The sequence below is a fragment of the Procambarus clarkii genome, chromosome 68, assembly GCF_040958095.1.
Source record: "Procambarus clarkii isolate CNS0578487 chromosome 68, FALCON_Pclarkii_2.0, whole genome shotgun sequence".
NCBI lineage: Eukaryota > Metazoa > Arthropoda > Malacostraca > Decapoda > Cambaridae > Procambarus > Procambarus clarkii.
This window is the reverse complement of record NC_091217.1, coordinates 5,501,870-5,555,837: the sequence shown is the minus strand read 5'-3', so window position 1 is coordinate 5,555,837 and position 53,968 is coordinate 5,501,870. Positions and strand designations below refer to the sequence as shown.

At 42.1% G+C, this 53,968-nt stretch overlaps 3 protein-coding genes across 6 annotated transcripts in view; 1 reads left to right on the top strand and 2 right to left on the bottom strand.

Annotated features, from left to right (window-relative positions):
- Nucleotides 1-19,796, bottom strand: part of LOC123774784 (uncharacterized) — a 105,108-nt gene extending 85,312 nt beyond the window's left edge. For 2 of the 3 annotated variants that reach the window (XM_045769391.2, XM_069310800.1), the window contains exon 1: nt 19,658-19,796. Coding sequence is in view for 1 of the 3 variants with exons in the window: in XM_069310799.1 (XP_069166900.1) it covers nt 19,658-19,697 (40 nt within the window). In the remaining 2 variants the exon portion in view is untranslated. The remainder of the gene's footprint in view (nt 1-19,657) is intronic. The other variant, XM_069310799.1, reaches the window with a different exon arrangement.
- Nucleotides 19,797-23,982: 4,186 nt separating this feature from the next.
- Nucleotides 23,983-38,829, top strand: LOC123774783 (uncharacterized). The gene is made up of 3 exons (XM_045769390.2): nt 23,983-28,196; nt 36,587-36,700; nt 37,831-38,829. Exons 1-3 carry the CDS (start codon nt 25,015-25,017, stop codon nt 37,889-37,891), a joined length of 3,357 nt encoding a protein of 1,118 aa, XP_045625346.1. The 5' UTR covers nt 23,983-25,014; the 3' UTR covers nt 37,892-38,829.
- Nucleotides 38,830-39,074: 245 nt separating this feature from the next.
- On the bottom strand, nt 39,075-53,179 carry LOC123774785 (protein Star). 2 transcript variants are annotated; one of them, XM_045769393.2, is made up of 7 exons: nt 53,022-53,179; nt 52,681-52,768; nt 45,093-45,246; nt 42,249-42,463; nt 41,694-41,899; nt 40,791-40,950; nt 39,075-39,939 (listed from the first exon to the last, which is right to left on the bottom strand). In XM_045769393.2, the coding sequence occupies exons 3-7, from the start codon at nt 45,220-45,222 to the stop codon at nt 39,745-39,747; spliced, it is 906 nt and encodes a 301-aa protein (XP_045625349.1). In that variant the 5' UTR covers nt 45,223-45,246; nt 52,681-52,768; nt 53,022-53,179; the 3' UTR covers nt 39,075-39,744. The 2 variants fall into 2 exon arrangements, with proteins under 2 accessions (XP_045625349.1, XP_045625348.1); XM_045769392.2 differs by having other exon boundaries at nt 45,093-45,238.
- Nucleotides 53,180-53,968: the final 789 nt, after the last annotated feature.

Genomic DNA, 53,968 nt, shown 5'->3' with positions numbered 1-53,968 from the left:
CGGAGTCCGGGAGAACGAGCAGCTCCTGAGGGAAGTAGGAACTAGCGAGAAGTTCGAAGTCGAGGTGGTGGAAGGAGAAATTCGCGAACCTCTCCAAATGAAAAACTCAAATGAGCCACTGAATAAAGTTGGGCGCGTTGTTCAGCACATCGCAGAGATCGACTTCCAGGATGGTAGTCCAGTTGCCTCCGATCCTGAAGGTGACGGCGACGCTCTGGCTCACCTGCAGCACGCGCAGAACGTCTTGCTCCAAGCTGTGGCCACCGCCGACCCCCCGACACCCACCCACGTCAACTCCAAAGAATACAAGACCAACTACCCACAGAGGCACTCGGGCGTCGCTGAAGCTCGATCACTACAGGGAGAGATGGGACAACCTATCGATATCGACGGGATCGTTGGTGTGAGGATCCAGCCCCCTGCAGTAGAGGGCACAGTTACTAACTTCATGAGAAGAGTTGGACACGAAGATGGCTCCAACTCCCCCAACAACGGCCACTATGTGAAGAACGAACTCTCAGTGGTGCAGCCTCCTGCCGCAGTCTACTCCGCCACCCACCAGTCGTCAGAACACGACACCCCAGACGTACCCAAGCCTCAGGAGGAGCATCACGAATCGATCATTGATCATATTTTCAACTTTACCAATGAAATGGCATCCGACATTAGCAATCAAGGTCTTTTCGAGACACTAGCTGAGCGTACCTCAGAGCAGTACATGCGCGACACCTTCCACTGGCTGGGGGACTACACCAGCCAGCTGATGGGGTCTGGACCCCAGCGACAGTCACGAAGCAAGCGCTCCATTTTCTCTCTTGGTGCCCGCCTCCTCGCTTACTCCAACTACGCTGCCTTCAGTAAATTCATGTATAACGAAGTTAACGCCATTGCCGAGTACAATCTTGAGGCCCGCAAGTTCTCCAGTGACGCCGAGGCAGAGGTCGTGGATTCCACCTTCTGGGCAGCAACAACCACACCGCCCCCAGGCGAGGGCGCACCCCACACAGTCAGCGAGAAATGGGAGCCACAGGTCAACAAGGTCTCCATTGAGTTCATTGGCGAGATCCTCAACACTCTGCTGAACATGATGCGAGAGTACTTGATGAAGGACAACGTGATGGAGTGCCTGTGGTACATGTTCTGCCAGGACCTCAACCATCAGGCCAGGTACTTCAACGTCTACGGCGTCCTTGCGCGAGTCAACAGGTACGTCCCTTGTTTCAGTCTCGCCTGTAGGTTGAGTGTGGCACCTCAAGGGGGTTATCTCTTTGTATTAATGTCCTTACATGCAACCAGCTAAACTGGATATTCGCAACTAGAAGACGAACTATGAACTGCAAATCAGTGAAGCTGGGAAGATTATTATTTATAATTAAGTGAATGAAAAGTTTCGGGATATCAAACGGCGAGATCATTGATTATAGCGCGAATTTTCTCTATTTTTCTTCACTTGAAAATTGAAGAAAATATTCTTCACTTTGTCTTACGTTCCTAATAGTTCCCCTTTCCTTGAAAAGGAAGTTGATAAATTAACTCTCCAAAGTTCATTTTACAATTTTATTTGGCCTGATGCTAAGAGATGCGTTTCGTTAATTCGTTATCAAATGTAGAGTTCGAACGATTACAAGATTTTTGCTGCGGGATATACAGCCTGGGTTGAGGTGAAGGTGAAGCACCTCACTTATGGACCAATAGGTCCATTTCAACACCCCAATCTCCAATGTTTCCATGATGGTTGGAGCAGAATATTGTATATTTCGTCGTGTTCTCGAAGATGGCAGAGTGTAACCTGGTGTTAGATATCTGGATTTGTTTGACGTAAATATTATCGCTTTATTTGTCGACTACTTTGGTGGTGTTCGTCAGGACATCTATGGTGATGATCTGATTATGTGTAGACTATATGTTCCTTAATAGGGAGTGGTTGTCTTGTCTATACAATTGAGTTCGTTGGGGCTGACAGTCCCCAAGTGAGCATGTGAAATTCTCCCAGCTATCCTTCCAACATGTAAACATATCATCAACAAATATGTACCACATCATGCCTTGAGACTTGATCTTAGAGAGGACGCATGTCTCCAAGTATTCCATATACAGGTGAAATAACACTAGAGATAGGTGACAACCCATACAACCAGATTTTTGACGGTAAAAGCTGTTTTGAAACAAAAATACGTTAGTAGATACGAACAACCATGATAATTCTATTATCTTTGTTACCGGTATGGACAAAGTTTGTAGGTAAGTTTTTCAATTTGTCCCCCAGGGAAACTTACCAATAAACTTTGCCTCCACCGGTAACAAAGACAATATATCTTGTGATCTCCTCTCTCCCAGTTTTCACTTTCCATCACCCTCCCTCCCTCCCTCCCTCCCTCTCCCTCTCATTTGTGCTTCACCCTCCCTCTATCTCCCACTCTCCCTACTTGGCTGCTGCTTACTTTCTAATGTCAACAGAAACCCGCGTCAACGGGGTCATCCACGCCAGGCCTGGAAACCCACATAGCGACGCTCTGGTTACAGGAGAAAGCTTTAGCTGTTGTTGCGCACCTCCTCCCCCTTCTTCCTCCACCCCCCCCCCCCGAACTCTCCCACCCCGAGCCTTTCTTACTAACACTCTTCAAGGCCCCCCTATAACCCCACACTATCAATTCCCCTCAATTCCTTTTTTTTCTGATTTTCAGCCAGCTTATTGTGACGTTCTCGACAACAATTATGATCGGAAGGGGTGTAGAAATAGCATCAGCTACTCAATCCCTTTGAGATGTATTTCTTTCTTATCTCAATAACCATACTTGAACTTGAAATGATCGGTAACAAATTACCTATATTTTGTGTCAGTTATACAGTGATTAGTTGCTTATCAGTAATCATTTATCGCGACAAGAAGTAATTACATTATATATTATATATATTTTATATATATATATATATATATATATATATATATATATATATATATATATAAATATATATATATAAATATATATATATATATATATATATATATATATATATATATATATATATATATATATATATATATATATATATATATATATATATATATATATGCCGGATCTATCTATCTATATATATATATTATATATATATATATATATATATATATATATATATATATATATATATATATATATATATATATATATATATATATATATATATAAGGGTCCGGTCTATTATCCCTTAATCTATATTAGGTGGTAATAGAGCGGACTGCGGAAGCTGGGTTCTTGGGGGCAGGGAGGGAGGGGGGCCTGGAGTTAAGGGGGATTAGTCTTTGCGGTGCGTTGAAATCTTTACTGCCCAACAACTCTGTTAGCTCCTGGCATGTGACTGTGCAGCCCGTCCTCATAAACCAACCCGTCCTCGACTCAAGTCCATTACATTCAGCGGTCAACCCCACAGACGCATTCATAAATTTTAACATGCTGTTCATTCAAAACGGGAATTTTCTAAAGTATAAATTAATATTATAATATATTAGCATATTGTGTATAAATAGGCATAGGTTAGGTTAGGTCAGGTGTTTAGGTTCTGTTGGCGATTATTTGTATTTGTAGTACGTGGGTGAAGCATTTACAGCGTTGTGGTTCGAACAAAATTGGTCAGTGAAGCACTTGTTCCGGATATGTTCGAACGTCAGCAGTTGTGAGTCGTGTGTAAACCGCTTTTCATTCATAAACAGGGGGTTTGGCGGGTGCATGGAATCACTTTTGGATCTTTGTTTGGAGGACAGGCTGCATAAACAAAGGCCAAAGTTCACTCCAAACACCCGCCAAACCCCACCGTTTATGAATGAAAAACGGTTTACACACGACTTGCAACTGGTGACGTCCGAACACTTCCGGAACAAGTGCTTCGCTGACGACTTTTGTTCGAACCACAACGCTGTAAATGCTTCACCCACGTACTACAAATACAAATAATCGTCAACAGAACCTAAACATCTAACCCAACCAGAGCCTAAATATGTACACTATGCTAATATATAACAATATTAATTTATATTTGAGAAAATTTCTCTTTTGCATGAACAGCATGTTAAAATTGATGAATGCGTCTTTGGGGATCGACCGCTGGATGAAAGGGACTCAACCCTTGGTCTGAGGACGGGTTGGAGTGTGGCTCAAGAACCCGGCACTCTACAGGCAGTAAATGATCCGCTTCTATATAGAAGAATACATGTAAAGAACGGGAATGGTTGTCTGCATACGTGTAGTCGAATCTCTGCCAGTGTGACAGCTCGAACTTGCTTGCTTTCTCATTCCTACTCACACACACGTTAGTTTCTCTGACCCAGCGGCAACAAGACGAGATACTCTAGTCCCCCCTACGACTACACCGATGAATACAACCCGGATGTTGGCGCTTTTCCCACGTCATCGTTGACTAGCAATGCCTTGATGTATACACTCGCCATGTTCCACATCCACCTTTGCAGCTTTAACGCGTTCATATTTAGTCTGAAAATTATAACTTGAGTTTGTATCAAGGTCAAATTGGTCGCTTACTGCTGTAGTAACTCCAGATATTTCAGGCGAGTTTACTCGGCTGACGACACATTTGACGCCATCCTCAGTGTCAATTTGTATTATGATCATGAGCAGTTACCACAGACAGATTACACGTTTTCTAGCTGCGGAGCGTTTACCATTACCTGAAAACATTTTTGACGCGACTCGTCTAACACACACACCTTCACCCCTACCTTCTTAGACCGTGATCTTCCTAGTACAGCACCCAACACCATTTCCTAAGCAGTGAACTTCCTAATGCAGCACCCAGCTGCCTTTCTTAGGCCGTGAACTTCCCAGTGCAGCACCCAGCACTCTTTCCTGGGCCATGACCTTCCTCTGCCACGCCACCGAGCGCTGGGAATCCCCTCGTTAGCACCACAGCCGCCAGACGTCGCTTGAACTTGGCCTGGTAAACTTGAGGGCCTCGCTGGCCTTGTTCATGGCTGACGGAGTGCCTGGAGGCATCCGTGCGACCACAGCCAGACAGTGCTACCTCTTCGCTCCCTAACAAAGGCGTCCAGCTGGCATATTCCCGCTAAGTAGTCGTTGTTTCGTGCGGTTATTCTGCTTCATGTCCCGGAAGTTATACAACATCTGACAGCTGGGTGGACAGCGCTTCGTATTCATAGTCCTGAGGTTCCGGGTTCGATCCCCGGTGGAGGCGGAGACAAATGAGCAAAATATTTCTTTCACCTGATGTCCCTGTTACTTAGCAGTAAATAGGTACCTGGGAATTAGACAGCTGCTACGGGCTGCTTCCTGGGGGGAGGGGGTGTAACAAAAAGGAGGCCTGGTCGAGGACCAGGCCGCAGGGACGCTAAGCCCCGAAATCATCTCAAGATAACATCGAGCTGTAACCCAAAACATTTGTTTTCTAGGAGCGTCAAGATCCATGAAGTAACAACAGCAGCCGCTGTCCTTCCGACGTAAGGCCGTACAGCTGTTCATGTAGCTATCGTACTGCCCCAACAACCCAACAGTTACAGTTCTGATTATTGCTGAAGAGGCAGTGTTAAACCTTTAACTTGGCTTAAGCTTTGCTTTTAAAGTATAATCAAATCCCCAGTGGCTACTTTCCCGCATATAACCACAGCCTCAACGGCGTGTCACAAACACCTTTATTTAGTTAAGGTTAAGAAAGTAGCAAATTTCCACTATCCACCGCTTCAAATAGGCCGGCATAGAATGTGAACTGGTAAATAATGGTTACTGGAGGTAATTATCTATTGGCTATCACCCCCAGGCTATCTGGAGGATGATAGCCATCCTCTGACAGGCAGAGACACCCTGCCCGGGGAGGCAGGCGGCGCCGTGTGTCCGCCCAGTGCACAAGCTGGGAACTGAGTAGAAAGTTTCACAGTGTGGGCGTGAGGGGCGGGGCGGTGCATCGACTTGGGGGTCACAAACCCCGGCTGGTGTTGTTGTTTTAGATTCAGCTACTTAGAACAAAAGTTTCAAGGTAGCACGGGCTATGGTGAGCCCGTAGTGGACTTACCTGGCACAGGAGCGGGGCTGTCCCGGCTGGTGTGTGTAGCGCTAACTTTAGCCTTCACACCCTAATGCAGTTCTTCTCCCTGAATCAGAGTAGATGGGATTATTTGTAGTGTGTGTAATTACCTAAGTAATTACCTAAATGTGGTTACAGGATGAGAGCTAAGCTTGTGGTGTCCCGTCTTCCCAGTACTCGTTGTGTGTGTGTGTGTGTGTGTGTACTCACCTAATTGTACTCACCTAATTGTGCTTGCGGGGGTTGAGCTCTGGCTCTTTGGTCCCGCCTCTGAACCGTCAATCAACTGGTGTACAGATTCCTGAGCCTATTGGGCTCTATCATATCTACATTTGAAACTGTGAATGGAGTCAGCCTCCACCACATCACTTCCTAATGCATTCCATTTGCTAACTACTCTGACACTGAAAAAGTTCTTTCTTTGTGTGTGTGTGTGTGTGTGTGTGTGTGTGTGTGTGTGTGTGGTGGTGGCTGTGGTTATGAGGGCGGGGATGGCAGCTGTGACAGTGGTGGTGGGGGATAGTAGTACTGGTGGTGATTGTGGTGGTAGTGATTGTGGCGATAAGAGATAGTGGTGGTAGTGATTGTGGTGGCGAGGATAGTGGTGGTGACGGCAACAGTGAAGGATGCCCTGGGCGACGGGGAAGGACAGCCTGTGGTGAAGATTGTCAAGCCACAGGCAACCATCATTCACGGGACCCTAACTGCCTGCTTCAGGCAACTGGTAAGACGCAGACATAGTCAGCGAGACCCCGCGCGAGTATGCCGCAGAAAGTGCGTGAGCGCGCGAAAGGTTGCTCAAGGGCGCAATGTAGTACATAAGTGTCTTTAGGGACTTTCCTATTCAGCAGTATGTGAGTGTGAGAAACTTGGTGAGTGTAATGTGAGTTTGGAAATACATGCGGAAGACTGTGTTATCATATTTACATTGGAAACTGTGTATGGAGTCAGCCACATCACTTCCTAGTGCATCCCATTTACTAACTACAAGGCATGTATGATTATGCATGATTGTAGAGTCTGTGCTTGTATACTTCCTTGACGCACATACAGTTTCCAATCCACCCCCCCCCCCCCCTTTCACCTTGAATTCAACACCCCGTTCCTCCTACCGACACTTAGTATATATATACAAATAAAACAAGAAAACGGAAAATGTGCACACACACACACACACATGACAGAGCCTGACCTACCTGCTAGTGTTGCATACAATCTGTGTGCATAGCAGAACAATGCATGACCCACTGGCATAGTGGTGCAACTTTCTTATATCTACCTAAACACACACACACACACACACACACACACACACACACACACACACACACACACACACACACACACACACACACACACACACACTCCTTGAGACCCTAAATTCTCTCTACCGTCCAGAAAGTGTATGTTGAAGAGTCAAGCCAAAATATCAACCTAAACCCTAACTTACACACTTCCCTTGTGGGGTTGTCAGCATACCAAGTACACACACACGGTTGCAGAGTTGCCAGGGATGTGTGTGAGAAATGTCATTAAGCTATACATTATTTCGAAGGTAAACAAACCATGAATGATAAACCAACTCCCTGGAACTGAATATGTGAATGTTTTATCGTACTATGAGGTCACTGGGTGCCAGTGACCGCCTTGCTACGACGCGCGGGGCTCCTATGAGCAATTCAAGTTCCTCTTCAAATCAAGATGCATCCTTCCTACTCTCCCACCATTACACCCCTCCCTCCCCCAGCCACCCCCTCCCCCTCAATCTCCCCCCCGGGCAGAGAAAACAACACTTCCTGCACTACTTTCTCTGAAATTACCGAGCTGCTTTTTATACTAACAAGGTCAAGACTAGATTATCTCTAGCTGTACAAGCGGTAGCCGCAGGTGTACAAGCGGTAGCCGCAGGTGTACAAGCGGTAGCCGCAGGTGTACAAGCGGTAGCCGCAGGTGTACAAGTTTCTACTAGGCCTCTTACGTAAGGAACGCTTTGCATTATAGCAAGAACCATTTAGATTGAAAATGTTATTTGTATTTACTGAAGCCTAGTTTTACCTGCCAGACAGAATTAAGGAATAATAGGTATACTGTTACTTCTGATATAAATGGAAAAATGGCATGTCACATACATTCAATTTATTACACACACACACACACACACACACACACACACACACACACACACACACACACACACACACACACACACACACACACACACACACACACACGGGTGTACTGTTACGTTAATTTATTTGATTAAATTGAGTTATAGTTTACAGAAAATACATGCATAGTAATCACTGCTCGAAAACCTTATATGGCTCTGCAGAGGTAAGGTGCGTGCCCAAGATACAGTAGGCATTTCATCTGTGAATCGTCACGCTGAGTTGCTAGAACGGGACACTGACTGCTCTTGATTCTCTTGTTTGCTTAATGAGTTTCTCACCCACCTGCTTCAGGTGCAATTTCCCCCCCCCCCACCCCAGGCGCCCATGGTCTCGGAGCCTAGTGACACGAACCTGTAACAATGTTCAAGGTCCGGGTACTTATTAGTGTTCTGGGTCGCCCCGGAGGAGGCAGCCCCGCCACCCTCAGCTGTACTGTGAGGTAGACAGACATCAGCCAATATAGACGCCACACGTGTAGTCCCACACAACCTGACTATCGTCCCTCCATGGCTGCAGAGTGACTCCATCTGGGCGCTCGTGACTGCTGTCGGATCTGTTCTTTAGAGGTTCCCTTTCTGCTGGACACCCAGCTGTAGCCAAACTTCTCTTGATGATGTCAATGACTTGATGATGTCATATCTAGCCATCTTTCCCTCTAACTTACGACAGATAACACCATAGCTGACGTGTATTATAATATATATATATATATATTATATATATATATATATATATATATATATATATATATATATATATATCCTCCTACTTGACCCCCAAGCCCTACCGGTACAGGGGACATTTGGCGAAACTGGTAGCAACAGTTTGGTCATTTGCGGGCATAAAACTCTGAACTGTGTGCTAAAAGATATTAATGTTGGATTTTACTGCCCAGTCGAAGACAAGTGGCAGTAAAGAGGCAATACTGACGTCTCGCTACATTATTACTTTTCCGGTTCAATGTTTTTATTATATCATATTTCCCAGATACTTTGTGGACGAGGAGCGGGGGGTACCATTGTTAATGTGTTGTAGTGTGTTTACTAGTTGTGTTTTTACGGGGGCTGAGCTTTGCTCTTTCGGCCCGCCTCTCAACTGTCAATCAACTGTTTACTAACTACTTTTTTTTTTTCCACACCACACACACACCCCCCAGGAAGCAGCCCGTGACAGCTGACTAACTCCCAGGTACCTATTTACTGCTAGGTAACAGGGGCATTCAGGGTGAAAGAAACTTTGCCCATTTGTTTCTGCCTTGTGCGGGAATCGAACCCGCGCCACAGAATTACGAATCCTGCGCGCTATCCACCAGGCTACGAGGCCCCTAAAGTGTGTGTGTGTGTGTGTGTGTGTGTGTGTGTGTGTGAGAGAGAGAGAGAGAGAGAGAGAGAGAGAGAGAGAGAGAGAGAGAGAGAGAGAGAGAGAGAGAGAGAGAGAGAGAGAGAGAGAGAGAGAGAGAGATTGAGATTGCAACGCCTGTATCCTCACAACATGCCTTTTCTGTGCCTCTTAATTTGTTCTCTCTCTCCCTCTCTCCCTCTCAAAATCTTACTTCAGAACTGTGAGAAACTTTGGAAACCTTACCCCTGGGGCTTATAATGATTGACTGCTTGGTTGGCTTGTATCCGAAGTGGAGTTTCAGGGAATGCAGACGATGAATCACAATAACGTGACTGAAGATACGATAACCAAATCTCATAGAAAATGAAGAAATTACTTAATAATTGTCCAAGACGAACCGAAACGTCGTCGTTTCCTTATTTTATGTTGTGTGGTTTGGTCATTATAGTTTCATGGATTGGTTAAAGCCAGTGAAGCCGGGAACAGCAGGTCCAGTAGGCTGCATAGCTCGTGCTGTCAAAGTCAGTAGATTAGGCTGGGAAGGTGAGTTCGCTAGGCCCAGGAAATGTAGTTTCATAGTTTGTTATCCAAGGTAGTACAGTGGGCACTAAGGAACACCATCACCTGCTTTGATACATGGTAAGCACTGCTGGGGGGAGGGGGGGGGGAGGGCATTCACCTCGCCTTGTCACGTGGGGAAACACACAGCGGGATCAAAGAACCAGAGCTCAACCCCCGCAAGCACAACTAGGTGAGTACACAGCCTTCCTCCTCTCTCATTCCCCTTCTAATTCCCTATTCTCCGTGCTCGCTCTCCTGTCATCTCTTTACCCGTCTACAATCATCTTTAGTTTTTCCTATCCCTTTCCACCCTTCCTGCTTATTATTTGCCAAACTACTTTCCCCTCCTCCCTCTCTTCACTCCCTTCTCCTGTCTTCCCTTTTCCAACTCCCTCTCCTCCCTTTCCTTTCCCCGGCCTTTTTTTCCTTCCATTACTTCCCGTAGGGTGAGCACACTCCAGACAATTAAAACCTTCGACCAATAAATTAGGGAGGAAGCCCCGGGGAGAAGGTCCCTGAATGTCATTTATTTCATAGTTAATTTTCCTCTTCATTGATCCTAACTCTCACCCCCCCCCCCCCTCCTCCCTCCGCTTGGAATACCAGCTCCAACGACAAAGAGGGAAGTTGAGTGTGGCTTGTTAAAATTGAACCCCTCGGTTTGGCCAAAGGATAGAAGACAGACTAAGAGTGGTTCATTCTCGAGTGATGATGCCTCAAGTCCCGGAGCCCTCAAGGTTTAAGTCTTCCTGTTGACGAGTCGAACCCAGACTGTAAACCGAACCTAAAGATACATAAAACTGTTATTTACACAATATGTTCAAGCCTACCCCCCCCCCACATCTCAGCCCCCCGTGTGTGAGGTGAAGGGAACCTCACACACACTGCCCCCCCCCACCTCCATTCTCCACACCCCCCCCCTACTCAAAACAACCCCCCACCCCCACCCCCAACCCGCCCACAGCACCACAAGTGTTATGATATTGGAGAAGTCAACGAATCCACCAATACATTATGTAATATAAAAAAAAACTAAAAAAAAAATTCTCAAGTATTGGGAAACAATTGAAGGCATCAATATTTTACAATTACAAACGGCCAAAGCCATTAAAAGTCAATAGTCTTATAATCATAACACAACCCTAAATAATAAAAGGAAATTATAGATTTTTATATTTACTAAATCTTGGAACAGTGAAAGAGTCGGGGGAATTTATTAACTGATAATGAAAGCGATTAAACTTTTTGACAGAATGCAGTTAAGCCGCCAAAAACGTCATACAAGTAAACGGTCTTTTATGAGTCTATCTCTCTTAATTACACACACACACACACACACACACACACACACACACACACACACACACACACACACACACACACACACACACGCACACACGCACACACACAGTGTACAACCATAGTCACGCATGTAACCATACAACTGCTATTCCTAAGGCCAACAACATCATTTTTTTATATCTACGAATTTCTGATATTCATACTAAAACCTACGAGGCTATCAAATATCAAGAGAGTCCGTGAGCTCAGAGATTACTCCCGTGTCTAAGTGCCGTTTCTGCACACACACACACACTTCCGTGACAAAGAGGCCCTTTCTACGTAGAAAATAATGTAGACCGCTTTGACAGTTTTCGGATGGTAGAGCCATATGGGAGAAGCCGCCGTGTCGCACTGTCACGTCTGGCGCCGCTGACAGGCACGGAACAATCCGGTCACATTTATAACGTGTGGGTATATATATTTTTTTTCTAATGACGGACGAGTTCTCTCACTCTAGGAAGAAATAAGGATACTTTAGTAGGGAAGTTGAGTGAGACGGTTATGTCGGAAGTCACGTCTGGAGCGACCGAGGCAACAGCAGGCGACTAGCTCTGTCACCGACCACGACAGCCATAAGAAATATACCGTTGATACAAGTGTGTGTGTGTGTGTGTGTGTGTGTGTGTGTGTGTGTGTGTGTGTGTGTATGTGTGTGTGTGTGTGTGTGTGTGTGTGTGTGTGTGTGTGTGTGTGTGTGTGTGTGTGTGTGTGTGTCTGTGTGTGTGTGTCTGTGTGTGTGTGTCTGTGTGTGTGAGAGATAGAGGACAAATTGGCCCAGAGTCAGTTCATTAGACATACGACGGTTAGAAAGGTGGGCTCCAAGAGCAAACAGCTTGATCCTACAGACACAAATAGCAAATACAAATAGTAAATACACCCCCCCCCCTCCCTCACACACACACACACACACACACACACACACACACACACACACACACGTTTCAAAGCGATATATAACAAAGAGTGCCGGGAAGACCAGACACCTCGAGCGTAGCTCTCATCCTGTAACTACACTTAGGTAATTACACTTTGGTAATTACACACCAAGAGGGCGTAAGAACCGCACTATTATAATTACAAAAGAGAAAACGCTCCCACGAACAAAGTAACTTCTCACGCATGTATATCACCAGAACTGGAGATATGAGGAGAGAGTGCACGCGAGTGATGAGGAGAGAGTGCACGCGAGTGATGATGAGGAGAGAGTTGACACAAAAAGCGATACGAGACCCGAAAACTATGAACAGGTCTGAGAAAGAGTCGGTGACGCACAAGATTAGTGGATATCAACAGCAACCTCAAACTCTCACGAACCCCTTGGTTGCCAATTGGTAAAGATCATTGGAACCCTTTGGTATGCTAGACTCAACGACGTATGCTGTTAGTAATAATTTGTGTAACGTAGCAGGCCTTCCGTAAATTACAGTGATTCAAGTCTGATGAGATAAGGCAATTTTCAGGGGAAAGCGCCAAGCCATTACGACTATATAGCTCTGGGAAGGGGTCAGGATAAGGATTTGGGATGGGATGGGGGGAAGGAATGGTGCCCAACCACTTGGACGGTCGGGGATTGAACGCCGACCTGCATGAAGCGAGACCGTCGCTCTACCGTCCAGCCCAAGTGGTTGGTCAAGTCTGATGAGTGCCAGTAAATAATAGTAACACTAAAGAAGACGACTAGCTGTGACCAGTCAGAATGTGGCACTGTAAAAGATATTTCAATCTTTTTTCACTGTAAACAGAGAATTAACTGGCAACAACACCGGTGTTTGGTGTTACATGAATCAAACAATGACAAGCGGGAGATTAGCCAAACAAATTACAGTTTGTTAGGCTATTAACTAAGTACCAGGATATACACCATCATTACTTGTCGGGCAATAGTCTACAGCTATGATAGATAATTATAAATGTTAGCTAATGGAAGGCTCTAACGTCCAGGCTTCGCAAGACGTATGAGCAAATTAATAGATTAATAATTATATCATCTCTTGATAATGAAGCTGACACACCATCATTACCGTGATGAACACGGTCTTATTAACTTCTCGGAGTGGCATTATATTCATAACATTTCTAAACAAAATTTAAGCGGGTTTCCAGTTTTATTGTATCTTCGCCGCTGGAGCTTAACACCTTAATTTGCTTACATAAACCCACCCAAATGGAGAAGATATACCTTCCTGTCACATTGGGCCACCGATAGCGGGCCTAGATGCGTTAAACACCTTCCAGCCTCTGCATTCAGCAGGAAACTTCGTCCTTCAATTAATAAAAAACGATAAAAGCTTCAAAGAGCCCCAGATAAGAAATCAAGGTCATCAAGAGCTGCAAGAGGTCAGCCCTGAGGTCATGAAAGCTGTCAAGGGAAGGTATAAGTGACTGAGCACTGGGTGAGGGAGGGGTCGAGTCAGGTTTAGCAAGCTCGAGTTTTTGGGTAAACTAAGACATACTGAAGGCGAGTTCAAATGATGGATGATTTCCTATAGTTTCAGAGAGAAAATGAGAAAATCATATATTTGGAAATCTGTTATAACAGTAATTATGTTGTTACTACAAACGCAATACAATCCGAATAGTGAAAATGTATGTTGGCTTAGTCGAGCAGCAAAAGACTCTGGGTACCATAACTTATAATGTGTCACAATCCAGCAAATAAACGAAAGATAAAGCGAACAATACTTTCTAAGTGTATGTGATCAATCAATCACGCTTCTAATTATTCGGGAAGATCCATATTCAGAGAACCATAGTGTCTAAGCTTTACAGTACATAGTTACTTTCAGCGCGGGAATATGACCCTGAACACGATGGGAACTATACTGAGATAATGAGAATGAGGGGAAAGTAATATGGATGAAGGGGTTGTCTTAGCAATGGAGAGCGGATCCGGCAGCCTAGCGACCTACTGACCCCCGCAAGAGGAATCTTCACTCTCTCGGCTTTACATTCGTCGGTTTTCTCTTTACATTGATTTAGGTTAACACATCACTAGCAGATAACTTTCATCAGCCGGGTTAACAAGTAACTGGTTGTATTCCGTTAAAGTTGTCATCATCGACAGAATACACAACAAACACGCTCTTAATTCCTATTTTTGTGCCTCTGAACAAATGGGATGCCAAAAGTGTAGTATTTCGCAGAAAACACCATATTACGAAAGCCTAGTTTAAGACAATGTAAAATGTCAAAGTACTTAGTATATTACAGAAAATATGTATTTAATACGACGGCCTTAAAATATTTCTAATAAACTTTAAGTACCACCACCGGAAGGAAATAGAAAGAACAATAACAGGTCAAAATGTTACCAGGAAAAACAAGAGAGAGCGCTTTAATATGCTGAAATAGCTTTAAAACATTGCAATAAAAACATAAGAGAAAGCGTAGACCCAGTAACCCATATAGGGGTACCCACTGATAAAACGTTTTATACTTGAGTTACTCACTTAAGCTAACATCCGTTTTCTATTGTGCATACTCTAAACTACTTGCGATTTCTTTTTTTTTTGTTACCAAAATACCTATCCAGGTCTTGCATACACACACACCTCGCGGCTGAGTAGACAGCGCTTGGGGGTCGTAGTCCTATGGGCCGGGGTCCGATTCCAGGCGGAGGCGGAAACAAATGGGCAGAGTTTCTTTCAGCCTAATGCCCCTGATCACCTAGCACTAAATAGGCACCTAGGAGTTAGACAACTGCTACGGGCTGCTTCCTGGGGATGTGTGTGTGTGTGTGTACACGTGTTAGAGAAATATATGTAGTAGACTTAATAGAGGTAAAATAGATTGGTTAAAAAGGCGGGATCCAAGAGCTAATAGCTCGATTATAAAGGCACAAATAGTAAATACACACACACACACACAGTTGAGAGGCAGGACCAAAGAGCCAAAGCTCAAACCCCGCAAGCACAAATAGGTGAGAACACACACACACACTACCTACAAAATTCTCAGAGGAATAGACAGGGTCGATAAAGTTAAACAGTTTAACACGGGTGATACGCGAACAAGGGGACACAGATGGAAACCGAGTACCCAAATGAGCCACAGGAACATTAGAAAGAACTTTTTCAATGTCAGAGTAGTTAACAGATGGAATGCATTAGGCAGTGATGTGTTTACTAGTTGTGTTTTTGCGGGGGTTGAGCTTTGCTCTTTCGGCCCGCCTCTCAACTGTCAATCAACTGTTTACTACTTTTTTTTCCACACCACACACACACACCCCAGGAAGCAGCCCGTGACAGCTGACTAACTCCCAGGTACCTATTTACTGCTAGGTAACAGGGGCACTTAGGGTGAAAGAAACTTTGCCCATTTGTTTCTGCCTCGTGCGGGAATCGAACCCGCGCCACAGAATTACGAGTCCTGCGCGCTATCCACCAGGCTACGAGGCCCCTTGTAGCCTGGTGGAGTAGACAGTGACAGTGACAGTGAGACTCCACCCTGATGTGGTGGAGACAGGCTCCATACACAGTTTCAAATGTAGATATGATAGAGCCCAGTAGGCTCAGGAATCTGTACACCAGTTGATTGACAGTTGAAAGGCAAAATGGACCAAAGAGAACCAGAGACAAAGCTCAATCCCCGCAAGCACAACTAGAATACAGCTTTTCTGTCCCCGACAACATTACTTAAAAAATTATTAGCATTGTGTAAGAACTATACTCACTTCAACTACTTCAATACTTCTTATAATTTATGAGACGAACAGAATTTCAGTGCTCATTTCACAAAAGTTTAGTGTCCTCTGGGTTACCCTGTGCGGTACAATGGCTGAAATAGGTAAGTCTACCCAGACTTATTTTCATTTTCTCTCAATCTCACATCGGGCCATTTTCTTCTTTGGCTGTCTTCCGTTTTCTAAATGCACTTGTGTACCGGAGCACCGTTATGTTAGGCGAGACCTTGGCAACATCCAGGAATGCGGGGAAATTAGGTGTCGATTGTGCTCCAAGTGTCCAATGGTCGTAGAACTTAGTATTTTGAATATTAAACTTAATGAGCGTCAACATAATATCATCAATTGAGCTAACAATTATCAAGCAACTGCTGTTTTATTCATTGTTCACATTGACCTTTATTTTCAAAAAAAGATACAAAAGGTAATTGTAAAACAAAAAAAGGACTCAAATTGTCACTGTATAACTACAATTTAAATAAAGGGTAAAAATTAAAAAAAAAATATTTTCATAAAGCCTCAAAGCTAAAAGTATATATTAAAAATTTGCAGTGATAAAAAAAAGTTAATAAGAAGACCCATATACTTGAAACAAGTGCTGTGCCTAAAACTAATGTATAATTATAGTTAACATGTTCACGGATAGACCGACTGACGTTCAAATTTTAGAAATGACTATAACATAATTAGGCTACCGGGGTAAAGTTAGTGACTATTAAAAATGGTACTGGTGATGCAGTTATTGGTTCATATAATAATAGGGGAGACTGTGATACTATTATGGAATAACCTGGGAAATGATTTAATACTGTAACTTGCATAACGAGAAGAATAAGAGTAGACAGTGTCACAATAACACACTACCCACAAATTTAACAATAAAGGACATGTGATAACGTTTAGGTCTGTCTTAAAGCCTCATCAAGTAGAAGCTGAGAAACAGTGGGGAGAAAGATATTACTTTACTAAACCAAATAGATGCTTTGTTCACATTACTTTTGAACAACGTATGCTATATACTGCACAATTATATTGAAAGAAATTATTTTTAGATCATTTTATTTGAACGGTACGTTTGTATAGATTGAGTCACTCTCGGAACTGTCAAGACATTCATTTCTTGAGATATTCATAAGTTTATTACATCCTTCAAAGAAGTTTCAAGTCTCGGTTAGTGTTGAAATAAATAAAAAAAAACAATATATCTAGCGTTTATATTCAGAATAGCTCGAGATTTTAACAATGATGCTTTATGCTGTCTGGAAACAGAATTTATCATTCTGATAGCTTTTTTTGCTGTGCAATGTTGGGTCTGTGGTGGTTGAACCCTGTGCACACATACAATGCGAGATTGATCACAAGACTTGAATTTGTATTGCTACTGTAATACTGTAGCCATTGTTAAAGAAGGGTAGAGCGGTAGAACACCGGTCTCCCTTCATGCAGGTCGGCGTTCAATCCCCGACCGTCCAAGTGGTTGGACACCATTCCTTTCCCCCGTCCCATCTCAAATCCTTATATTGACCCCTTTCAAGTGCTATATATTCGTAATGGCTTGGCGCTTTTCCCCGATAATTCTCCCTCCCCCCCTTCCTTCCCACCTCTCCAAAGAGCAGAGGCTGAAAGACCTATAGGCAATATATAGTCTTAAACCTAAGACCCTGAGAAAATAAATAATGGGGAGCCCGACAAAATTAAGTGTAAATGTAACATTTATGTTCTAAAAGTCACCATTGAATTCTTTGACAAAGAGAAGTAGAAATAATCATATATACGAGAAACAAAATAAACATTTTAAATTTGCTACATTTTTGGCTTGGTCCAAATCCTTAAGATAACTGCATATATGTTCCGTGCTAGGAGCACCTCACACATGCAGAAATATAACTGCCCACGCAAAGGGGGTAGTTATGTATGCTAATTGTAAATATCTTTGTTCTTAGAGCAAACGGAATTACAAACTATGTCTTAACAACATTTCCCAGAATAACACGTATGGCAATACAACACAAAAGATATCGATTAAAGTTACGTGCATGAGTTAAAGGTATGTACATGCGAGTTGAAGATATGTGCATGTGAGTTGAAAGTATGTGTATGTAAGTAAAGATGTGTGCGAGTTGAATGTATATTTATGTGCGTGAGGACGTGTGCATCTATGTCTATGCCACATTCTAACATCCGACAAGACTCACAACCACAAATACTTCGTCATAAACATGCAGCTATTGGCAAAAGACTTGATTATTAGTAAATCACACACTTATTATTAAGAAAATATACCTTAGTTTCCATTTTAACTTCCACACGAACGTCCAAGACTTCATAGACAGAGAACCGAGAAGAGCGCAAGGACCGTAGCCTTGAGGTGAATTAACTGTAAGCTGCCGTCCGACCGTGGTTCACTGACACACAAACCCGACACACCACATCGGGAGGGTCTTTCTACTGCACACTGAGATAATACTCCTCAAAGACTCTTAACTCGGGAAAAACCGAACTATTATCCCAGATCATTTGAGGCAAAAATTGGTATGTTTGATCCATGATGGACGAGCGCTAGACCGAGACAAACTTTGTAACTGCCAAGACTGTAAAGTGATTGCAATTTTCCTGTAAACTGGGACAGAGCATGATACGCTCTCAAGGCAATTTTTGGCTTCTCACTAATGTATAAAGAATTAGGCCGGCCATAATTTTGGGTTATCGGTCAAGCCAGATTGGGGGTCAATCAAATCTGACGTATTTACATATTATGTAAAATAATATGATTTTTTAACCTTGATGTTTATGTATTGGCTAGCGTCCTGAAATATATAGATATGCCCGTTTTGTTAATAAATAATGGATACAAAAATAACCTTTTTTGGGCAACTTACGGCCAAATTTTTCTGATATTTCTTATAATGAAGCACCTAATACATGTCAGATATACCAATAATACATAAGCAATGATTTTGTTTAAATAAGTAATACCAAACTAAAACAAATAAGAAACGCTAATCTGTCCACTTATCGTTTTGCAGCACAGACTGCTCATGGGAAGACAAAAAAAAATAGAGGCAACAAAATGCTGTTATAGTACTATGCCTTGCCATCGGTTAAACTTTTGCAGCAACCGCGAATTGATCTTGCAGCACTCAATGATTATTATTACTAGTGCCATTTACTCAGCTACAGCCTGTAACTATAAACCACCAAAGGCAAAAAAAATACGGGGTGTTATATCTGGGCCAGCCCGGGTCACCCCAGGCTACAGTTTTACGTAAACCACTAGTAAACTGTATCTTCAAAATCCTTATACTTTGGCGTCAATGTTACTACTACTCTGACATCAGTTGTTCGCTCTCCCTTTTACTCACAGACTCTGAGGCTTGATTTCTTTTTGCTTTTATGCTAGAAACAACACTAGCACCATAACCCTACTTCTGCCAGCAATATGCCTTCCCCACACTATTACGTTTCTCGACAAAATCGCCTTTCTTATCCATAATAAGTATCTTACACTTACCTTTGCCTGACGTATTCATACATCTCTTTCCGGACGACATGATTTCAGCTCCCAAATCATGATATGTCACGGGAAAATCCAATGAAAATGCTTGAATAACGAGAGGTGAGAGCGCACGCCCGCACAAGGTAAACACACTGTTACACCGGCAAGCGTGCCCTCAAAGTCGTTACCTCGGAAAAAATGTCACATAAACAAATCGTTTGTACAATTTATAAAACAGTACAAGCTTGCCAAAACAGTTGTAAAATATAAGTACATTATTTTGAATAATATTTATAAATAACAGAGCGAGATTAGAAAAACTATAAGCAAATAAATGATTAACTGGAAAAATATAGTATGTATTTACAGCAACTACTAAATAGGGGTACCCAGCTCTGCCCGGGTCTCTCTCTCTTTCTCAATCTCCTCTTTTCTCTCATCTCTCTCTTCTCCTATTTCCCCCTTCTCCACATTTCTCCTCACACCCCACTCTCCTCCATCACCTCTCCCACCCTCTGCACCTTTCTCCCTCTCCCCCCCCCCTCCCCGTCTCTATCTTTCTCGGGAAACGTAATATTATTAATCGCCGAAAACAATAGTAAAACTTTACGGGAAACAGATTCTTGATTTCAGACCGTGAAAATCGAAGGAGGATTGCTATAGATGCTGACATTTATTAAAGTGTGGCACTGGGTTCGACTCCTAACCTATGACATTCACATGCCCCCATGTGTCATTTTGTCCGGGTTAAGCTTGCCCCAAACATCTGCTCTCTTACTTTGAATAGAGAGCCGGACAGACATTCCATTTTATTGATTTAGGCTTGGTTGAACATTCAAAAGTGACTGTTGCAGCCAACAATGTTCATGTTTTGCACTATTAATTTTGTAGAGAGAACGAAATAAAAGTCATGAACCAAACATAAGCATTCCCAGGTCTAGTATAACATATATACGTACCATATTAGGCCTAAGATAGTGCATAGCAGGCCTAGGTTTGTTCAGACAGGTTAGGTTAGATTCTTTAGTTATTTTTCCAATATTTTAGTATGACATTGTACTAATACAAAACGTAAATGTTTTGAGTCTAATAGTCCATTTTCTTAATTTTGACAAAATAGTTGCAATACGTACTAGCATTTGTGTGTGTGTATGGGTGCAATTTTCACAAACCTTTTACATTTTTGAATGATATAGCTTTCTCCTGCAGCCTCAGAGTCTTCCACCAACACTGCACTGATTCATGCTCAATATAACAGCTCAAATTACATACTCAAAACTTGGTGACTTTATTACACAGAAACACGTATGTGTTAGCATTCCGTCTTCTTAGAATCTCGACATAACTCGATGGTTTGATACAAAGCTTCCTGATTGTACATGTAATTTCAAGGTAGCAAGTTTGTAATTTAATTTATAACTTTAACTTATAACTTATAAAGTGATTTAACTAGTAACTTCATTGGTTGACACATCCTCTCGGTTTAACACGTATTTTTACTTGCGCAATGTGAAAAAAAAACATTAACTTGAGCACAGGATTTCGTTTACAAAATCAAACGTTACAAAGGCAAGTTTGATGACCCGGGAAGTGCTGCAGGCTCAGTTAAACTCGATGGTGCGTTGACTTGAACAATACATAACTGTAGGAGTTATTAGAAGAAACAAAATTAATTACATATAATACATTTCTCACTGACATGGGAAGCCTAGCCACTGGACTCTGATTCTTTGGTTAGTAGTTCTCACGTAGTGAATCAGACCGCTTTCCTTCATCACGCTAGGTATAACCTCCGTCACGCTTGGCATAGCCTCCTCCGTGTTAGGTATAGCTTTCACCCTAGATATAGCCTCCTTCACGTTAGCTATACTTCTTCCACGCTATGTATAGCTTTCCCCACGCTAGGTATAGCCTCCTCCATGCTGCGTGTCATTAGGTCTCAGGTCAGACCTGAGCGTCTGACCTCCAACCTTAAACAGATAAACACAGACATTCTCTATTACATATATAGATTATGGGCTACGATATGTACAGTAGTTAACATAAAATCAAAGCTGGTAGAATATACTGTAGTCGCTGCTCGGTTCAGCGAAACTAGTAAGAAAAATTTCCAGCAAACTGGAAATGAAAACATACATTTTGAGACATAATTTCAGTGAATCATAACACAAGAAGCCTGAGAAAACTCAAGAACCAACAATGTATTCAGGCACGGCTCGCTTGAGACATAAACACGAATGACAGACATAAAGACAGTTAACCAGATAGAGACAGAAAAAGGCAGAGGTCCACAGAGGTAAAGAAGACCACATTCCACCACGACTGGCGCAGCCGTCGTCCAGTTCGGGGTCTGGGTGTTGACAAAGCACTCGGTGTCACTCCGTTGTCTCCGTTTAGTGTTGTGGGAAGCAATGGCCGCCCGTGGAAGAGTCTTAATTTTATAAATGCTTTGAGACAGACCACAATGGAAGAGTCGTTCACTGGCGACGACGTGCAGGAGTTTTGACAATAGTTTTTCTCATGACGCTTTTCTTGTTCTAAGTATTATTATTATTATTATTATTATTATTATTATTATTATTATTATTATTATTATTATTATTATTATTATTATTATTATTATTATCGTATTATGTAGGCATACGCTCGTTTGAACTTCCGTTCTGAGTCATACATACATTTATGTTCAATTTACTGCTACTACTAGTTCCATTGTCACTGCATCTGGTACTATTTCTGTTATTACTACTAGTACTGCTACTACTTCTACTGCTGTTGGTACTTTTACACCTACTGTTAATACTATTACTACCGCTATAACTGATAATACCGCTTCAAATATTAATACAGACATTGCCACTACTACCCTTTCAACTAAAACTTAAACTACTATTATTACTATTACTGCTATTATTACTACTATTACTATCATTCCTACTATTACTATAATTACTATCACTACTGCTACTATTACTATCACTCCTAATGATATTTTTACTAGCACTGTTACTACAATTAATATTACTACTACTTTTACTGCTAAAACCATACTTTCACTATTTTTCAATGCAACTTATGAAACTAAATATTTTTTTTTTAAATATTAATATTGTTTCTCTTTTGTTTGCAGGTATGTGTGTGGGCGACTTCTCTTTAACTCACATTGGCGGGTAAAGTAAAATACTCTTATTTTCAGAAGCACTATTATACTCGGGCATTGTAGAAGTTCCAAATCTTTCTAATACACCTTCGTAGACGCGTTGCAATACCTTGGTGTATCACGACACCCTCCTTTAGAAAATCCAACCACTTGGGCTGGTCGGTAGAGCGATGGTCTTGCTTCCTGCAGGTCGGCGTTCAATCCCCGACCGTCCAAGTGGTTGGACACCATTCCTTTCCCCCATCTTATCCCTAATCCTTATCCTGATCCTTTCCAAATGCTATGTAGTCACTATGACTTTGCACTTTATCCTGATAGTTCCCATCCCTTCCTTTAGAAAACACTCTTCCCATGAGCTTTTTACTCAAGCACAAACCCCCCTTACAGACTGTTTTCATTCTCCGGCTCTTCATCTCTTAAACTTAAGTCGCGAGGACACACTAAAGCCCGGAGGAAAGATCATTAATGCCAAATGGTAACGCCAAGCCATTACAACGGTGTCTAATCATTTGGACCCATTGTGAATCGAACGCCTACCCTATATGATACATGGGCGTGGGAATCTAAACATCAATATTGTATACAGCTAACAAAACTCTCGAGTCTCAATCCCCCTTTCAAATAAACATGACTGGAACTCCTCCGGTGGCATCCATCGTCCAAGAGACACCATCGTTCTCGCCACAACACCAACACGACCCAACAACCCGAATGTCCATTTCTACTCCAGATAGTCTTGAAGGAGAATTCAGCTAAGCGGTAATCAAGAGGGTGAAGGGAAGCTCTTTCTTGTACCAAGTGAATTACAAACTAAACATATAAAATAGTCTCTTCCAATACGTTGGAATATATATTACTTCATTTTGAGCTAAAATATTATTTCTAGTTGGTCAGTAAGATATGGTGACCTTAACCATATCTTTCCCCTCATGGGCCTCACGCTGTTGATAAGACCTGCTCAATATAAAACCAAATCTCCAATACCGTCCTGAAACACCGACTTGACAATTTGTACCATTTATCCTCCCATCAACTGCTAGAGAAAAATGACGATACCAGAGTTGGTTTTACGGTCACAAGTTCAGTCTGGAAGGTTAGTTTGGTGAGCGGCCGCCAGGGTGCCGCCGGACCCAGCCTGGAGACTCAGGAAGCCAAGATAGCCAGTCGCGCGCTAGCCACCATGCGCATTTGGCGAGCCGCTCTGGTGCTCTCTTAATATTTTTTTTAGTTACATCACCGAGGATTTTCTCGACTGGTGTTATGGCCTTGAAACTTTGTCAATAATTCAGAAAAAATTCAAATGTAGTAAAAACTGCATTTAGACACAATCTTATGGGCATTATTTCCACACGACTGTGATATTTGTAACCATTTCAAATCATATATTGTATTTAAATAATTGTTGATAGGGACAGTGACTAATATTCATTACATTAGTGATACTATCCCACACGTTCTCCTCGACTAAAAAGACGCGGCGGACCCTCAAGCAAAAGGACATTATACCTGGATTAACACAAACTAGATCACCTCATACACTGCATGAGCAACGGTACTTGACGTGTTGACGGTACACGCTACGGTGCTTTCTACGTGTTGACTGCTTGTTATAGAGTGCTTGCCACGTATTTACAATACGTGCTACTGACTTGCCACGAGTTGACAGCATATGTTACCGATGTGTTGACATATGTGCTACGTGTTCACATTACGTGCTTCCGTGCTTGCTACGTGTTGACTACGTGTTACTGACTTGTCCCGAGTTGACAGTATTTTCTACCGTACTTGCCACATGTTGACAGTACGTGCTACCGAACTTGCCACTTGTTGAATACGTGTTACAGACTTGCTACGTGTTGACTCGTGCTACCATACTAGCTATTTTTTGACTACTCCCAACTCAACTACTCAACAACATTTCCCAGGTATTTTTCAGTCGGATACCAATCACGTGTTTGGCACACCACGTAGTGACCTGATCTATCGCATTTCGGTTGTTTGCCTCGAGTTGTTCATAATTTCGATCTGCTGTAAAGTCGCCACCGCCATCATGTGAGAATCCACTTATACTGGTGCGAGTTCAGGGACTGCTAGCAATATACGTAAGTCCACTATGTTAATGTTAGGAGCGTGACGATCACAGGGAAGCGTCAGTGTACCAAGCCACCTTGAACCTTCCAGTCTCGGCTTAGATTTGTCTCCAAAGAGCACCATGAGTGAGAAGAGCGAGCCGAGCGAGGCGCCCTCGACTGGCAGCAGCAGCATGAAGGTCAACGTTATGTACAGGGGAATCGTGTACCGGGTGCGGGGCATCAAAGTCCTCTGCTCTGTCGTCACCGCCGTCATCTTGTTGCTCGTCGCCATCGTCGGCCTCGGCGTTTGGATGTTAGTCAGCGCCTACGCCGAAGAGAAAGTGGAAACCTTCGATAGCGATGTCAACGCCACGGAGCCCAGGTTAATGCATGTCCAGGGTCTTAGAGACACAGATAAACCTTCATCGACTCCCTCCACCATAGATTTCAACGCCCCAAGCGTAGTCCTGGAGGAGCTCTCTCTCGCGGCAAAAGTGCCCATAACACACACTAACGAGGAATTCCACATTAACGAGGCGATCGGCCACTTCCAGGGCGTAACGCCAGACAAGGATCTCACAACATCATCCCGAATTCCAGGTCCTGACCCAACCTTTGGCCTCTTTGGGGGTTTGCTGGAGCTTGGAAGTGGAGGCTCTGAAGGGACCACACCTGTCGCAGATATTGCGAAGCCTGACCCATGGCAGCCCATGGACATCACCCACGGTAGTGACAGCCTCGTACAACACTCCGAGAACAGACCTGTGGTAGTCCCTCCTCCCTCAGATAGTTACAGTGAATACAGTGAGGGCGTGTCAGAGTATGTACACAACGATAACAGAAAAGTGGATGACTTTTCAGATGAGAACTTTTCAGGTTACCCACTTCAAGGTGGTCTTCCTGACAACATTCCTCGGGACATTGATCCTATGCTGCTCGACATGGGGCTACCATTTCCATATCCACCATCATTCCCCACGACAAAAACACCCACAGCCCTCTCCACCCCTCTTCCAAGGAGACCCATTAACCCAAATCATCATGAAGGTCCGCAACATACGCCTTCGGAAATCAGTCGAGGTCAGCTCTCCATACGACCTCCCAACTCTCGCCAACCGTACCAACAACATCCAGCGTACGATCCCCGACATCCCTATGACTACCGCGATCAATCAGCTCATGACTTCAGCGACCAACCAGTAAACGACCGTTCACAATCTCACGATTACGACGATCATCCAGAAACCTACGACTACGATGACCAGGACCATGATCAGTCATACATTCAAGAGAATCAAGGTGACTCACAACAAACTTACGAGCACTACTTCACACCATCACTACAAGGCAGTCGCCGACCCTACCAGCCCTCGAGTCAGAGAGAAGCTCCAACTGATAATAATGAGATGAAAAATTCCCCAGACACTTCTGGTTATGACAACTCTCAACAATACACTGCCAACAGAGGCGACCAAACATCACACGGTTTCACGATGCCAGCAGGTGTCAAGATGCCACCAGGTATTACAATGCCACCAGATATTACGATACCACCAGGTGTTACGATACCACCAGGTGTTACCATGCCACCAGGTGTTACGATGCCACCAGGTATTACGATGCCACCTGGTATTACGATACCAACACGGATATCGTTACTAGAAGGTGTCACCCTCCCAGAGAACTTGGAGAGACTCCGAAATTCTGCAGGAGAAAGACCGGACCATGTTCGACCAGGCCCAGCAGGGTATTTTGATGATATGATGTACTATTACAACAAACATGAGCGAAAAGCCACAACAACAACAACATCGGTCTCACCATCTGTCTTCGGCGAGTCGCAGTACAGCCACAGAAAGGGCCTGACGCAAGAAGACAGTGGGTACTCTGGACCTCCAGTGGTTGGGTACGGTGATAAAGTCCAAACCATAGACCACCGCCCAACTAATCCCGCATTTCACCATTTCTGGAATGCTTATAATCATAACGGCCAACTACCAGCTGAGCACGATGACAGAGGACCTGTTCCTGAAGAAGCTTCAACACAAAGTTGGAATTCACCACCACAAAGAAGACCGCGACCTCCTTTTAGTGCTCCTCGACCTAGCCGTGGTGGCCTTCATCTTAACAGTGGTGGCCCTCGAACTAGCCATGGTGACCCTCAACCTAACAGTGGTGGCCCTCGAACTAGCAATGGTAGCCCTCGACCTAACAATAGTGGCCCTCAACCTAGCAACGGTGGCTTTAGACCTAGTAATGGTGGCCCTCGACCTAACAATGGTGGCCCTCGACCAAATAATGGTGGCCCTCAACCTAACACTGGGGGTCCTCGGCCTAACAATGCTGGGCCTCGACCAAAAATTCGAGGTCTTCTACCTAATAGGCAAGGCAACCCCTTACCTTCACGGCCAGATGCTGAACGGCCCCCGGTACAAATTCCAAATCGAAGCCTTTGGGTTGAACCGAACCATCGACCTCCGACACAGACAGCTCCAAGGCCTGATCACGCCCCTTCCCCGAACCACAGGCCTCTACTGGGACCTTTATATGACATATATGAATACTCTCAGAGGCTAGCATCTACGTTATTAAGCTTCCCTTCAAAAATAGATGGCCGTTTCAATGAATCTAGAGAAGAATATATGCAAAACGAAGTTGAATTATTGGAAGATTACAACAAGGTGTTCAAAGAAGCGGACACAACCAGCGCTGACGTTTTGCCAGATATGTTTGACGATAGACCTGGCAGGAATGAGCGCCTCATGCTCATCGATTCTGAGAAACTTCGAACTTTGAACCCCTTTGAGCTATCACTCATCACCTGGACATTCCTAGACTTTTGGGAATTCCTCATTGAGAAAGTTGGCACCCTCTCCAAAGAAGACCTGCAACTTCTTGAATTGAGACTGGAGCGTCTGAGGCAAAACAAGGACCGTGTACTTACGCAAAACTTCATGACTGCGACTGTCAATCAAGTCTCTCATGAGTCTGAGAGAAGCCTATCTGAAATTACTCATGCAATCGCCATGGCTGAAGATCTTTCTGAGACTCTCCCAGTTGTTGAGAAAGTCGGAGACACCGCCAGTACCAACATTTCATCCCATGAAGTGCCCGAGGGACGCATGTGGGATCCACTCGGCATGTTCAGCTCTGAGCAGCGTGTGAAATTTATGGAGTTCGCCATCAAAGTATTATTTAAGTTTGGACGCGTTTATCTGAAGAAGCGCTACGCGTTAGATTGCATGATGTTGCTGTTCTGCAAAGATCTCAATGCTAACGCCAAGAAGACTGGAATGGACGGCATGGCCGCCAAGCTAAAAAGGTGAGAACTACGCCTAGACATTAGTGCATTCAAATCTCAACAGTTGAATTATAAACACTGTGTATTTGTAAGCCCGTTATTGTTGATGTGATCAGAGCGTTTCCTGCCGTCGAGCACTTGACCTTCATCTGCCACTGGTTGTAAAGTTAACTTTGCATTTGTCACTTCAGTAATTGAACTGTTGTTGTGGAATTTAATTGCATTAAGTATTTTGCAATTAAATGTAACAGGATAAGTGGGTTTACTAGAAAATTTAAGGTAAAATTGTGTTGTAAAATTGACAAGGAGAGGGAATGAGGTAGTTCATTAGGTAGATAACAAGATACCGGGTGTGACAGCATCGAGACCTCTTGCTGACAGATACAGGTCCACCTTCCATTATAGAGGTCCTAGTACATTATCTTATTCTTCCGTATGACAAAAATTATTGTAATTGTTCAGATTAAGAGCCATCTTCACCCTATCTTTTTTACCTTTACCTCTTTTTAATTATAATTTGATATTGATAACACTGTCTTTGTACAGTGTTATCAATAATAGACGTATTACCTTGCATATACGCATACATATAATACAGTATACGCATTTGTAATATACGTATTACCTTGTGAGGAACCATGCTCTCTGTAACAAGGGATGAATTATCACAGTACTTTAAAATTATCACATCTTCACCTCGATAAACTAGGCCTGGGGTGCACAATAAACTAGCCGCCTTCGGCAGGACCAATAAAAAATATGGTATACCACATTTATACCATATCACGCTCACACAGCTCCAACAGCTGTACCTAAGGGAGTAACTAGCAAATAACGTAACTGTTTTTAATGGTGAAGGTCAGTAGTGCTTCCGTAATTTGTGTGTGTGAGATCAGTGTGCACTTGTTTGCGGTGAGCTGGTGTTGATTGGAAGTGTGTTGGTGGGAGAGATGGTGTTAGGCTAGCGGCAACTCTACCATTGCGGTCGGGGTTGTGGGCGCCTTGCTGCTACAAGCCTCCGTTGTTCACCGTGGTTGTTTATTTCGTTATTATGTTTGTGATGGCACCAGCTGTAAAATAGTGAAGACAACTTACAACGATTGAAATACGACAGACCTTCGACAAGCCGCCGGCTTCCTGTCGTCGTCGAGGCCACTAGTGTTAGCGGCTCTCAGGTAAACTCAGGTAAATAGCGGTAGGCGATAATAAAAAACTCAACATAACCCCAGTCCACTGAACGTTCAAGCCTACTCTCTCTTTATACCCACATTCTCTTCCAGAATTTCTCCTCCCCATCCCTCTACCTCTCCCATCCTTTCAAACCCTTTGGACATCAAAGCTAAGCTGCTGGAGCTATGGATGGAATCTGATAATCACACCCCCAGATCACGTCTCAACAGTTAGTATATGACCACTAACCACTACCGACATGAATTCTTAGGCTATCACTGGCATCATCAGTATTACATTTCGCACAAAAATTGGTTGAAATGTAGGTGTCATCACTGAGAAAATCCACTAGGGCTACATGTGGGTGCGAACCTACGAAAAACGAACACATATGTAATCATCCCTAGAGATATAATTTATATTGTGAAGGTCCACAATATTGCACTTTTCCTGTATAGCGGCGTGCAATACTTCCATGGGGGGTTTCTTCTGTCCTCTCAATAACAGGAGACACCAGCTGGAACACTGAAGATGTGCTCACACGACCACCACTCCGCCTCCCCACAGCCATCTAGCCTCACTACCCATGTTTAACTACCCTCTCCTCCACAATCTCCCTTATCCCCCTCTAGACTCTTTGTCACTCTTCGAAAATTAAATCTTTATATACTCTCTGTTTTACAATAACGCTATACAGTATTACTCTTTCTATATACTCCCAGAATATCATTGTTCATATCTTTTATGTTATCAGAGAATAATATAAACATTTAGTTGGTCGCAGGTAACTTCTGCCCGCACCTGGAGGTCTCAAGCCTGAGCCACTGATGTACGTCGTGGAGAAAATGGCGTCTAATTTTATTATATATTTCAAGTGGATATCCACAATTCCTTCATTTCTGTTTTTTATTTCTTACCTCCTTCTTCTTTTATAATTCCATCTTCCTATTTCCAATACAAAAACAAAAGATAAAAAATTAAAAAACAAAATATCATCTCACTTGTATTTGCTTGGATTAAAGTACAGAAGCTATTTTCAGACCAGCTCTATAGTCTATCCATTATTTTGGCGACAGAAATAATGTCACCAAAATTGGCTTTCAATAATGGGTTATGTCGGTCGTTACGCATGATTGACTCAAAACAATTTCCATCAATCTTTTGAATCATTGGTGTCGGGAATCATTACTAAAGTTAACAGATGGTTTACGTAATTTACCTCATATTTGTTTCTCAGTGCCTGTTGCTTGTGTGTTACCTCATGACAGGCCAGGTAGTAAGACATAAGCAGGTTCCGTCCCCACATTGTCGCTGATATTCACAGCACCGCAACACTTCCCACGTATACATCACACTTGCGTCCTGTTGTAGGTCAAACCGGCCATTTACTCAGCATGGGTCCGGTTTGGGGATACGGTTACCCAGATCTTGTTGTGACGGAGTAACTGTGGCCGGCCCCGAGACGACGCCACTTTGCGTAAGTTCAGTCTTTGTCACGTTATACATGGGTAACGCCCCGGAAGAATGCATCCCCCCCCCTCCCCCTGAGTAACACTATTCAGTGGATCCACAGAGGCGCCGTACCGCGGTCTGCTGGACAGGTGCGACACCGTTACATTTTACTTCCACAGGAAGTTTTGATAGTCGCTGTACTGTATTAACTTGCATATCACTGTATATCGAGCTACAGCTTCTTGCCTTGGCTTTCAGCCGTCAGTTGCCTATGGCAATGTCTCCCGATCCTCTTGCTTGTCTATGATATCCAGACTACTCTTGAAACTATGGATGATATTAGTCTTGAACCCCTCCCTTATGGCTCATTTGAGTTTCTGGTGTTTACCCGTGTCCTCTCGTTCTGCTCTTGTTCATGTGTAATGAGGTCTTTGCCTTTCTTCCTAAGTCATATTAGTTCAAACACCAGTGCAGACGATGAATCACAATAACATGGCTAAAGATGTTATGACCAAACCACACATCAGGAAATTAGGAAACGATGATGTTTTGGTCCGTCCTGGATCATTCTTGTAGGAAACCTTTGGACTTTCTCCAGTTTTGGCTTATGCTTTTTTTACGTGGGAGTTCGACCCTGTTGCTACATATTATTGGGCTAACATTGGCAGCATACAACGTCCTGAAAACTCATAATTCCTACGATGCTGATGTTATCAAGTTAATATGTGCCTTCAGTCATAGGCTTGGAGTTGTATCTCAGATCTTTTTCCTACTGTGACTCCAGCATTTACTTTCCCATCATCGTATACTCATGGTAGGAGCCTCCGACTTTTCTATAATGTTTGAAATTATTTAACTGATATAAAAATAAAACGTGAGGACAGAAGACAAACAAACCAGAAAGGGGAGTATGAGAAAGATAATTACTACAGGAAATGAAATGGAAGTAACCTGTCCTTACATTTCATGCATCACATTTGTAATGCTAAAGACCATAGCTTGACATTAAATGCACCGTAAAACAAATGACTAGCAAACATGATAAGAAAGTCTAGAGGTAGCAATTGCTACCAGTGTTGGAGCAGATGGTGGCAGAACAGACAGGTAGCCTCATGCACCTCACCAGTGTTGACTTCCGCTTGCGCCTACATTCTCTTCATCCTTAATGCTTCCGCTTTGCTTTCATTGTGGAGTTATAGTATTTTCCTTAAAGTATGATTGATAAACAGGAGTACAGTACATCTTGAGCGGAAATTGTGATAAATATATATATGAAAAATTATGCCAAATTATTTGTTAAGAAGTGAATAGGAATTTCTTTTTCAGTTATTAAATGTTATTCAATTCGATGATTTAAGCTTTTATTAATTTATCATTTCGTTGAGTAAAAACTATGTTTTATATCACATTTTTAGGAAAGCAATGTAAACAATATCTTGGAGAAGGTTTAATCAAAGCAGCTATACTGTTATGTTGAGCGGTCGAGCTCATTTACGATCTGTTCTCATGTGTGTTAGTTCATGGATAAGTAACCACAGTAAACATATGTTCTTTATCTCCAGGTTTGCGCTTTATCAAACACCACTACAACCAAACACCGTTGACATACCAACATTGATTGATTGAATGTTGATTTGCCATCGGAAGAACGAACCTCCAATATAAAATACCCCATTGGGGTGTTCATCTTGTTATTGCATAGTCTCCAGACGCAGCAAGCATTGCTTACCTCTTTGATATAATCTGTTCGCTTAAAACAGCAGTCCGAGGTAGGTATACATATGGCAGACTGAGCAACCCAGTTTTTTTCCTTTCGTTGAGGAAATAGCGCCAAACATGCTGTTTGGCGCTATGTTCACTCACAGGTGTGTGACACTTCCCAAAAAAACTCAATTTTTCGATCTCCCACGACTCGTCAGGTCTCATGCCATGAACTGAAGTTCCTAAGATTAATGCGGCACAACGGCCCATTCGTACGGTTGAGTGGGAGGTTGCTTGCCTTGTGTGATGGTGTGTGGATCGAGAAGTGGTGGGCAGTCATGCTCTTGGGTGACTTGATGCGCTCGATAGAACAGTGCACACTCATTTACACACACACACACACATATAGAATGGCACGCACACATACTGTTATATGCTGATGGGGATGTTGGCAGAGCGTGACAGGTGTCTGGTCAGCCTGGAGCTCCTCTGCACTTCCACTGTGCTAAAACTACGCTTTCACGAGCATTTACGCATCTATTTACGAACCTGTATATCTTTTCAGAGTCGTTGATGCTTTGTTTACATTTATTAAACAGTTTACAAACATCGAAACTTCCCAATTAAATATTATTGTTATAAACAACCTTGGGATGCCTCGGAGCTCATAAACTGCTTAATAAATGTAAAAAAAGCAGGGAAAGATTGAGAAAAGATGTATCGTAAGTTCTTGCGTAACTGCTTGATGAATCCAGGTCAAGACCACAAAACACAATAGACGAAAACTATTTCATGTGTAGAACCGCCGAATTTAAATTCTAGATAATAAATCTACTCTATTCGTATATATTTTGATTGGAGTTTACATTATTTAGTCACAATTACTGATTACTTTTCTTGGTAACTATTCGTAGCAATTAAAATTTATGAATAGTCTATACCTTTTTCTCCTTGAAGATGCGATTGAAATGATGACCTTGCTAAAAATGAACGTGTTGATTCATTGATTAATTAATCATTTTCTGGTGTATGTTTCTATCTTATTTCAAGGCCTAGTTATTCAAATTGTAGATGCCTATTGGTGTGTATGACCAAAGGACTAACATAAGAATCATGCAATGAAACCACGTAATAATTGCACGTAAAAATGTCGCCAATTAGTTACAGTCGCTGCCAAATAGTCATGTGATCACAGATAATTATTTAGTCATGTGATAACGGCCATTTGGTCACGGCGAACTAATTTGTCATGTGGTCATGGTTTAATGGTCCCAGCCAATTTAGTTTTGTGGTTAGTGCTAATTGATCATGTGGTCATGGTTAATTGGTCATGTAGTCACTGTAAATTGATAATTGGTCAGATCTGAACAAGTTCTGAACGGTTTGTTCAGATCTTTTGTACTTTGTACTCCTTTTTTTGCGCTATGTCTGATACGAACCAATAATACATAACACGAGATCCCTCGGTGTTTTTTTTGTTATCTACACTAATGCATTTCCTTAAACGGTTGTCATAGTTGCTGCGAATTTAAAATAACATACAAAATTGCGTACTTGACCTTTTGACTACGTGACCAATGACTGTGGACGAGTCGTTAATACGCACTGTAATCTGCCAATTCATTATCCCATTTCATTACATCACCCGCATATGCGTGCAGATGTAGTGAAAATACCACGAGCGTTCGAAGAAAGGATTAGATCACCCCAGTTTTAATTTGTTTTATAGCCGAGCATAACCTTGTCTCGGCAGTCATATTCCTGCCCCTGCCCAACTCGCCCCACTGCAGGGTAGGTAACCTAATGAACTCCCGGCCAGACTAGCAGTCTCCAGCACTGGCGGCTACCCGTAACTGTTGCAGTGGTCCTGCGGGCCTCCTCTGCCCTGGTTCACCGGTGCCTGGTCTGACCCCTTGTATCCCTCCAGGAGAACCCGGGTACTGTTAGAAGCGCTGCTCGCAGTCTCACGCACTACTCACAGCCAGCTTGATCAGGTGTCCTTAGGATATGTTTATCAAGTTCTCTTCTGACGACCATCAGAGATCGGACAGTCATGACCCTTATGTTTAGAGGGAGAGTGTTTTGGGCCCTTGACGTGCCTATTACACCTCTGCTTTTCAACGGGGTTGTTTTGCTCTCCCTACAATGCCTTCTGGTCTCACGAGGAGTTACTCTGTGTGTGCAGATTTGGAACCAGATCCTCTAATATTATTCAAGTGTAAATTATTATGTATCTCTCTTGCCCGTATTCTAGATTATACAGATTTAGATATTTTAAGTGGTCCCAATACTTTAGATGCCTTTTAACACCAACATTAAAGAACTGAGTGTGTCAGAGCCGGGCCTGTAACATAACTGTCACACACATGTTAAACATAGGTATCCAACGGAACTATAAAATACTTTACTTCACACTAATTGCAACAGTAAAACACAACATTCTCTCGCCAGGTTGGAAGCCTGTTATAACGGTCATGTAACCAAAAAACGTTAACTTACCTCATCATGGTAATTTTGGCTGGCCGCTAGGGCAACATTCAAGTTGTTATGAAATAAATTATACAACACTTTTTGCCGTTTCTTTGCGGAAGGCAGCAGCGTCCGCGGCCAGGATGATCTGTTCTGCCACTACGGTTACGGGGAGACTCGTCTGATATTAGTCTTATCATTTATATTTTACTATTTTAGGAATGTGCCTTTGGTACATTGGTCTTAAATAATTTGGTCAGTCTTTCTTGCATTAGAGCTTGTGACTTGTGACAAGCATTCCATAAAGTGGGGTTTCTTCCTACCAAGGGGCGTTGTACAGTGAACAAACAGCTAAGGCTGCAGGTAGAGTCACAGGATGAGTGATGCCCCAATAAACTCACCCCAAGGGGCAAAAATACAAAAAAAATAGTAACTTAATCCGTCAGTTGCGTTTTATAGGTTAGTTAGTAGGTACAGTAATATTTGGCTGGGGTGAGTGGTGGCGGCAGATAGCCTCAGGTTTGAACGGGATTTAAATCACCGCTGGTCTAAGACAACATTGCTGTGCTACCCACTGTTTACAGGCTGGGAGCTGGGCGTCGTGTTTATATAGCTTGGTGCAGGCTTACGTCGTGATGTTGTCAGGGTGTTAGTAGCGATGAACATATCAATGGTGCTAATGGTGTCCAGTACTTCTAGTATTATTTATAATACTTGGAACAGTAATAGGCTACTAATAGTGCTTGTAATAGCGGTAGTGGCAACAACATTTGATAAACTAGTAATTAAAGTTGCTGATTTACATAACGGATAAACTAAAATTCTAAGTGATTTGGCCTCAAAGATGAAGATAAATAATTTAAATTTGTATTGTACCTCAGTTTATGAAATCATTTCCTCTTAATAGTTTTAAAGTCATCTATCGTCTCATGTGTCCACGTATTCTGCTCTGTATTCTGAATTGTTCTCAACAGTGACTGATTGTAAATCATTAGAGCTTTTATTTTTCACAGAGTTGATGGCGCTCAGTCATCAACCGCCTCATGCTGGTGATGCCTTTCAGAGGATCATCACTCCATCAGCGATCATTCATTCCTAGGTTGATTCGTATCAGGAACTTGTTTCCTCAACACGGTGATATGTGTGAAATCAAGTCAACCGACCACATGAAGGCTCTGGCACACAGTTGGCTCCTGGCTCATCCTGTTCCTTATATAATAGTTACTTAACAATAAAGTTAAGTCTGATTCGTAATGGATACAAATAATATCATAACATTAATAAGTTCCTAGGGGCAGGCTTCAGATGAGCTGATGTTGGTTAACAGCTCTTGCTTGCAGTTTCACTAGAATTAAAAAAAAAGTCGAAGTGGAGGTCCTCCGAAAATGAACCTCTTTTCATTTCCAAGCCACTTTTCTTCCCACCGACTTTACTGCTCGTGCTCATTTACTTTTTCAAATGGTAATTTAAAAGGGGCTTTATTTAAACGCCCTTTCCCTTGTAGTACTGTATTGGGAATGCAGCCATCAGTGTTCACCATTATTCTTGCAAAGCCATTTATAATCTGTTCACCACCCAGTTCTCTTCACCGCCTCTAACTCACGTTCTTCTCCCTGCAGCGTGGGCCTGAAGGTGCTGGTTGAACGCGAGAACCGTCAGATGGACACCATTGGGGAGATCTGGCGCTCTCTCACCAACTGGGAGACTCTCCAGTGTGACGTCATGTTTCCCAAGTGAGTACAGCGCCAATAATATTATGGTGCACGACGGGTGTTAAATATTTATATATATTTTAGGAGTAATATTTATGATATATATTTTTTAATTCTTCATAATCTACTTATATTTTTAAATAATATCAAATACCATGATCACGAGTGAGAACAATAATAATTAATATATACTATCCAATAATATGATGTAGATTTGTATAAGTATTTTGTATTTGTATTTGTTTAATATTTGTTAAATTTCAATGGATAAGATTTAATATTATTGTAAGGCAGTGAGACTGATCAGTATCAATTTCAGTTGAGAACCACTCCCAACTGGCAGCTCAATATATTGACATTATTCGCAGTTCGCCAAAGCCATTAAGCTCATAAGTAATATTTGTCAATGTAACCGTAACATGCATTTGTTTTCCCAGTTTGTCGTGTCTGTTAAATAAGGCTAGCTAGTTTTTAAAATAATTAACATATGATTTCCGGAAAATATAATACTTCTAAAATTATCAGGGTTTTATCTCGCTGTACAAAACATTCTCTCAACTGACAGCCTGAGGCTGAATTCACAAACACTTATTAAGTGTTAACTTACGAGATCTGTTCCTCTTAACTCGATCATGGTGACTCGATCTTCAATATTTACTGAACAGCTGACGCTCTCTAAAGCACTACGAGGGCGCTCTCAACCTAAGGCTATTGTTATGGACGACCTCGTAAATTGTTTAGCTAATACTGACTTTAAATCGCCATGATGGAGGCCAGAGGTACAGATCTTTAAGTGGACAATAAGTGCTATTTTAAATCCTAGCGCTGTTGCCCCTTTTCCCCTTAAATCGTCGTATCGACATCCCACAGAGAAAACAATTTTTTCCTTCACCAACTTTTATGTTTTGTTGTTGAAACATTTGATTCCACCAATATTTGTTTAAACTTTTACTATACGATTTTACTTTATCGTGACATATCACAGTAGTTTTTTCAAAATATTTTAATATTTATTTTTACTAATAATATCGACATCACATTGAAATTCCCCCGTGGATACCAACTCTGGCATCCATAGCTGCCTTGTGTGCAATGTTTTTTTTCTGAGTCTGGAGCCGCGCCTCGCCAGTAATGCTTGTGTTTGCTCGCAGGTGTGATGGACCCAAGGCCCTGGAGATCGTCAACGATGTAGCTCTGGGAGCTCGCAAGTAAGGAGTTAGTAATCTCCAAGGTGTCCTCCTCCAATGACTGCCGTCGCCTGCGGAACCTTGGTAATAGACAGTGATGTCCTCGTCGTTGAAGCCTGGCGAGAGAATTCTAGATGGAAATTCTCTCGGCTTGAATTTTGGACAAGGAGGATCATTGAGTATTGTGGTGCTCTCCTCTACTCTACTGGGGGAGGACCTCGCGTGACATCATGAGAGGCTTCAGTACTGCAGGACTTCTTCCCGGGTGTCGCTACCCATCGACTAACATATCAGTAATATAGGGAACTGGCGTGATACTGTCTTGATCAAGCTGTGACTATCTCAAAATTGTATATTTGTGTTGTCTGTGACGCTTCACAACAACCTACCTGACACACATCAGTCACTGACCGTCGTGAAAGCAGGTGTCACTTCAGTATATTCAGTGTCAGGGATACTGAATCTTCACGATAAATATACTCACAAGAAGTATCGTTAAGACGTGTAGATGATAAGCTTCAGGTGCTTCCCCTCTCAACCAATGTTCACAATAAATAAAGTTGAAGGAGAGGCGTGTGAAAGCGGTGGCTGTCCTGGGGGAAACTTGTAATAATCTGCACATTTGTAAATAATGTATTTGTGTTTGTATCTGTTTAACTAATGAACGGTCAAGGCTCAACACTAATCACTATGAAGTATTGTATTACTATTGTGACTGTTGACCTCTCCCTGCTCACGGCTGAGTCACCTTGACCTCCCACAACTGTACAAATGGTCGCCACCACCACTTCTCCACCGGGATGAGTGGAAGCTTTTTGGTTGACAAATTGTTCTCGTGTTATTTATATTGTTATCCTTTGCTAGGAATTTATTTATTGCATATCTGCAACTATTTATTTGTTGTTTGTTAGCTATAAGGTGTTGTCATGGCCTTATTAGTGTGACAATAAATAATTTTATGTACACTGTTTTTCATTCCTTAGATGGCAAAATTATTTACACTTATACTATGTGTTTAAAATGTAAACCTTATTTTTAGATTAATATATTACAGCAATTCGTGAACCAACAACAAAAGTTATGTTGTTGTTTCAGAAGTTTTTTATGTTAAAACAGAAGAATACCATGGCGTGTTTAGCGAGTCCTGGATGTGGAACGCTAAATAAGATTGATTTAAACCACATAGAAATACAGAATAAAACACTACAAAGAGAAAAACTTTTATTGTATATAAAACATATTAATGACAATAAAACATTTGTAAAACATAATCACTTAGCTTGTACAATGTGGTCTAATTAACTGATAAGCTTAGAACTATGGTAAAGTAACTTTAACAAAAATTTCTGATTATAAGCGTTTCTCCATTGCTAAATAATATTATGACCAAACCAAGTTTCCCGAACAAAAAATTTTGGCAAACATTTCGTTTTTTATAATAAAATTCCTACGGAACAATTATCAATATTTGATATCACTAACTTTGGCAGCATAATTATTCCTATTAATTGCCTGTCGGAGAATCAGCATTGAAACCATTGGTTACAATATTTTAACTATCACATTATGCATCAATAGCTTTTTAACAAGAAAAATATTTACTGGCAAAGGAATGTACCCAGATTTCAAAGGTGAATCTTACATATATAAATAATATAACACCTTGTCGTTTATATAAAAGCTTAAAAATCAAAAGGACAAATTTGAGTAATAAGAGCAATAATAGCTCACAGGTATATAAAAAGAGAAATAAAACCCCATAAGCCTTACCAAAAGGAAACAAATTCCGAAAGTCTTTTTTTGTGTAATTCTAACAACGGATATTGTGAATAAAAAAAAAGGTATATCTATATCCCCCTATACTATACTCCAACTTCCCTATAAACTTCCTTGGCTGGGTCGTTCCAAGAGGCCCTTCCTGATGAAGATGAAGTCATCGCCGAGGGACGAGGATAAGGTGTAGCCTCGCTCTTGCAGGAAGGTAATGAGGGCTTGGCTGCCCTCAGGCACGTGACGGTACTCCACACACACCACCTCGATCCTCACGCTCTCCCATGGTACTGTCTTTAGCACCTGCGGTCACATTAAAACCAGGGAGGGAGAGAGAGAGAGAACAGGGCTTTTACTATGCAGGCGATGAGTCACAATAACGGGGCTAAAGGATGACCAGACCACACACTAGAATGTGAAGGGACGACGACGTTTTGGTCCGTCCTGGACCATTATCAAGTCGATTGTGTCTTGATCGACAATCGACTTGATAATGGTCCAGGACGGACCGAAACGTCGTCGTCCCTTCACATTCTAGTGTGTGGTCTGGTCATCAGGGCTTTTACTATCTATAGCGACCATCTCGTCGCTGTACACATTAAAGTACGGTCTCAAACACTGCGACATCCTGCACGTCACAGTCAACTTCCCATAAAGTACTCTCAGTGTCACATAAATCCTTCACGTCTCATGACAAAAGGCACTAATATTAATGCACATCACTTTTAAGTATTTAAGAAGTAAACAATGCACCTAAGTTTTAAAACTTCAAAGACCAAAAATTTGCACTTGTCAAAATGCACGCCTGCTACAAGCCCCGTATAGCTTTGGCTACACGATGCATTTCCCAATAAGCAACCCTGGCAATTCATACTTCAAAATTTCATACTACGAAATGAACTCCATACAATACATGCTGGCTGTCAATACGGTAAGCCAGTGTTAAAAGACTGAACCACCTATCATTATCATCATAAATTCCCCCTTTCCCCACTGGCACACACTCTTAACCCTCCCTCACCACCACACCCTCCCTCACCACCACACTCTCCCTCACCACCACACACTCTCTCACCACCACACCCTCCCTCACCACCACACACTCCCTCACCACCACACACTCTCTCACCACAACACTGCCAAGTAGCACCAACCTGCAGTTCTGCTCCCTCCACATCGAGGGACAAGAAGTCGAGGCGGGTAGCGTTGACAGCAAGCAGTAGAGAGTAGAGAGGGAAGCACTTGACTCTGGCGTAGATACCATGTTCCTTGTGTTCATGATGGCTCACGATGTGGCCCATGGTATCGCTCTGCCTGTGGATGGACACAGATCGATGAGAAGTGCAGTTCTCACGCGAGGTTACAGAAAAACCTATACAGAAAAACTTCTACCATCACAGAATGGTAGAAGTTATATCTGTGTTCACGTCTGGCTATGTGTTGTGTGTATACATTATCTAAAAGTGTTCAGAGCAGTTATAGTCCCTGGATTTAGCCCCAGCTTCTTCCAATTGTCGGATATCTAGTTATTTTATATTTAGATCATTTATTATGCACCTCATACCCATCACGTGAATGGTAGTGAAAAAGTCACAGAAGCACATACTGGGCTCAGGAACTGAACCCCAATAATCGTTTAGCTAGGCAATTTACAACATTCATAAGCTAACATCAAATTTTTCCCCTTATTAAAAGCTTTACCCACTTTCAGCTTCCTTCGTTCCTTTCACATTCCACATAGTCGTAAAAGCCTGTCTTTACCTTCTGAAGCCTGAACAGACATGGCCCCAGATCCGAAGCCAATTGAGGCCACGGCGGGAAGGAACGTAGGATGATGGCCCTTAGTCCATTCTCCCCAACTCTTTATTACAAAGGCTGCGGGGTTGTTCACATTACACAATAGTGGGCGGTGTGTTCGCTAAATCCTCATGTGCAGGAGTGCACAAAACTACACGAAAACATGTATTAACTTTATATTTAAGAAATATAACTTCAAAACAGAAGTAAAACTATGATGAGGTGTGAACAAGAGGTACACTACTACTGCTACCACTCACTTGAACGTGACCTCTCTGGGAAACGGGCTGGGCGAGAGACAGGCGTGGATGGAGTGGGCTTTTCTGCCTCTCTGGCGAAGTGCCCAGAAGTTCCATGGGTCGGGCTCCACCAGCAGGCCCCGCCACCCCAGCTCCCGCTCCAGGTACAAGGTGTTGCTCAGCTCCTCTCCGTTGTAGGCGCCTGCCTCCAGGAAGAACCCTCCGCGCTGCGGGGAGACATCCAACGTTGGGAGTCACACGAAGAATGTTTACTGCATACTTCACTGAATATATTATTGATTATCTGATTGGCGAGCTACTGAATTGCTTGCTTAATTTACTGATTAAAAGATAACGAGCTGAATAGCTATTTTAATGATATATATCGTAATAAGTCCTGTCCCCGCCTTACCTAAGAATTAAGACTGTACATTTTAAACTCTACCGAAGAAAACAAGAAGACCGAAAGTATATCATAACTATTGCCTTCTTGGGCCTGAACCGACTACTTACCATCATCGACAGGACGAACGCTTTACCAACAACCTATTCCTTCCCTGACTGCCCTCTCCTTACCTTGCCTTTGAGGATCTTCGCCACCTCCGAACTCTGGCCGTTCTGTGAGAAGTCAGTGGTGTTGGTGTTGTGCAGCTTGTATGGTCCTGCGGCGGGAGGCAGCAGGTGGAGCTGCCTAATGTAGGCGACGAGGTCCGGGTGGTGCTGGGGCGCACCTTCCAGGTCGTGGTCCTCCAGTTCCAGCGCCTGACGCGGGGAGGCGCGCCGGTTCAGTGCTGCCAAGCCAACACCAGCACAGACATCAGTTAGAAAAAAGTGTCACTGCACAGTTTGTACTGATAAGCTAACACATGTTGACCAGACTACACACTAGAAGGTGAAGGGACGACGACGTTTTAGTCCGTCGTGGACCATTCTCAAGTCGATTGTCCAGGACGGACCGAAACGTCGTCGTCCCTTCACCTTCTAGTGTGTGGTCTGGTCAATATTCTTCTGCCACGTTATTGTGACTCATCGCCTGCAAGCTAACCCATGTTACATAACACGCTGGCAAATGTTTATCTTGCCAACTTGAAAATTGTTGTGAAATTCAGTTCCAATAGAAAAATAATTGACTTCCCTTAAAGTATCGTCACCCAGAGTTACGCCTTGACAATTAAATAGAGTACTTTCCATTGGTTGATTTACAACTTATTACCCCCAGGTGTACCATGCAGTAATTGCACATGTAGAGAAACTATCACACGAGAATTTGCGCATCAGTTAAGGAGTGTAGAAATAGATAAGTGCCATTGTTAACAGGTTCTGGGAGTCACGATTACATGTTTAACAACATTAGCAATAATAAGTCGAATGTTAATTTTCAAATCAACCTTACCCTTGTAGCACTTCTTGAGTTATACTGAATATTTCTGATCAACGTACTAAAGAATGGCTGTCAATTCTTTTACAAATATAGACCTCTTGTTCGTGGCGGCATCCGTCCACGCATTATAATAATAATAATGATGATAATGATAATAATAATAATGAGAAAATCCGTATCAGTCGCGATGAGGGTTCGAACCTATCCGGTGGGTGTTCCGACACACACACGCTAGCGACTGGATCACGACATGGTATAAGGAGTGCTACCGAACACACAATAATTTATTGAGGCTTCTACTGAATAATGTAGAACTACATTATAATGTAGACTTATACTACAATAATGCGAAACCAAACAAATTTAAATGTGTTGAAACGATACAAATAATTATCTAAGTTTACCCTTTCAATGTAGAAATTTTCTTTTTTTCTTCATAGAGTATGACAATTATTAGGGGGATAGTTAGAAATTTGAGCGTAATGTCACAACGGTTTCCCATTGAAGCCTGTTGTGCTAATCGAACTTTTGATAACCAAATGCGAAACTATGCGTGGGATTACCCAACCAGTTACTCACCAGAACCATCGGTGCTTAACCTGACTGATCGAGTAACGTGTTTAACATACACGTGCCATATTTGAGGCTAGCAGTTAATTCCACTAGTTTCTACAGTCATTACTTAGAATTTAAGGCATGTTTTGTCGCATTAATTTAGCACAAACGGATGGTAAAATTGAACGCAGAACAATGAAAACTTAAAGTCACATTTTCCCCAAATTGACTTTGTCCTACCAGTTCACCACATACTACATAGCCTAGGTAGGTTACTATAAATATGTCTCTATCAAAATAATTTTTCATTGCAATCTATATCTTCACTAGTTGTTTATTCGTTTAAAACATGACTGCACTTCTTGCAGCTTACAAATCCCTGTAAATTCTCAGTGTATACTTCAACAAATTATGTAATGCCATGCAAGACTTGCCGGCAAACGCTGAACGTGTTAGTGCCATTGAAAAAATGTACATTTAACACCAAGAATTGTATAAAATCGTTAGTCTTTCTATTCAACATTTAACTAAATTAAATATAGTAAATAAAAATACTGTTTTTATATGTTTTCATTTTTCTCAACACATCAAAAGTTCACGAATAAAATATGAACGAACAATTTCCTTGTTTGTATCAAATATCAGACCTTAAGGGAAATAAATATATGATATAAGCAGTGTGATTTTTCAAAAACATATATCTATATTTATAAAATAAAATGTCTGTCGAAGTTTGGAGACCAGACGCTTGGGGATAGTTTCATTAAACTTTGCAAGGTAACTTGAGTGGGTGGGTGGATAAGCTGGTCGGGGTCGGCCCCATTGTTTTCCTTGAAGGGGGAGCCAACTCCAATTGAATTCTTCACAAAGTCGGTAGAAATGAATTACTCTCATCATATGTTCATAAAATTACAGATTTCAGATAATGACATGCAAAACAGGCACCGGTCAACCCGGGAACCGCTGGGTTGACCGGTGTCATCTAGTAACACCTATAACAATATCAGCAAATTTTTAGCACAAGCCTAAAATTTATTTTACTATTTTAAACTCCTTAATCTCTCCAAGTGCTCTATGTAAAATCTATCAAACCAACTGCTGTGTTACCTTTTGTTAGTTGAGTTCGTTGCATACAAAATTAAGGTGTTTATCACGCAACTTAGATGGGCAGTGGTAGAAAGGTTACACTCATCTGCATGCATTTCATTGAACATTCATGATAGCTATCTCTAAATTTATGATTTTTGTTCACATTCATTTACATGGCCATGCAGAGTGTGCGAATAATTTTGCTGGTACAGTTTGCGTCAGATCTACACCGGCAGGTAATTACATTTTTCAGAGCTCCTTATAACAGAGGCTAAGCCGAGCAGTAATGACACTAGGCGTCTGTTGTTTTTATTGGATTGAGTAATACATACCAAGAGGAATATACTGATATTCTTCACTTACGAAGATAAGCTACATAAAGTTTTTATACACACCTTTAGCGTTGAGGAGGAAGAGGAGGGAGATGAGGGTGAGGACGGTGGCCAGGAGAATAGAGAGGGGTGCGGCGCGAGGCAGGCGTCCAGGTCTCGCACACCACCACCACCAGTCAACACACATGCCCATTTCGCCCCACGCCCACCTGCGGAGCTGAGAAGTGTTAGGAATGGGCCCTTTACATTAGCCACGGTCCACCCGAGGAGCTGAGAACACTGTCCAAGGACCTCACACGCCCACCTGAGGAGCTGAGAACACTCTCCAAGGACCTCACACGCCCACCTGAGGAGCTGAGAACACTATCCAAGGACCTCACACGCCCACCTGAGGAGCTGAGAACACTATCCAAGGACCTCACACGCCCACCTGAGGAGCTGAGAACACTATCCAAGGACCTCACACGCCCACCTGAGGAGCTGAGAACACTATCCAAGGACCTCACACGCCCACCTGAGGAGCTGAGAACACTATCAAAGGACTTCTGGACCTGGTGGGCGTATATTCTCTCACATTAGTCACAGGCTACCACCCTTAAGGAATTTAACCTCACGTCATTGGAAGATAGAAAAGTTAGGGAAGACATTATTAGAACATATACAATTCTCAGGGGATTTGATACCTGCTTGATAGGGGTTTTGGGAGTTCTTCTACTCCCCAAGCCTGGCCCGAGGCCAGGCTCGACTTGTGAGAAGGGCAGCAAAATAAAATCAGACAATGTCATTATTTGGAATAAGCAATACACGAACAAGGGAATACATTATTTGGAATAGGCAATACAAGGGATCACAAGTGGAAATTTAAGTACCCAAATCAGCAACAAAATCAGTAAAAACATTTTTGCCAGTGTTAGATTAGTAAATAAATGTAATGTTGTTACGGTATCGACACCGTTGCCGGAGTGTGGGGTGGCGATTTTGGCGCCATCTATGGACATACACTCCAACTTCCATGTATTAGGGGAGATGCAGACAACACCATCTGTTGGCGATGGTGTGGCGTCGGTAAAAGGCTCCTGTTTCATACCTCAGTTAGAAGGTGAGGTCGATGATGATGACCTCTGGTGGGTGGCGTAAAGATATCAACGCCATGTAGGTTGTAAAAGCAATTACAATTTCAATTCCCGGTGGAAGGGTGTTATCCTAAGGTCGCCCAGTATACTGTATCCAGTTCTTCTGGTGACTGAGTCTCCATCTCAGTACCCAGCATGGGGGGGAGATGAGTATACTGTCTGTCTAGCTAATGACGTTTTATGTTCAAAGAGGTGACGTAAGGAGGCGATTGCGCTGAGGAGGACAGTTCACCTTTGGCAGTCCAAAGCTCTTAAGCTGGTCCTGTGAGAGGACACAGTAGCCGTTGTCGGTAGTAGCAATGTATTAGCTACTGCATTTATGCAGTGTTGTATGGACCGACGTACCCGGGATTTGGCCAAGAAGAGTTACGAGACGACAATAGTGCGTCTGTTGAGAAGTGCTGCTAGTGTGTTGCTAGAGACTTCTGCCAGGGTGTTAGGTACCCCTGTACGTGATTACTTGAGACCCCTGTCAGCTTGTGGCTGAAGCCCTCTGCCAGTGTGTTTCTGGAGAGCGGATGTGGGGTATTGGGACATCGTGATGATACAATGTATGGACTGGCCCATGTTGTGGAAGGTGAACTCGCCGGTGATTACCACTGAGCGTGGACAATGTATATGTGAAGATAATGGACTCGCCGGGGCTTGATGAACTGCTGATCTATCGAGTGTCCTGAGTGAAAGCGACACAGTGTAAATATGTATAGTTATACTTAGGGATATAATATATATTGGTGGTGATAATATATTGGAGAAGGTGTAATTGCGTATTGTTTATCCCCCTTTTATTCCTTACACTGTTCCTTGCCACCGTCAGTTCTTGAAATCTTACAATCGACTTTGGGTAGGATAAAGAAGTGGTTATAAGACATTAACAGAAAAGAACCCGGTTACTGGCCCAAGCTGGCTGTAACAAATGCACTAAACAATGAAGAGATGAAGGCCGACTCCATATGCAGTTGATTGAGGCCGAGGGAAAAAAAAAGCCGAAGCTCAAGCCCCGCAAGCACAATTAGGTGAGTACACAATCTGCAAACAGAGGCCAAGCTTCTCCTGCGTCCGCCCAAGGGGAAGGAATTATAATGTCTGCTGATACACTAGCTGTAGGCTTCACGACGTACTAGCTTGTATTACTGTCGTCTACCATCATTTGTACCCATTATATAAAATTTCGACAGAAATCAACGATCAAAAGTGGAACGAGGTTCGTGCTCGTACAGAGAACAATCATTGTCTGTACTTGTGAAGTATCATACACCAGTCCTCCTGAAGTATTGTACATCAGTACTCTTGAAGCATTGTACCAACCCAAAGATGCTACCCCTCAATTAGCTGACTAACTCCTGGGTACCGACTTACTACTAGGTGAACAGATGCATTAGGTGATAGGAAATGCGCCCAACCATTTTAGTCCCGTCCGGGATTCGGACCAGGAATTCTCGACTATGAGTCGAGAACGAACCCGATTGTGCTACCGATACCATTAAAAAAAGTGGTCTGGGTAAATATCCTCAGACTTGTTTAGTATTTTAAAGGTGTCGATGACATCAGCCCTGTCATGCCCGGTGTGTAGTGGTGTTGATCCTGTGGCCTTCACCTATTCCTGGTATAAAGAGTTGACTTAGTTCTGAGATGGTTTTTTGTAGCTGTGTCGTACTTTCTTTCTGATATGTAATTTTGAAAGTGGGGTCTCCATGCTGGGATACAGCAGTCCATATGGGTGGGGGGAGAACTTGAGACTTGTATAGTTGAATAACCACAAATCTCTCTTTTTTTTTTCTCCTCCTTGAAGTCAAAGGTTCATTTGATTATACTTAGGATTTCTTTGTTATTATTATACCTGCTACTTGTTAAGCAATTTTCAATGACTGGTGGATCAAAACTTCTAGGTAATTTTCTTCATGTCCTCGGGAAGGAGATCTGCTCAAGGGAATTGATTGAGAACGACTACATAATTAGTACCATTATCTACTCTCTATCCATGGTAAGGTTTGGTTAAGGATACTTTACTATTAGGTTAGGTTTCATTACATTTGGTTACCTTAATTCAGTGTGTTAGTGACGATAATGCAAATTATGAATTTGAAAACTATTTAAGTGTACCCGATAATTCCGTTTACAGAAAATAAAATTCTTCAAAAAACGTTTTCAGCATATAATTTTTATATTTTAAACCAACGATTTATAATAGATTAAATATATAACTCGAGAATAATCTATGTTTAGGACAAAGATTCACTTGCCAGTTTACAAGTAGATTATTACTGGAACCGTAATATGCTTTCAATCACAAATATTTAGATAACTATCCAGGTGGTTTGAAAGGGAAAGTGGTTTCTCGTGGTAATTATGGATTTGGTCAGAGGGCGGGCAATGATATGATAGATATGATGAGCCGTGTTATGCAACACATGTAGAGTTCTGCATTTTTCAATATTGAAAAGTATTTGCCAATAGTCTGACCATTAGTAGAGTTCATGTAAAGCCTCAGTATAATTTTTGCTTCCTACTTTACCAGAGATCTTAGCGTCATGTGCACATTTAATGTGGTTTGCAATGTTCTCGTCTACATCGCTGATGCATATAACAAAAAAGGTTGGCTTCAAGATGGAACGTCGCGGTACTTCACTCGCCACATTTTTTCCAGTCAGATTAATTTCCATTCAGGAAGACCCTTTGCTTCCATTGTTTTAACATTTTTTATCCATTCTAGTATTTTACCGTTTATTCCAGGTGATTGTAATTTCCTCGCCAGTCTTTCATGTGGTACCTTATCAAAAGTTTTTAAAGAAGTCCATGAATACTACGTTTACTGGAAGTCTTTTGTTTGAATAGCTGGTTACAGCTTCAAAAAATGTGAGCAGGTTAGTAAGGAAGGATTTATTTGTAACAAAACTTTGTAGAATGGGCCGAGAGAGAAGGCAACAGCCAAACCAAACTCTTTCTGGGCCTAGTATAGTGCATATGTGCTAAATTATTTATAAGAATAATTTAGGCCTAAGCTTGCTTATATAGCCCTAAGACAGGTTTGGTTAGGTCTTTGGTTAGGCTGTTTCAGTTTTTGCTGTGCCCTTTAGAATTGCAATAGTACAAAATAGGTTTTTGGGGGTACAACAGTATATATTTTGGACATTCCAGCCATATTGTCTATATGTACTTTATGAAATAAGTTGAAAATATATATTATTTGGTATAAATTCATTGATAATTGGGTCTTGTGGCGTGATAATCAGCGCAGTCGATGTCACACCCGAAAGAGTTTAGTTCAATTCCAGCTGCATAACCTTTGGGCAAACGATTACTTTCGCATGATGCCTCTGTTCACGTAGCAATAAACAGGTACCAGGGAGTTAGACAACTATTATGGGTTGCATCCTGGGAAAGATCAGTCATTGGCTAAGAGGGACCTGAATAAGCCTAATTAGGCTTCTGGTCTTCGACTGTACGATACCATTAGTCTACCGAGTTTACAATTGAAGTGTTCACTGGTGAGTCATTGTTAGATATAGACGACAAGAGCGATAAACAATAATCATGTCAATTTATTCTCGGCAGTCTCTCCCACCCTTTCCGATTAGTTTTTACCACAGACGTGGCCACACATTTACAATGCTAACCACATATATACATTTTCTTCTGTCCTCCATGGACAGGGTGAGAGATTTGTCAAACATACAGTTCAGGGATTTTCCGATTATGAGGCAGCAGAGACCAACTTCCCCTATCCCCCTACTCACTAGTGAGGGAGTACAGGCGCCAGTAGCCTCGCTCTCATTCCCCGCCCCACCCTCCCCATACACCCACCCCCTCCCCATACACACTCCCTCCCCATACATACCGTCACGCCCTCGGCCACAAATATTGATCACCTCCAACACCTAGTGATTCTTGCCATCAACCCCAAAAACATCGTTTGACACTTGTAGATTTGCTGATTACTTTCTCGTTTATGCGAACTATCAAACAAGAACATTTGTGCCCCTTGACATTAATTGTAAAATCTTTACACAAATACACATGTATCTCACCCTACGTAAATATAAATAAGTTTTTTTTTATAACAATATATAGGTCCACAGGCAGAAAATCTTATCACCAAGTAGAATTGTATGACGAGCAATAAAGATCAGACAAGACAAAGAAAGGTGGGTATGCTGAGTATTTTTTGTGTCAGTCTTTGGCACAGTATCCTACATGCAATTGTGCAACTGGAGACACAATTGGAAAAGCAGACACTATATTATGAGCTTGACTTTATAAGGCCGTGGATGGATTTTTCGGTGAGGTTACTTTACCGGGTCCCCGGCAAGGTTTATGCTGGCTGGACTGTGTATATAATAATATAACATTCGGCCTCCATGGCACCTGTTCCCAATTCCATCAACCTACACACGGTTGTATTGAACTCTAATAGCTATCTCTCGAACCAACTCTGCAACTTAGTACAGTCATCTTTGAGCATCTTACAATCATCTGTTTCTACTCTTCTCATTAACTCTGCATTATCCGCAAACATTAATACACAGGCTTCTACTCCTATGGTTAGGTCATTAACATAAATGAGAAATAGCATGGGTCCCAGCACCGATCACTGGGGTACTCCGCTTGCTACTCTACACTAGTCCGCCTTCTTTCTCCCCCATCCCCCCAATACTAAAAACGCTTTCTAATGTCCGTATGGCTCATTTGGGTACTCAGTTTCCCCCTTTTACCCTTATGTGTGTGTGTGTGTACTCGCCTAGTTGTCCTTGCGGGGGTTGAGATCTGGCTCTTTGGTCCCTCCTCTCGACTGTCAATAAACTGGTGAACAGACTCCGGAGCCTACTGGGCTCTATCATATCTACATTTGAAAGTGTATGGAGTCTGCCTCCACCACATTACTGCCAAATGCATTTCATCTGTTAACTACTGACACTGAAAAAGTTCTTTCTAACGTCCAAGTTACTAAACATTATAGGTAATATACATGGTCCCCTTTTTAGAGTTTACAAAATACAAAACAAGATTACAAATTGAGAGAGGCTTCATGAAACACTTAAATCTATATATAGTTAATCACCAATAAATAAGGAATCGATTAGTATAAACTAATTCATAATTGCCACGTAAATTGAACTGCACTGTTGCCCTTCCCAGTAGAGTAAGGGGGAATATGGGAAATATGTATCTGGCGCCTGCTGGGTCAATATAATCGATTGTTGTTGTTTGCAACCTAGTTATACACGCTATACTCACTATCCTCCCAGACTGAGCCTTGCCAGCACCACTATATATGAACTCGGTTAGAAAACTTTTTCGTGGAAAGCAATCATATCGTAGCCTATAATTTCTGCAAAGCAACCATAAAGTTATATAGTTCCCCCTGGAAAAAAATACACACCACGTAGCCTAGCACCTAACAAATGAATATCTCGTAACCTATCTTATTAACATGGTAAGACATAAACATCATAACCTAAACTAAATACAGAGAAGGGAAGGGAACTATCAGGGGAAAGCACCAGGCCGTTACGACTATGTAGCCCTTGGAAGAGGGTCAGGATATCACATTGCATTACTATCAGAACTATGTAGCCAAACTCCTGAAAAGTAAACATCACATAACCTAACTCTTATATTTATTATAAACTATAAATAGAAAAGCTTAGGAACACCAAGTAGCCAAACTCCTGAGTTGTAAATATTCACATAGTCTAACCCCTGAGAAGTAAATGTATAACTTCACTTGAAAAGTAAACACTACGTAGCCTAACTCACCATGATATATAAACATCAAACTCCTGGTAGCAAACAGCACGTAGTCTAACCTTGACTAATCTTTTTGATTAAAATACACTAAACTAAACATTACTGATCAAATAAACAGTCAAATGGGAGATAAAACACAAAGTTAACTAGCTTTTCCTGGAGGGAAAACACCGTATAAAGTTGGTCTTAAGAAAAACGCTATGGTTAAATATACTTTGAAATTGTTATCTAGTCTTCTCAGTAAACATTTTATTAACAATGTATACTAACCTTTCTCAGGAACCAAAAACTAGTCACTAGAATTAACCTAAATCTCCCTGAAGAACTAAACCTGCAAAGTAAACCTTTGCTCTGTAAACTCTCTCAGAACCAATGGAATATACACCTAATCATTCCTGACAGACAAACCTTAAATATAATAATCTTTACCGAGCAAGAAGCCCTTCGGAAACATAATATCCTCAAGAAGCAATCACTGAGTAGGCTTAGCCTGTCTACAGCAACAAACTCTGTGTCGACAACCCTGTCCAGATCGAGGCAAACCCTGTGTGTAATAACAAATTTCGAGCACCAAATTTTCAGTAAACTAACATTTCCAGAGAAGCAAACCCTGTTTAGACTAACATTTTCCGAGCAGCAAACATTCCGTACACTAACATTTCCAGAAAAGCAAACTCAAGCAGCAAGCCCAAAGTACACCAACGTTTCCCGAGCAGCAAAATCCTTATAACATGAACCTTTCCAGAGTAGCAAAGCCAGGGTACACTAACCTTTCCTGAGCGGCAGAGAGCGCCGACAAAACTCCTTTCGAAGAAAGAGCTGGACCATCACCTTGACCCCGGGGTCCGCTGCACCATTCTGATGAAGCAATTATTATCCCGGGTTACTGAGCTGAACCTATTATACCACATCACTTACACGTAATATACTAAGCGCCGTATATTTATCATAGATAAAAAAAAAACAATTAGCAATCTCAATATTAAATATCATTTTCAACCCAACGGGTTTTACAGCACAGGAAAGCAGCAGTAAGCAACCGATTATTTTCACTTGTATCGACAAGTTCCCAAGACACATAGCACCATTTTAAGGCCGCCCAGATACTTACCTCGATTTCCTCCCACTATGTTGTTCCAGAATCACATGGCTACACGTATTATTATCACGAAACAAGGAGGAAACATCACAACAGGCCTCCACTCATTCGCTCTCTCGGAGCACACTCCAGCTTTCGTTGTGTTTACCTGTGTGGCTCACCTGGAGGGAGAAATGTTGAGCCCCTGCTGCTCACGCCTGTACGGGCGACAGTCGTTAGTCTCCAGCAGCATTCTCGACCTTGTGGCGGCGGGTGATAAGTTCTGCGCGTGGGTCACGGGGGTGATGTGCCTGGAGGCAATTACTCTCATAGAAAATGGTTCAGTGTGTTAAAGGATAAACTGTACCTTATTACTGTGTAGCACCGAGGTGTTGTTCTGATAATTCGTGTTGTTCTATTCCAATATCACTGTTTTGTGTTGTTTTTATTATACGTGCCTCCTGCTTATAGCCTAAGTGCCAACAAACTTTACTTCAAAGTTCACATACAACACATAATTATGATAACTTCAATTATATATATTATTATTATAATCGAAAATGTATTCAAATTATTAAGGAATCGGCATACAGGTCTGACATTATCTGTACATGGGGCTCAATTCCAGTTTAGTTCATTTATTATGCCCTGAATTATACCCAGGCGGTGAACGGTGGTGGAAAAGGTTACTGAGGCACATAATGGGCTCAGGGACTGAACCCCCAATAATAAAATAAAAAAATAAAATGTTTATTCAGGTAAGGTACATACATACAAAAGATTTTACATAATTTGATTGATATATAGATGGAGCTAGTACATACAATGCCTAAAGCCATTATTACGCAAAGCGTTTCGGGCAGGAAAAACATTAATGACTAAAACTTAATACTAATTGAGTATAAAGAATAAAATGTGTAATCGGTTAACTAAGGAAATTAAAGAGTTGATGAGCTAGTTACATAGCTTATTACCATACA

Excerpts from the sequence above, each read along its gene's own strand:
- LOC123774783 (XM_045769390.2), top strand. The coding sequence starts at position 25,015 with ATGAGTGAGAAGAGCGAGCCGAGCGAGGCGCCCTCGACTGGCAGCAGC. Across the intron at positions 28,197-36,586 it reads ATGGCCGCCAAGCTAAAAAG|CGTGGGCCTGAAGGTGCTGG; the intron begins GTGAGAACTACG and ends TTCTCCCTGCAG. Across the intron at positions 36,701-37,830 it reads TGTGACGTCATGTTTCCCAA|GTGTGATGGACCCAAGGCCC; the intron begins GTGAGTACAGCG and ends GTTTGCTCGCAG.
- LOC123774785 (XM_045769393.2), bottom strand. The coding sequence starts at position 45,222 with ATGGGCATGTGTGTTGACTGGTGGTGGTGGTGTGCGAGACCTGGACGC. Across the intron at positions 42,464-45,092 it reads CTTCCTCCTCAACGCTAAAG|CACTGAACCGGCGCGCCTCC; the intron begins GTGTGTATAAAA and ends TTGGCTTGGCAG. Across the intron at positions 41,900-42,248 it reads CGAAGATCCTCAAAGGCAAG|CGCGGAGGGTTCTTCCTGGA; the intron begins GTAAGGAGAGGG and ends GTCTCCCCGCAG.